General features: G+C 33.2%; 3 protein-coding genes, 1 long non-coding RNA gene and 1 pseudogene across 4 annotated transcripts; 3 read left to right on the plus strand and 2 right to left on the minus strand.

The window, feature by feature from the left end:
* The first annotated feature begins 19,722 nt into the window (after window positions 1-19,722).
* On the plus strand, window positions 19,723-23,024 carry LOC110730897 (probable glucuronoxylan glucuronosyltransferase F8H). Its single transcript, XM_021910725.1, has 3 exons — window positions 19,723-20,862; window positions 21,023-21,273; window positions 22,089-23,024. The coding sequence occupies exons 1-3, from the start codon at window positions 20,170-20,172 to the stop codon at window positions 22,546-22,548; spliced, it is 1,404 nt and encodes a 467-aa protein (XP_021766417.1). The 5' UTR covers window positions 19,723-20,169; the 3' UTR covers window positions 22,549-23,024.
* A 4,524-nt stretch (window positions 23,025-27,548) lies between these two features.
* On the minus strand, window positions 27,549-36,685 carry LOC110730898 (annotated as a pseudogene).
* Window positions 36,686-38,554: 1,869 nt separating this feature from the next.
* Window positions 38,555-42,534, plus strand: LOC110730746 (UDP-galactose/UDP-glucose transporter 5B-like). The gene is made up of 11 exons (XM_021910574.1): window positions 38,555-38,659; window positions 39,157-39,270; window positions 39,446-39,538; window positions 39,649-39,714; window positions 39,853-39,951; window positions 40,628-40,707; window positions 41,362-41,474; window positions 41,763-41,851; window positions 41,997-42,083; window positions 42,176-42,244; window positions 42,325-42,534. The coding sequence occupies exons 1-11, from the start codon at window positions 38,558-38,560 to the stop codon at window positions 42,394-42,396; spliced, it is 984 nt and encodes a 327-aa protein (XP_021766266.1). The 5' UTR covers window positions 38,555-38,557; the 3' UTR covers window positions 42,397-42,534.
* Window positions 42,535-45,325: 2,791 nt separating this feature from the next.
* LOC110730899 lies at window positions 45,326-46,714 on the plus strand. The gene is made up of 2 exons (XR_002513172.1): window positions 45,326-46,088; window positions 46,183-46,714. It is a non-coding gene; the product is annotated as an uncharacterized LOC110730899 (long non-coding RNA).
* Window positions 46,715-48,867: 2,153 nt separating this feature from the next.
* LOC110730901 (xyloglucan endotransglucosylase/hydrolase protein 31-like) lies at window positions 48,868-54,507 on the minus strand. Its single transcript, XM_021910726.1, has 4 exons — window positions 54,079-54,507; window positions 53,272-53,372; window positions 52,768-52,985; window positions 48,868-49,507 (listed from the first exon to the last, which is right to left on the minus strand). The coding sequence occupies exons 1-4, from the start codon at window positions 54,269-54,271 to the stop codon at window positions 49,144-49,146; spliced, it is 876 nt and encodes a 291-aa protein (XP_021766418.1). The 5' UTR covers window positions 54,272-54,507; the 3' UTR covers window positions 48,868-49,143.
* Between the last annotated feature and the right edge of the window lie 11,475 nt (window positions 54,508-65,982).

The raw sequence follows: 65,982 nt of genomic DNA on the forward strand, positions 1-65,982 counted from the left end.
ATGAATAAACTGCTAGTAACTTCAATAAAAATATAAAGTAAATGGAAATTAAATTAAATTAAAAGTAGAGTTGATTTGGTCCAAACCCTCAGTTATTTGTACCTTTCACGCATTGGTTTAAGGACGGAACCTTGGGTTAAGTATAGACTCCTTGGAGTGCTTAGGGGAATTGTTATGGAAGAATAAGGAGGCTAGAAATTAGATTAAAGAGGGAGAAAAGAATGATTTTTGGTGTAAGGTGAGAGAGAATGATTATTGGTGCCCCGAACTGCAGAAAGGGGGGTCCTATTTATAGGGAAAATGAGCAGAGGGAACACGCGGAACCCTAAAAAGATAAAAACCCTAAAAAATAATACTGTGTCACGGCAAAGAGCACTATGACACGGTGACAGGAACCGTCAGACGGGGGAAAATCCCCTGACACGGGGAAAAACTGAGTGACGCGGGAAATAATTAGGTTACGAGAAGTGAAAACGCGTTTAGGGATTACGCGGAGAAAACACGGAGCAATCCCGTGGCACGGGATGTGCACCGTTACACGGGAACAAATGCCGTGACACGAAATTGTCCACCGTGGCACAGTGCAGTATACCGTGTCACGGTGTAAAAAGTACGCGGAAATTACACAGAATATCCCCGTGTCACGGAATGGGCACCGTGACACGGGAAATTGCACCATGACACGGTGCAAAATCCCGTGACACGGGAGAAAATTGTGCAGAATTACAAAAATGGGCACCGTGTCACGGGAATAAGCCCCGTAACACGTCAGCTTTTGCCGCGTCGCGGCATTTTTGCTGTTGCGCGGTAATTTCAGTTTTTACCCGTTTTTAAAAAAAATCATAACTTTTGATCCATAACTCGGTATAAAGTATATAATATATCATTGGAAAGGTTATCAAGTCTACTTTCTAACCCAATTGGAATCAAGTCAAAATAATATGTAGATTTTAAGATATGGCCGTTTTAGTGAAAGGGTGTCGGTTTTAGGCCGAGTTTAGTATTTTGCTCATATCTTTTTCGTTATAGCTCAGAATTGGGCTTATGATATATGGTTGGAAATATTATTTAAATTCTATCCAACAAAATAATAATTGCATCAAAATTTTATATTCATAAAATCAGTTTCTCTCAGTTTTGCGATGTGGACACGAAAAGTGAAAAATAGGTTATGGTTTAGGAAAATGAGCTAGAAATTGGATTGGTTCATGAAATATATAGGATAGAACATGGATTTAAGCACTCCAAAGATTAAGTACTCAACTCGACCAAAAATGACGGTGAAAGGTGTTTATCAACGGGTTTGGTTTTGGGGAGACATTTTTAAGTGTCTACAGAAGTATGTTTTCGTGCTCTACAACCTAGAGACAAAAAAATACATTGTGATTTGTGGGGTCCATATCAACATGTTTCATCGTGTGGTTCTCGTTATTTTTTTACTATCGTTGATGATTATTCCCGGGCTGTTTGGATTTATTTGATGCTTGATAAGACAGAAGTTTTTTAGATTTTTATGGCATTTGTTGCTATGGTCGATAGACAATTTAATCAAACAATTAAAATTGTGCAAAGTGATAATGGAACAGAATTTAATTGTTTGAAGGATTATTTTGTTGCAACTGGTATTTTGTTTCAAACCTCGTGTGTAGGGACTCCTCAACAAAACGGGAGAGTAGAGAGAAAACACAAACACATTATAAATGTTGGTAGAGCCTTGAGATTCCAAGCCAAACTACCTATTTATTTTTGGGGTGAGTGCGTTTTAGCCGCAGCTCACTTGATTAATCGAACTCCTACTCCTCTTCTTCAAAATAAAACTCCTTTCGAAATACTCTTTAATAATCCCCCATCTTTTGGTGTTATTCGTACTTTTGGTTGTCTGTGTTTTGCACACAATCAAAATACGAGGGGGAATAAGTTTGCCAGTAGAAGTTGTAAATGTGTTTTTATGGGGTATCCCTTTAGTAAAAAGGGGTGGTAGCTTTATGATCTTGAAACAAAGGAATTTTTTGTGCCTCGTGATGTGAAATTTGTAGAAGAGATGTTCCCTTTTGATAGCCCGGATGAAGTTAATATTGAGGCAAATTTTGGTGATACGGGGGACAATATACATGTTGATTTTGCTGATTTTGACTTGAAATATATTGCTACTGACACTCTTGAAAATGAGGCCACGCATAACACACCACAAAGAGGAGAACCAGTCCACTCCGCAGCCACCTTGCGGCATAATGTTGCTGACCGCAGGGAGGTTGCAGAGCCCCCTGTTTCAGCCCCTGCCACGCAGCAGCAAGGAGGGGAACCAGTCCACTCGGAGCCCCCTATTTCAGCCCCTGCCACGGCTCAGCAGCAGCTAGGGGACGCTGCCACTATACGCCTAATGCAGTCCGCGCAGCAACTCGGTGGTACTGCCATGGAAGAGCACCAGCAGGCCACCTCCCATCAGCATATAGACCCTACGGTACAACAGAGACAACAGGTAGACCGTGAGTTGGGTCGAGGTTTTCGGGAAAAATATCCTTCGGTTTTGCTCCGTGATTTTATTACACACACGGTTGTTGCTAAAAGTCCGTCTCCGCCATCCAATCAGTGTTCAGGTACTCTGTATCCCTTAGCTCATTATATACATTGTGATAAATTTTCTGTGAATTATCGGAAGTTTATTTCAGCTGTTGTTCAAAGTAAAGATCCGACAAGTTTTAAAGAAGCTATGCAATCTGAAGGATGGTGTAAGTCAACGAATGAAGAAATTCGGGCCTTAGAGAACAATGGTACATGGACTTTGGAGCCTCTTCCCCCGGGTAAAAAGGCTCTAGGAAGTCAATGGGTCTATAAGACCAAGTTTCTTTCTAATGGAGAGGTTAAGCGCCTCAATTCTCATTTGGTGGTATTTGGGAATCATTAGAAAGCAGGGGTAGATTATGATGAGACATTTGCTCCGGTTGCTAAGATGACAACGGTTCGCACTGTTCTTGCTATTGCGGCAGCCAAAAATTGGGAAATCCACCAAGTGGATGTGCACAATGCATTCCTTCACGGTGACTTAGAAGAAGAAGTCTACATGAAATTACCTCCTGGTTTTCAGAGTTTGAATCCTTCATTGGTTTGCAGATTGAGAAAGTCACTCTATGGTTTGAAGCAAGCACCTAGATGTTGGTTTGCTAAACTTACCACAGCATTAAAACAGTATGGTTTCAAACAATCTTACTCTGATTATTCCTTATTCACTCATACTACTCGTGATACTCATATTACAATTTTAGTGTATGTTGATGATTTGATTAAATCTGGAAACGATTTTGCTGCATTGAATGTTTTTAAGGCCTATTTGTGTGACTGTTTTAAGATCAAGGGTCTATGTCCTTTGAAATATTTTTTTGGGATTGAAGTGGCTCGTAGTTCTGCAGGTTTATTCTTATGTCAACGCAAATATACTCTAGATATTATTTTTGAGACAGGTTTATTAGGCACGAAGCCTAGTGGTTTTCCCATGGAGCAAAACCACAAATTGGGTTTAGCCACAGGCGCATTGCTCACTGATCCGGAGTCTTATAGACGACTTGTAGGTCGTCTGATTTATCTTACTGTCACGCGCCCTAATTTGGCATATTCAGTTCATATTCTGTCTCAGTTTATACAGCAACCACGGTGTGAAGACTGTGAACACTGGGATGCCGCATTAAGGGTGGTTTGATACTTGAAAGGGACTCCTAGACAAGGTATTTTATTGAGCTCTGATTGTGACTTAAATTTGCAGGGTTGGTGTGATTCAGATTGGGATGCTTGTCCTCTGACTCGACGTTCTTTATCTGGTTGGCTAGTTTTCCTTGGAAAATCTCCTATTTCATGGAAAACTATTAAGCAACCAACTGTTTCTTTCTCTTCTTCGGAGGCCGAGTATAGGTCTATGTCTTCGTGTTCTAAAGAGCTAAAATGGGTGAAGGGTTGTTGTTAAGTCATGGAGTACAACATCCAAAGGCAATTAAGTTGTTTTGTGATAATGAAGCGGCTTTGCACATCGCAAAGAATCCAGTTTTTCATGAACGGACAAAGCACATTGAGATCGATTGTCACTTTGTTCTTGATGCTATTACTAAGGGATAGTTATCTACATCTCATGTTTCGACATCTTCACAGCTTGCTGATATTTTTACAAAGGCTCTTGGGAAAGCACAATTTGATTATCTTCTTTCCAATTTGGGCATTTTTTATCCCCATGCTCCAACTTGAGGGAGGGGGGGAGGGTATTGAGATTATTAAGATATTATCGTATATTAGGAAGATTTGATAGAATATTTCCATATATTTATCTCCTATATTTTAGTTAATTTCCTAAGATTCTACGATATCTTTTGATACGAAGACTAGGACTTTATAACTCTATATATTCCCAATTATAATCAATGAGAAGGCAAGCAATTCTATTCCAATTAATTTCTAATTCTCTCTAATTTATCAATATTTTTATTTATATTTATCCTTTTTTTTAAAAAAAAAATGTACAAATTATAAAAATAAATTTTATATAAACCGTGCAATCCACGGGTTCTAACCTAGTTTATTAATATATTGTTGGGCGTGGTCCAAATTTTATAAGCTCATTATTTTGGTAGAGTATTTATGCATATGTTAGATGTTTTCGAAAAAATCAAGTAAGGTAGGTAGTCCTTAGGGCCTGTTCTGATTGACTAAATTGAGCTAAACTGAACTGAACTAAACTTATTGGAGCTGAACTGAACTGAATATTTTATGAGAGAAGAAAATTAAGAACTAAAATGAACAGAAATTATTGGAAATGAACTGAACTGAAAATAATCTGAAGAGAACAGGTCCTAAGTCTCCTTACCCATATTTTCTCTAGAATTGTCAAGTAACTTTATCATTTTTGAGAATTCTTGACATTGAAATCAACTAGAATACATGGTTCGTGAACGTTTTGGAATATTATGGATACAAGAGTAATGAAGGAGGTTCTGGAATTTTCTGGGCATTTCTTCCAAGCTCCATCTACAACTATAAATATAGAACATGGATATTCAATCTACATACACATATAAGCCTTTTACCTCTTTATAATTCTCTACCAATTTACGAATCCACTATTCTTATTTTTTTACTACTGCTTTGTGAGTTCCTCTTAAGGCCGAGCAAAACTACCCAAAAAACCGATCCGTAACCGTTCTGAAAATTAGGGTACCCGATCCGATAACCATAACGGTTCGGGTGCTCGTTCCGATAATTTGTTATCGGGTATGGTTATTGAGTATCATTTTAAAATTAACGGTTACCCGATCCATCATGAATTTTTGGTAAAAGGTGCACTTTGTGTCGATTATTGACACATAGTAATAACTATCAATGCTTTAGGAATATGTTAATCAATATATTTATCCGTGTGATGTCAAGCATGTTGATGGTTCTGATAAATTTAATTAATCTTGTTTACTTGAAAAAATAAGCTAATTAGAGTTTCTCAGCAAGGCAAAAGTAATCATGCATGACGCATGGTCTTTGAAAGCATCAGGGTTCTTCAACTTGTGATGTTGATCTTAGTGTTGCTAATTGTCTTAATTTTTTTTTTTTTTTTTTTTTTTTTTTTGTAGAATTGAATTTAAAGGTCATAGACCACTTGTTCCCCCTGTATTTTGGTGCCTATTTTAAGAATCCCAATACTAGTGTCGAAGTTAGGTATAAGTCATGGGAATCTGGCTAGTACTATTCATTTTACTCTACGAGTGAAAATGTGATGTGTTAGATCATTTGGGTTGAAATCTATACTAATATATTAAAAGACGTTTATAAAAGCGTTTATGTGCCACGTTAATCCTTTTATAATATGTCATGTTACTTCACAAATATTTCATGATGCCACATCATCTACCCAACATCTCGCCATATCATCACTCATGTTCCCCCTGTATTTTGGTGCCTATTTTAAGAATCCCACTACTAGTGTCGAAGTTAGGTATAAGTCATGGGAATCTGGCTAATACTATCCTTTTATAATATGCCACGTCACTTCACAAATACTTCATGATGCCACATCACCTACCCAAAAAAATATGATGTTAAGGGGATTTGAACCCCCAACCACTTATATAATCAAAGGTGGCTTATTAACCATCATAGCTCATTATCAAGAGTGTTATAAATATTATAAACAATTGTACATGATTATAAATCACATGATTTAATTATTAAAAAAAAACATTCAATAATATCGATTTCATATTTCAAAATCCTTACAAAAAATGCCCCAATTTCACGAATATAAAAGTAGCAACCCGGGACAATGCCGGGGCTACTCACTAGTTTAATATTGAAATATTGTAGCTTTACTTGCAAAACTAATGGGTATATTCGTGTGGATTGTTATGGAAGCCTCAATTAAATGAGAAGTGATTTGAGTATTTCTTTTTTTTTTTTTTTTTTTTTTTTTTTTGTTGAATATATAACTCCACATTGGTTTTTAATTTTTACTCCTTAGTAATCAGAAAGAGAATCATATGTAATTGGTTGAAATTATCCTCTCAAATGCATAGTTGTTACAGTTATGAGATCGTGAGATGGTGTTGGCATTACAAGTTAGTTGAATACGCTCCTCGTTTTGCCGCGCAACCTAAATATGTGGTTATATAATTTTATCTCTGTCTGTTGTGGCTAAAATGGTTTTGTATGGGTCTTTAACTGTTGTAATCCATCCCCTTTTTGTGGTGCTAGGACTTAGGAGGGAAGGAAGAAATTTGCAAGCGAGCCTAATTCTTATAGATGCTGGTACTACTGCTTATGCCACTTGTACCTGTTTGTGCCACCACTACTTGCTGTCTGCTGGACGCCACTGCTGTTGCTGCTACTTGACACCACTATAGTTGCTGCCTTCTATTATTTCCTCTTTGGTCTCTAGATTTGGAGCTTGTAATTTTGTAATTCTCACCTTATTGTGTAGGGTTGTACAGAGTGCGGTTTAGACCGCACCAAACTGCACCTCGAACTCTCCTACTACTGTGGATGTGCTCCCGTTGTATAATGGGTTAAGCTACCAAACTAGCTAACACTCTCATATTGTATTTTTTGTGAAAGTGTAATTTTACAGGATTTATTAATGGAAATATCAGATTTATTTATATAAATATAAGTGTATGTGTGTACCAATTTAAGGTGCAATTTTGGTACTTTTAATAGTGTTAATATAAATATTGGTTAATTTTTGGTTCTATAAATACAGATGCAACAATTACATTTTTAATTAATTGTAAAGTGTATTAATTAGCAAGGGTTAAAGGTATAACCGCAACAAACCAATCAGATGCAACAATTACATTTTTAATTAATTGTAAAGTGTATTAATTAGCAGGGGTTAAAGGTATAACCGCAGCAAATCAATGATTGATTTGCTGCAGTTGTTTAAATGCAGCAAATCAATGCATTCGCTGCCACCCCAAAAACGCAGCAAATTAGTCATTTTTAACCACCGCAAATAAATGTTTTTTTACTAGTGTTAGGTACCCGGTAACCGATCCGAAAATTCGTGTACTCGAAGTCCAGGTACCCGAACTTATCGGTTCGGGTTATGGATATCACTTTTAGGGATTTTGGTTATCGGGTACCCGAACCGTTAGTACTAACGGTACGGGTACCCGTCTCACAGCTCATCCTTAGTTCCTAAAGTGAGACTCACTGAGAGTTCTCTTGTACTCATTATCAAGGGTAAATATTATGGGTCCATTTCTTTACTATCATCATGCCTATTTTTTCCTAATTATTTTATCTATGTCTACCTCTATATGTACTGTACTACTAAATTGATACTGGTATACGTACAATAAGATAATCAACATAATTTGAGACATAACTTTGTCAACACACTAGTTTGTTACTAAGGCTATAAAATGGTCAAATTTACATGTCTTACCCATTCGTCACCTATACATTATTCTATCGTCCTACAATAACCTGAACAATTATAGAAGCCACCTTACCATAAATGATGTACGTGTGTGGAGAAATATAGATGTAAATTTAAATTTGTAAACAATTAGTAGATTCAAATTATTGATCGAAATAAAATGTCAAATTTTGGGTATGATGTCTAATATGATCTTTCGATTTGATCTCCATATTAAATTTGACTTGGCTTATGTGCATCTTTGATTCTTAATTGAAGGTCTTTTAATTTTAATCAAATATCATTGTTGTGCCAAAACTGGGGTTTTCGAAAGGTTTAAGTTTTGTCGAGTCTTCTCTTCATTCTTTTGACCGTTACTTGTCAAAATAATGTTTGTTATTATTCTTTAAGGGAGATACTTTTTTTTAACTTGATTGGCTGGTTATTAAAGAAAAAACTTGAGTCATTTAGGTTTTTATAATTTAATTCTCCTTTTAAATGAGCGCAATAGATAAAGATTTAATACTTCATAATTGAATGAGGGGTTTTATAACTTTAGTATACATTGGGCCTATCACTACACAAAAAGAAAAAAGAAAAAAAAAAAAAAAACGCCTTTTCTGTGACCGAATTTATCGAATGGCACCAAATCAGTCGTCGCTAAATTAATAAATTAGCGACTAATTAAAAAACAGTCGGCAATTAGCGACTGACTTGTTAATACGGTCGCTAATTAGCGACTGATTTTTAAAACAGTCACAATGTCATTGAATTTATATACAATCAAAGTCAAAATCAAAGTTAAAACTTGGATCTGGGTTTTTTTTTTTTTTTGTTCTATCAGAGAATTTAGTGACTGCATATCCGTCGCTAATTACCGACATAAATAACTTCAATCGGTAATTAGCGACTGAATGTTACTTCTGTCGGTAATTAGCAACCGAATGTTACTTCTGTCGGTAATTAGCCACTGATTTAAAATCAGTCTGTAAAGTGGAGAAATCAGTCGGTAAATCCTGAATTACCGACCAAAGGTTACTGGCCGCTCTTTACCGACTGAATTCGGTCAGTAAAGCATTAGTATTAGTTTGATTATCTCGGTAATTAGCCTTTTTTTTGTAGTGTATTATTCTCGAACTTGGTAATAATGATCCATTAGTATTAGTTTGATTATCTCGTTTTGTTGGGTTTTAACGAACTCATTAAATTAAGCTTAATGCAATTCACCCAAATTAAATAAATTTATTTATATTATCAAGTCGCCGAGTTTGATGACGAACTACAATATGATATTTGAACAACTTTTAGGATCTTTTTATCAAAATTGCTAATTTTACAAAAGTATTTATCAAAACGGCTAATTATAAAATTTAATTCCCAAACTAGCTAATTTATTAATTTGGAAGGAATTTATCTATTTCTTATATTCCTTTGAACGGGTTTGCTTCACTTTATGGTTTTTTTTTAATATAAATTTTGGTTTTTTGTTTTTCTTTGGGAAATTCTAACGCCATAGTTAAAATATCCCATTAATTTGAACCGTAACATTCAACATAATATATTTGCAACAATTCTCAATTTTTTTTAAAAAAAGTTACACAAAATAAACAATCACTCAAAAAATAATTGATCCAAACTTCCAATCACAAAAAAAAATAAATAAAAAAAAAAATAAAAAAAAACCATTTTTTAACATATAATGATAGAAATATATTAAAGTCTAAAGGCCCAAAGTTTCTAATGCACTTACAGGGAGAAAAAGGTGCATTAGAATAAGATAAAAGCCTAAAATTTAAAAAGCAAGTAGGAACAATCAAGTCTTGATTTTGATTTTTTTTTTTTTTTTTTTTTTTTTTTTTTTTTTTTGAGGCAAATCAAGTCTTGAATATAAATAACTATAGTTATACAATTATTAAACATAGAATCATTTTATTTGCTCCGAAAACAATGAATATCAAAGCTTCTTCTAAAAGATTGAAGATAAGGCACCCAATTCGATCAAGCTGCAATCTGCACATACAAGCTAATAATGTATTTATAATTATGCATATACCTCTAAAATAAGTAGTAATAAGCTAAATATATAGCTTATATATATATATATATATATATATATATATATATATATATAGGTTTTATTTATAAAAAATCATCTTTAAGAAAATAAAAAAAAAAACAAAAAAAAAATTAATAAAGTGAACCAAATCCGTCGGTTCAAAGAAAAATAATAAATAGATAATTAATTCCTTCAAAATTAATAAATAAGCTAGTTTGGGAATTAAATTTTATAATTAGCCATTTTGGTAAACACAAAGTCTTATATGTGGCTGGCCACACCGTGTGGCCAGCCACTGTAGGGGTTACTTTGCTAGTGTAATGGGGGTTACTTGGTCAGTATTAAAGGGGTTACTTCGTCCTTGTTATAGAGTTACTCAGTTAGTATTATAGGGGTTACTTTGCTAGTGTAACGGGGGTTACTTGGTCAGTATTAAAGGGGTTACTTCGTCCTTGTTATAGAGTTACTCAGTCAGTGTTATATGGGTTACTTGGTTAGTATTAAAGGGGTTAATTCGTCATTGTTATAGAGTTACTTAGTCAGTGTTATAGGGGTTACTCGATTGGTATTAAATTATAGGGGTTACTTAATCAATGTTATAGGGATACTTTAAGTGGCTACACGGTGTAGCCGGCCGCACACAAGACGGGTTGTTTGGTAAATACTTTTGTCAAAATAGCCATTTTGATAAACGATCCCAAATTTTATGTGCCTACAACAAGGTGAAGATGGAACATATCTACATGCATTATTGTCTATATAGAATGACAACTTTTCTATGCTCTAGTTTTTGGCATTAACTTTGAGTCTTGCATTTTGTTGAATCAATCAATTTTGACATAGATTAGATGTTTATTGGCATGTTATTTTAAAAAAAAAATTGTACAATTTATTGTCACTCTTTTATACAGATAGTGACCATTCACCAGAATTTGGATCATACATACTACACAGTATCTTATTCACTTATACTAAATATATTTGGCCATAATCCACAAACTTAAAATTGGGACAAAAATAATACGACTTATAATTATTACTTGGTATTAATAATAGATATTTGTCAACTCTGATTTGTCGCAAATACAATAATGTATCACATGCATCCTGTCTATAGCATGTGCGAGAACAACTCAGTTTCTTGTGTTAACCCATGATTTGTAGTGAAAGGTACTTGGACATTTTTCTTTGGGGTGGATGCTATGGAACTAATTCGAGTAATGGGACCTTTTAAGTGTTGTATCTCGTGAATGCTTTGACCGTTTGTTTTCGGACTTGTTATCTTTACTGAAATATGGTGTTCTAATGATTGAAATATTGAATCATATGTTTTGGTTTAGAATTTTTTTTTTTTACTAGTGCAGCAAACGCGCGCGATGCGCGCGTCATAGCTAGTCATATCTAGAAGATGTTTTTTGGTTTGGCTTTTAAATCACAAATTTAGTTAAATTAACTATAAGAGAAAATATATAAACAACTATGTGGGTAGTATAAATGTTCAAGATAATTAACATTAATGAAAGCATAAAAGTAAATAAATATTTTATAGGGTACAGTTGTCTAAACACTAATCATTAAAAGTAGCTTGTACATATTAATGAGGGTATGTATGTAAATAAATACACATTTTGAAGGGTATAATTGGCATTACACTATTCATAAGAGTAGTTTTCTACTTTTTATAAGGTAGGGATATTAATGAGGGTTTGTATGTAAATACACATTTTGAAGGGTATAATTGGCATTACACTATTCATAAGAGTAGTTTTCTACTTTTTATAAGGTAGGGAAATCTAATTTGACTGAATTTTGACTTTATTTGTAATAGACAGAGATGACAATATTAAATGGATATCCGCTAATCCGCTTTACCTACTTTAAATAAATGGATGAAAACTCGAAATAAATGGTAAAATGGATGAGAAACGGGTGACGGATGAAGCGGATGATGAATTGGATCAGATGTGGATGATACTATTCAAACAATATGTTGTTATTGTTTCCTTTTTTATTAATAAAATAAAAAAATTGTATAAATAACCGAATATTAGAGTTTATGTGGATATTTTTTTTCACTTTAAGGCGGCACTTGGATTGGGAGTATTAAATTGAGGGATTATAAAAGTCAAATCAAGCAAAATTAATGTAAACGTAGGAGAGGGGGAGCTAGTGATGATGTGATTGTAAGAAGATTTATATAGTGATGGTGTGGTGATAGGTGAGGAAAAAAAATTTATATACTATGTAGTAATAGTGTGGTGATAGATGAAGAAAGGGAACTATTATTCTTGTTTTGGGGGTAATAGATTACAGTGTTACACTAGGGGTGGGGGGTCGTTAGCCTATTACCCTCATTTTGAAGATAATGATTCCTCCACCCCTCTCTTTTCCTTTTGTCACTACAACCTTAATTGTTTCATAAACACCTTTGTCTCTCTACAATAATACCTCTAATTAATTATAATTTACCTAGTTTGACTTTTATTAACCCCTTTATTTCCCCCATTCTAAGCACCCCCTAAATGTTCATCCAGTAATCATCCGCTCCACCCGTTTCATTCGTAAATGATGGATGGATGGATGGATATAGATGATGGTTGAAGCGGATGACGGATGGAGTTGGATGGAGCAATTGGAATAAGAGATGAATGCGGGTGAAGCTCCACCCAATTCAGATTCATAGCCATCCCTACGTAGTAGGTGACAATATATAGACCCATCTCATTTCGTACCAATTTTTATTCATGCGAAAATAAAGGGATGCCAATAGTGTTGTCTCATGAATGCTTCAGCATCAGTTCATCACATGTATAATGTATTCGACTCTAAATGACAGTCATGTTTCACATTTATCACAAGATATAATCTAGCATTTGAGCATAAGAGTATATAAATAATTTTATAACGGTTTAACAGCAAATTGAAATAAATTAAAGAGATCCTACATATTTTTTTGGAATGAAATAGGGACTACTGATTTTATTGAATAAAAGTTATTTAAAATAAACAAGTTACAAACTTACAATCATCTTATAATCATCGATCCGATCTAGTAAATTCTCAATTCACGTACATCATATTAAACGCCCCTAACTTAATGGTTGAAAGATCTTTCAAATATGCAACCATGTGATATATGACTGATACAGTGTTAAACATGTTCTTAGATTTCAATCATCAGTTTAAATTTTTGATTAAAATGATCCTCTAACATAGTATTAAAGCTAACGTGACACAGAGATCATGGATTCGAATCTCATCCACATCTTCTTTCAAATTGGAATATTAAACGCTGGGTATGAAGAGGTCTATATCCACACTTCAAGCCTAAAGGGCCTTTGTATGAGTGGGCGTGATAGAGTATAAAACATATTCGTGGGTTTCAACCATTAGCTTAAACTTTTTGTTGAGTTGGTCCTTTAATAATTACATATAGACACTCGGTTTCACAAATCTGCCAGACAAATCTTTAATCTGTATATTCTTGCAAATTGATTTATGAAACTATAAATTCCACCATAACTAGCTCGAGGAAACCGACTAAATCATACATGTAGGGACTGACTATAATATTCCTACATTAATACTTGTATATATTCTCTTTTAAATCTATCAAGAGTATGTGCGTAGTACATGATGAGATTCCATATACTACATGTCCTATTTAATCACAATCTATGCTCTTTTACGAAGAAAAATGTTATATGTGTGTTCTTTTACTTTCAACAGTTGAACTACAAGTAAACCAAAATAAAAAAATAAAAAAAAAAAAAAATAAAAAAAAAAAAATGATTTGTGTTAAATTAACATGCAGGCATAATGGAACATGATGTTGTGATAAAATTAACATGTATGGAACATGGAAATTAAATAGAGGTGTTCTCATTTATTTTTGAGCAACAACCGTGTTTATTTATTTATTTATTTTTCTAGATACGATCTTACAAAGTTTTAGTTTTTTTTTTTTTGACAAGATGATCTTACAAAGTTGATTTGATCATAGTATAAATTTTTTTTACGCGTACATTAAAGGAATATGAAAGCATATTAAAAAAAAGGCATTTAAAAAAAACTTGTACATCAAAAACACGATGAAAGCAAATTATAAAACTACTTTAGCCATCTACACCTTTTGCAATCTAATATATATATAAAGGAGAGTTTTTCCCCGAGTTTTTAGAGAGCCACGTAGGAGTTAATTTTCTTATCGCGCCATGTAAGATTATAAATTTAAGTTGTAGCCAATGAAATAAGAGATTATTAATTTCTTTTACAATTAAATAATTCAAATGTCATGTAAGCAAAATTGACGAATAAGATACTAAAGTTTAAATTAATTAAATACAAAATATTATCTTTCGAGATTAAGAATTTTATCTAATATTTTAAAGCTAATATAATAACAAAAATCACATAATATGAAAAATATTTTTTTAAAAAAAATACTAATAAACCATGCATCGCACGGGCTTCATCTAATTGTTATATATTTCCAAACTTTTAAGTCTCATTGTGAACATTTCATTTTCATAGGAGTTGGTAAGGCCATACTTAAGACTTAATATATCTACTCTTTTTCCTTTTTCTGATAATCAAGACTTAATATATCTACTAAGTATATATAAGTATATATTTTTTGACAAATATATTAGTATATTTATGTTTTCATATAACTTTTTTAGAGGTACATCAAACATTTATTTTTATTACGTTGGAAAAATTATACTCCTAAAACAATATCCGAGTCTTCGTAATTAACTTTTTGTTTTTTTTTTTTATTTTGAATGGTCTTAGATAATTCTTCGAGGAATTGGTAAAATAATAAAGAAATATCTTTAATTATGACTTGTTTATATTTGTATGTCATAAAAATCGACAATTAAATTTTGGACATTTTGTGAGAAACTACCTAATAAAGCCTAAATTTTGTGAGAAACTACCTAATAAAAAAAATGTTGTAATAAACTACCTAATAAAAGATAAAATGTTGTAATATACTACCTTTGACCAAAATTCCACCGTTAACTTAATTTTAGGATGTTGATCCACCTTAGAACACCCCAAAACCACCGTTAGGGTTGGTTTGCAAGGTGGTAATGTTATTTTCGGGGTGGTTGGAGGATATTTTGAGTTGGTGAGGGTAGATTAGTGCTTCGGGATGGTGGTTTTTAGGGTTAGAGGTGGTGGTTTTGGGGTTGGAAGGTGCTTTAGATGTGGTGGAGACGATTTCAAGCAAGTTGTGTTAGTTTTGGGAATGAAAACGGTGGTTTAAGAGTGTTTTGAGGTCGATCAACGGTGAAAATTCGGTATAGACAGTATTTTACAACATTTTACCTTTTCTTAGGTAGTTTTTTACATCATTTTACCTTTATTAGGTAGTTTATTACAACATTTTTTTTAATAAATAGTTTCTCGCAAAATATTGGTTTTATTAGGTAGTTTTTGACAAAAAGCCCTTAAATTTTTGAAATTTTTTTGTTCTACATACTACATTAATCAAGGCTTATCACTTTATTTGTCTAATCAAAATGATTATGATAACCCAATTCAATATATATATGATGGAAATATATATATATATATATATATATATATATATATATATATATATATATATATATATATATATATATATATAAATTTCACACGTGTGGCACTCTAAATTTGAAAGAATTTAGAAAATTAAAATAACAAGACGTACAAGTAACGCAGCCATGCAAAAGATAATGGAGCTTTTATCTTTTATAATAGTTGATGATTTTGATACTTTTGCCACCTAATGTAATTAATTAATAAGGAAAACAAAGCATGATATATGTTGCTAATGCAAACAAGCAAAAGGTTAGTGATGTAAAAGTGAAATGACATTTTTGATTAATTAGTTCGATTTATATTAGCCACTAATTAAACCAAGTCATTTGCCGACCAAGCACTGTGTGGTGATAATATAATATCATCAAACTTCACTAATTTGTTTACAAATAATATATTTGATCAATTTGACTTTATTTATAAAATATTATTATCGAATAATATAATCTCTTTATTTGTGTAGATTTTACAAAGTACTTTCGAAAGATACTTCGAGTAATATTACATAGTGTAAGTGCAAGTCGTGGTCATACTTAGGCTGAGATGGTGTCTTGGTTTACGGCTTGGAGGCTAGGTTACGAGTTTTAATTTACATATGTGTGAAAATAACTCATCACTTATCGCATAATTAGTAGGAAGCTAATGTGACTTGTGAGCTAAGGTTACTTTCTTAATTAATTTTATGATAGACTCTTACTTGACTTGTGTGTTAATCATATACATTCTCGGTGGTCATCTTGTCGTAGTTTGTTACATAAGCCCAATCAACGATTAAGTTGTGTTCTATTTTGATTTTCACTAATTTAAATTTGTCTGAATTTATTTGAAACTAGCTAACTGATATACACTTACGAATTATAATTAAAAATTGTTTTAATTGTAATTTGAATTTATGTAACACTTATCAAAGAGTTTCTCCTAATTTTCAGTGAGAGGTTAAGATATCATGTGTGTCCACAATTAGTGTGATTCACTTGGCTGAAAAACTTCATTCTTATGTATTGTCAGTTTGACACTTATTACAACATTGCCAATATGGTGATTAATGAAGTTGAGTTGTATACATGCATGCAACAAACTTACAAAGTGATCGGATTATTTTCTAACGAAGTGAACAACTATGTGATATGATGAGCAATCAAATATTCAAATTTGTCTCTAATAATGTTAAGTAGTGCACTGCTAATAATATGCATGGAAGGATTGTACGTGGCATGGTTGCATGGAAGGTAAATTTTCAACTACGCTAAGTAGAATTTAAATTATCAATCTCATAACTTATTGTGAGGTGCAGTCTCGTCTCCATCACTGCCCTCCCACGCCCCTTTCTACTAAAATCTTGTAACTTAAATGTCGTTTTTTAACGTTATTATTATCAGTGAAAGAATTAAGGGTCAGTCAGTCTAATTTCAGTTCGCTTCAATTCAGTTCAGTTCAGTTTAGCTCCAATAATCAATTCAGCTAATAATTTTCTTCTCTTATAAAATATTTAATTCAGCTCAGTTCAGTTCAGCTCCAATCAGTTCAGTTCAGTTTAATAAATATAGACAGACCCTAAATTAGCTAGATAGGAAGAAAGATTTTATGTATTAGTGGTATCTAAATAATGCTATATCATATGATCATTTGTAATCTTTGTAGGATCCTTACTTATCAACCTTCCTAAAGGTAGGGGATTTTTTAATTTTTCTAATGATTCTATCAATGGATGAGGATAATGGATTGCTTGAAATTGATTTGCTTGAAAAATAGTGTTATTATCACGTCTCTTTGTATCAAGAATCTTAGAGTTGATTAAGCCTTAAATTTCTGATTACTAAATTTTAGCTCATGTGATGTCAATTTTTTTTGTGTATATGTTTATAAGTACAAAATTTGAACCACATATATTCTTCATGTGTCATAATTCCACATGAAAAATTGTCGCTAAATAACAAATAAATTTAACAGACATTGCCGGGTATAGAAACAAGAGGAACTTAGGGAATAGGAGTAGAGAAATAAGAAGGAAAAAAATAGCAGGGAATTGGATGGGAATGAGAAGATCTAGGATTACTATTAAATCTTTTTAATGCAACCAAATTAATTGGTGTTTAGGGCTGTAAGATCTAAATAGAATGCTTCTTCTTTTGGGCAATCATGTATTCACATATCATCATTCTCACAATCTCACTTATCAAACGCTACCACGATAATATAATACAGAGTACTACTTTAATCGTCGTAAAAAAAGTTTGATTGTTCCTTCCTTTCATAAGTAATTACGTTACTTATTATCTATACATTATGGGTAAAGTTATAATTTCTCCAAATTTGTAATTCGAAAATTTCGAACTTTATGTGAGCAATAAGCGGAGGAAGCTCCAGTTAATTAATTTGATAAACAAAATTTGTTTATCAAATGGAAAAATGGTAAATAAAACAACATAAATGCCCAGTCATCATGGCATTTTCGTAAATATATCAACAATATTGGGACCCAAATTTACTAAAAAGTTGTTAATTTATTTACAATTTTGCCATTTGATAAACAAATTTTGTTTATCATATTGATAAACTTGGGTTTTCTCCAATAAGCGAGCAAGGTAGACAGAGAGAAGGATAGTTAATGAGTAGACCTCTGTGAATCATATGAGAAGATGTAAAAGTTAGTTGATGAGGACCGCCTTATGTGAATACAACTTAAAATGGAGTAATTAGTACCATTACAATGACCAACAACATTGCTTTTAACTTGTGAAATGTATCAAAAAAAATTCTACTCGTATATCTTACATTTATGAAAGTCGTCTCATTGGCTATTGCATATTGTGTAAAACATTATAACACTTTATCATTTTTTTTTAATTGTAATAAAGAGTTATTAAGTAACGTGCATAAGTTTTGTTGAATTCATTTCACTATAACTAGAAATATTGGTGGCTTAAGATCGACAAGTCTAGAAAAGAATTGTAAAAAAGTCAATAGAACAATTCTGAAAGATAATAGCATCAAATGTATGACACGAGTAGTATTTATTGACCTTTAGCTTTAATCCCCTAATGTATTTGCATTTAGAGCACCTCTTCTTTTATAATCCTCACATTCACATGACCAGCAAAAGAGGCAACAAAGGCCCCATTGTACTTGCATTATATTAGCTGTTTTGGTTATGATTTCTGACAATGTAAACTTATCATCTAATTATATAAACTTAACCATAATTACAAGTTACAGCCAAATTTATTCTTATATACTTTTAATTAATGGCCGACTTGCCCACAGACAAAGCCGCCAAAGAAGGTCCAGTACATGACCAAATCACGGACAAATTCAAAACTTGCTAAAGGTCATTTTAGTCAATTTAACTACAACATTATGTCATTATTAAAAACACTAATATGCTTTGCACAATTTCCAAGAACCACTTCTGAAGCTCTCTACTAAACTAACCAACTTCTTCCACACCCTTTTCTTCCAAAGTCCAATTTTTTTCTACTCAACAAAAGATCTCCACTTAATTAAATAAACCAATCAAAATTATGTCACCTTTTAATACTCCATATACTTTAATCTAATCTCATCAACATCACTATTATTTATCCTTACATTACATCAGAGGGGAGAAAAATTAATCATAGTTACTATATGAGATGATACCGACACCGATATGATATAAAGAGCAATGAATCGGAACTTTTTTCTTAGGTCTTGTTCCATATCGGTACGAAAACTATATCGACATATTCTCGTCAGCCACGTGGAGAGTTGCTTCTGACCACGTGGATATTCACCGTCCACTTATCATGTAAGCTATGTGGATCAACACTTGACACCAGTTTGGTTATCTTTTTATAAATACCCAAGCTAAGTATAATTCACTTATAAGGTACGGAGTACGATTTTATCTCTCTAAACTTCTCTCTACAAATTATCTCTCACCTCCTTTTTTTTACTCATCTTATTGACTTTATTATCGAAGCAATTATCCTCGGATTAACCCCCAGACTAGCTAAACCTTTACCGACCCCTGATGACAGTTATCAGAGCTCACTTAGAGCAATTACTCCCTTTGTCCCTGTACAATTTTTATCTTTAGGTTATCCTTAAAAGATTGTCTAATAATATAAAGGTTTATAAGAGACTATTATTATTATTTTTTTTAAAGATTGTCTCATAACATAAATGTCCATAAGAGACTTGCAAATATTAGTCTCATAAATACTCTATTACTTTATGTCCTACTTATTTCTCTACTCCATATTATTAATTTCTTGCAATCAAAAGTTGATCTAGTTTAAAGTAAAATATAGCTATGAGACAAATAATCAGGGGTAGAGGGAGTATTAATAACCTATCAACCCAATTCAATAATAAAATGTTCACCAATAATACCATCACCATTAATTGAAAGCATAACAGAAAATCAACCAAATCCAATACAATAGTAGTAAGCATCTCTCCCAACTACACTTGCAAAAAAATTTCATCATCTTTAAGCAAAAACGAACCCCCAACAAACTTTCTTTCTTTCGTTCTTTCTCTCTCTAAACTAAGCTAGTCTTTGTTCCTTCTTCTCTACTTGATCCCCAACACCAAACCAAGAAAATCCCATTTCACCCAACTCCTAAATAATCGCTTCCTAATTTAAAAAAAAATGGTGGATTTTAACATACCCATCAAAGGAAGAAAAGGTTTCTATGTTAGGATGAAATTTTCACACTCAAATCACAAACATGGTAGAAACAAAGAAATCATCAATAATCATAATTTCAAAAGAAACTCTATAATCTTTTACAGAGCAATTAAATGGTTTGTTTGGTTGTTTATTTCATTCTATTTGTTCATCTCTTTCCCTCCTTTACGAAACCATTATTCACCTTCTCCCTCGCTTTCGTCGTCATCACCATTGTCGTCCTCCTCCTCCTCCTCGCTTGCTAAGCCTCGCGCTCTCGCCGAGACACAGGACACGGGTTCTTCCTTTGCGGATGCTGATGATGTCAAGATTTATGTTTACGAATTGCCAGCTAAATACAACCAATATTGGGTTCAAAACAACGAACGATGCACCAAACATTTGTTCGCATCTGAAGTTGCTATTCATAGAGCTTTATTAGAAAGTAATGTTCGAACATTTGACCCAAATCAAGCGGATTTCTTCTTTGTTCCTGTCTATGTTTCTTGTAATTTCAGCACAATTAATGGCTTCCCTGCTATTGGACACGCTCGCTCCCTCATTTCCTCTGCCGTTACTCACGTCTCCTCCGCCTTCCCCTTCTGGAACCGAAGCCGTGGAGCCGACCATATCTTCGTCGCTTCCCACGACTTCGGCGCCTGTTTTCATACCATGGTAAGCCCAAGATTGGTTTATATACTCGTATCGTCTCATTCCGGCTCATGCAAGATGCAGCCGACCTCGGTCTCATTTTTTTTTTTTAAGTGGGTTCAAATTAATAAAAATAATAAATAAATAATCATCGTCTTATTTATTCGGTTTATTGTTGTTACAGGAAAATGTGGCAATTGAAGATGGTATAATGAAAGAATTAAGAGGTTCGATAATTTTACAAACTTTCGGGGTGAAATACAAACACCCGTGTCAAGCGGCGGAGAGTGTGGTGGTGCCGCCGTACATACCGCCGGGAAGTGTACGTGCGACGGCCGAAAGGTGGCCGTTGGATGGTCGTCGTGATATTTTTGCATTTTTCAGGGGTAAAATGGAGGTCAATCCTAAGAATGTCAGCGGCCGCTTTTACAGCAAGTACATACTTTTTCTCTCTCTCTTTTAAATTTTTTTCGTCTTGAAATTCCAATTCTATCCTTGTGACTCTTTTATATGCTTGCCATTCAAGTGTTCGAACGAGAAGTTACTCCATTAAATTTAGTGGTTGATGTGTTATTAATTTTCACAACTAATTCTCATGACCTTGGTAATATTTGCCCTTTTGACAAGCTAAAAGTATGAAGACTACTAAATATATCCAATTTATTGACATTTAATTTCTTTCCTTTTCTTTGTTTTTCTTAAATTTGGAATTTTGATTAGATTCTTGTCATATACTTGTATTTGCATGTCACAAAACATTTATGAACTTTGCTAAGCGTTATTATAATTTGAACTTAGAACAAAATTACGCGGTAGATTTTACTTATGACTACTTAGACTATACTTTATCGTTGTATCGATAATAATGTTCTATTCTTGTTTTTTCGTCTAGACGTATATTTTATATATGAATTTGAATTGGTCAAAAATTTAATGTAATGGATTATTAACTTATAATAGTAGTCCATGTTGTAGCTTTTAAGATACGATATATCTAAATCGATTTGCATTATGTAACAGTCTTTATCACATCGATAGAAGATTATGATTAATTTACACATTACCTTCTTTATTAAGGAATCTTGTTGTAAAATTACTTTAGGAAATAGGAATAATAATAATGGTATTATTATTGGAACAAGTGCTTTAAATCCTAACACCATGTTATTAGTGGCATAGTGACCCAAAAAAGTTCTTTACAACAATGACTCCACTTTAATATTGATGTTGTTTGTGTTATTCTTTTGTAGGGCTGTAAGGACCCACATTTGGCGGAATTTCAACAATAACCGGAGGTTTTACCTAAAGAGACATAGGTACGCCGGTTACCAGTCAGAAATCGCCCGGTCCGTGTTTTGTTTATGTCCCCTAGGGTGGGCTCCGTGGAGTCCACGCCTGGTCGAATCGGTTGCACTTGGGTGCGTACCCGTGATCATAGCGGATGGCATTAAGTTGCCATTCGAAGACGTCGTGCCTTGGGCCAACATATCCTTGACCGTGGCGGAGCGCGACGTCGCAAAGCTAGGTTCAATCCTCGATCACGTGTCCCGGACCAACCTCACGGCCATCCAAAGAAACCTGTGGGACCCAAATGTGAGTAGGGCCCTCCTTTTCAACGATCGGATCGAAAAAGGGGATGCCACGTGGCAGGTTCTTCGCACTCTTAGTACAAAGATGGCCCACCATAGGACGAGGGTTTCTGACCAATAAGGACAGGACACGTGGGAGAAAGTCATTGGTGGGGTCAGGTTTGCCAGCTTGGAATTTCGAGATTTAATTTGGGTATTTGCATGAGAAATTTGATAATGGAAGCCAGTTGGAGTGTTTTTCTAGGGAGTTGTGACAAGCTGTGAACACTGTTTTTTACTACACCCCATTATTTTTTCTGACACAAGAAAGATAAGATTGGGTGACACAATATTATTTTGGTGACGTGGCGGATTCTGGTTGGATGTGGAAGACGGTTCATGTGATGAAAGAGAAAAAAATTCAATTTTTAAATTTTTTAGATTTTTTTGAAAAAATACAATTTTTTTTAATTTTTGGAGTTTATACTTTTTATACAGAGGAATTATTATTGTATAGATGTAATGTCAGAAACGAGCCTGTAAAAATTAGGGAATATACAATGTACAGTTGAATACTTGAATATTGATAAATTTTGAGAAGAGAGTGACATAATTAAAGATCTTTTTTTGTCACATGACAAATTTGCCGTGTGATATGTGCCATCTTTGATGTTTTAGAAATTGAATTAATTTTGGATAGGTAGAAGGTCGTTTTGGTTAATGGTGTGTTGAATCATTTGTTTGAATGTTTCTACGAGTATAATTAAACTAATAAAAGTAAGAAGGCAACCTTCTTTGAATGATGTCAAAGTCTAACTAAAATATTTGCATATTTGATTTGTATTATGCCGTGTGGTTTAAGAAAACGAGTTCATAACCTATCATTTTTTTTACATGTTTGTTTTTTGTTATAACAAATGTTGTAGCATAAGTGTATGATTGGGTTTTTAAAATTAATTTTTGTTTATACTATAAGACTAGTATTTGGTGCAATTGGAGTGGTTGTTAAAAGGAACTACTAGCAATACCTAAATGGATAATTCAAAACATGATCAGAATATATACAAAGTATGATAGTCACTTAACTTGGATAAAATTCTAAGGGTATTCAAATACTACTTTTAATATTCAAAACTTGAGATCAAATTCTTTACATCATTGTTTCTTAGGACTTCCTCTACATTATACATAAGTTATTAAACTTGCAAGAAGTAAGAAATAACTCGGGTTATTACATGTTTGAATCAATTTCCTCAATGTTGTGAGATCTTGTATGACTCCATGTTTGGTGCCGGTGAGCGGATCAAGTTTGCAAATATGAAATGTGTAGATGGAGGCAATCCGGTACTCGCTTCCGATCAAACTTTAAGTGGAGTTGGGGCAGGTTTGGTTAGTGATCTGATCTTAAGAGGCCAAAGAGATGGAACATCCAGAAGGTGAGGGATTATTTTGAATGAGATAATGCAAAAGATATCTTGAACTTTGGAATGGTAAAAAATGCAGGAGGAAGACATCCTATATTGGCATAATCATAAAACAGGAAAATATAAAACTAAGACAGGGTATGCCTTTCTTCAGGGGGTAAAGGCCACATCAGTGGCGGACCTAGGATTTTTGAGGTGGTGAGTCACCATCAATTATTGATCATTTGTAAAAGTACATTTTAATTTTTCCAAATCTTATTTATAATTAATTTCAATTCTAAAATTATATATATATATATATATATATATATTTCACCAAATTGATTTCAATACAAAAATAGGACACAAAAATCCATATTACAACAAAATAGTACTTAAAAATTCAATCTTACAAATCAAAAGTATTACAAATAACATGTTACAAACAAATTATACTATAAAATTATTACATTAACTTTATGTTTTTTTACTTAATTGATAAGCTTTGGGGGATATAAATAGAAGCAAAAATTATTAAAACTAATAATAACGATAATAATAATAATAATAATAATAATAATAATAATAATAATAATAATAATAATAATAATAATAATAATAATAATAATAATAAGTGAGATAACTTAAGAGACCGGTTATTAAATATAACAGATCTCTTTAATTATTAAAGAAAGCAGCACAATACGCAGCAACACCAAAGAGACCCGTTATCTTAATAACTGGTCTCTTTGATATTTAACAAAAAAAACACGTTGAGAGAGTGATAGGTGACAGAGTCAAAGTTCTTTTGATATTTTTACATCAAAGAGACCTGTTATTTATACTAACGGGTCTCTTTGATTCAACATTATTTTTAAATTAACTGGTGAGTCACGTGCACCACCAGACACATGAATAGGTCCGCCCCTGGCCACATGTCTCGATAGTGGGTTGACACCGGAATTTTGCAAGGTTTTATGGCGCCTCATTATCCCTCCAAAGTGGAGTCTCTTCCTTTGGAAATTAGTTATGAACGGAATAGCAGTAAAATCAAATTTGCACCATAGGGGTATACCTGTACAAATGGCATGTGATATTTGTGGAGGGGAATGAAGAAGAAGAAGATATTGAGCACCTATTTAGAGATTGTGCTCTAGCTCAGTGTCCGTGGGAAGATTGCTCGTTGGGTCCCAATTTGGAATTGGCTGAATCTATTCCAATTCGACAATGAATTCAGAGATATATCCTACTGTTTTATAGCGAGGATGGTATTCATAGCGACAGAATCACTACCTTTATAGTGATTTAGTGGTGTTTATGGGTTAACATAAATGGAAAGGTTTTTAAAGGAGACGAGGGTAATTCGGTTGCGCTCTTGCGTCATATGGAGAAGGCAAGGGACGATCCTGAGGCCTTCAGGATAAGCCGGTCTCCTCTATAGGGAATGATATAGGTGCTAGACCCCCAAGTTTCCACTATGCATTGTTAGGAAGGGAGGACTTCCATCCCCAAGCCAATGGGTAAGCTCTCAAGGGGTTACAATCTTTATTGACAGATCCTAGCAAAAACATACAGGAAATGCAGGGTTAGGATGGGCACAACCTAATGATAATAATGAGTTTCAGGAAGGGTAGTCTCGGCCATTCATGCAGAAGCCCTAGCTTGCCTAATGGGCAGCTATTAGATGGGCTTCCTCCAAGCAAAGGATTTTCTTGTTCTCAGGATTCTGCTATTTTAGTCAACATACTGGGTAATAATCAAGAATCGGACATTACATCTTGTGGACGATACATGATATACAGAGGGCGGTTAGTAGGTTTCAAAGTTGCGTAGTTTGGAAGGTGAGCATAGACCAAGTTCACAAAGCACACTTAGTTGCTAACGGCTGCACGACTACTCTTTCTAGCTTTGTTACTTAGTTCTTTCTTTCTCTTTTGCTGTTGTAAAAAAAATCTTACATATTTGAGGGTAGATATGCTTGAGAGCTGCAATGCAAACTACTACCTTCATTTTTTTTGGTTGACACCTTCCTTTTATCACGTTTACCAATGCAATATTTTAAAGATTTGTAAGATTGTAAAAAGTAGACATTAATAAAATATCATTGAGACAATTCAAATAAGATATCTCTTAATTATGTTTTATCGTATCTATAAATCACAAAAGTTAAATGAATGGTGTGAAAATAAAAAAACGGAGGAAATGTGTGTTCCATATTTTAAGACAAAGGAACTTTGAGATTTTTTGAGTTGAAATTGGCCTATATTCAAATTGACATAATTTTGACTTTGGCTATTTCTTCATTGAATCATAATTTTTGACCTAGACCAAACCAACATGTTAACGATCTGACAATTGAGAAGAGAGCAAATGCTTAAACATTCTTTTTATTTGACAGGCCCAATGGACCAAATCTAGTAATTGATGTAAATCAAGAAGTTCGAGTTTATAAAGGAATTCAGAAGGCTTGTGCTACTTGTGATTTTAGATTCTTTATTAAGTTAGGAGATTTAAATCCATTCAGTATTGTTTTAGAATGGGCTAATGCAGTGATACAAAATAATAAAACAACAAAGCCAAATATTTTAGATGATTAAAATAACATTTGACTTAGACCAATTGCAACTACTATCTAGTTGGTGGGCGTTACATAAAGCCATGTTATTCTTGCCTTAATTGAAAATAATATATACGATACATGTATGATACGAGTATAGGATGAGATAACATAGAAGTTGATAAGTTCAAATAAAATAAGATAAGAGCTAATTAGGTTTAGATATGGTAAGATAATATAAGTTTTTAATTAATATGATTAGAATTAGTGAAATGCAAGTGAAGAGAAAACTACTTACCTTAAAATCTTGTCTATATCATCACCTTTTGTGTAACCTATAAACGCTTTTTCTTGATCCACGTGTCCAAATTAAACCTAACGAGTATTTTGAAAAAACATAATATGTACGTTTAAGATTAATTAACACAATTTGATCTTTTACAATATTCTTCTGTTATTTTTTATATTATATTAATATATTTTTTTCTTCAGCTTCTTATAATTTTTATTAGCTTATATTTTCATATATTATTAGTAACATGAGTCAATTATTTGAAATGTAGAAAATATGAAATATTTAGGCACTATTAGTTTTATTTTATCTTGGATGATATAATTTTTTTTTGAAAGATTGGATGATATAATTTAATTGAGATAAATATTAATAATCACTTTTCAAGATTAACAACAACTAAATTTAGATTAGTTCAAATAAATAGAAACCAAGTGAATAAATAACACCCTTAATTTCAAACAACCAATGCTAAAGATAATTTGTGGTCGGACATTGACAATTCCACAAGCGGGCCTCTAATTGACTCTGCTGTAAGTGTAAGCTTGAATGATGAATATTTCAGCTGGATCCAAACAATCATGTCCATTGTCCAAATCCAAACAAATTATACTTTTTATGACCAAAATTCTTTGAAGTCTAATACTACCTCCGGTTCTTATTACTCGCAATAAAGGAATATTTTATGTCTCACAAATATTACCCCTTTGTTGCAAGCAATAAGAACCAGAGGTAGTAAAAGAAGACCAAAACATACAGTACTAGTCCATCAACTACAACAATTAAGGCCTCCACAAAAGCAAATGACGAAACCCAGTCCTTGACTGCAAATACAAATACTTTGAAGCCTGATTCTACTATAACATGACATTGCTTCATTCATCAGGATATCTTGTTTTTCAAAATTAAAATTTATTTAAATGTTTACTACAGTAAGAGTTAAAAAGACATTAAAGCTTAGACATCATCTTATACATAATCTTACTCTTAATGATGTTTGCTGATTACATTTAGAAATTCTAAAACTTAGTCTTTTTAATATAGTTATTAGGCTTATGATGTCATTAAAAAAAAGCTTGTAATATCACTATTTCATCCAAAAAAACAAAAAACTAATTGTTCTAAGGCTTGCAATACTACAGCAGCAACATCAAGTATAGCTGCAGCAGTAATGCAGTATCACAGCAGCAACAACTTTTGCTTATTAGCAGCGAGGAATTCAGCACCAGTAGCGTTGAGTAATACAGCACTGGCATCAGCGTACAGCACATTATTACAGCACCAGCAGTCCAGCAGCAATGTTGAGCATAGTAGCAGTAGCAGCAGCAGCATCGAGCACCAGCAGTTGCAACTTGCAAGAAAGCAGAAGAATACAACACAAAAAATTGATCTAATTTCGAACAAAACATGTGAATTAGGAACAAAAAAAACACAAAACCTTTTATTTCACATTTTATCAAGCACTTAGCACGCATATCTAAAGGTGGTTTGAACTTGGTAATGGATGAAAAACAGCTAGAACTACATACCTACTTAACAAACTGTAAGTAATTTGTACTTTTTTTTCTTATTTTTTTGAGACAAAGGTAATTTGTATTCGTATAAAAACAAATTGTCGCACAACAAGATGTTGTAATTGTCCAGCAAGCTGATTGGAAACGGATAAGATACAGCTTAAGACACTATAATCCAAATTTAGAAAGTATATAGTAGTAATAATAATGACTAGAAAAGCAGATGAATACAAGTATATTTTATCAACTTATCTAAGTCATTTTCTAAAGACCTCATATTAGTTTAAACTTTAAACACGTCTAACTCATTAAATATTCACTAAATTTAGAGAGAAATTGTAGGGATGGAATTACCTGTTTCTTTCCACGGAATCAGCACACCTGTCTGAAAATTCCAATTCCCTTCTGCTTACAGAGGCACCTGTGGCATAGCGTGGAAGATCACAGTCAATTCTTTTCCTATGCTATCAGCTTCTATACTTGATCTGGTCATCCATCTCCACCTTTTCAGATTTATTTGCTGCGAAACATACCTTCAGGGCTGAGTTTCTCTATGTACAAATCACTTTCATAGCGTCCACAGTGGACAAGTAACCCTGAAACCGTAGAGAGCAATGTTGTTCAACGCTATTCACATGATCTAACTGTTCATCAGCTGAGCTAAAACTACCAGATCAATAACTCTGCTTCTCAGACCCAACCAGAATTTCTCCTGACAATTGGACAAAATCACTAGAAGCTTTATAAAACAAAATCATTCCTATCATCAGAATCATAATACACATGTTCACTTTCACCTTCATTATCCTTCCAATCCCCTAACAGTCCTAGAATTTTCAGTCACAAGGCATGACCATCATCCAAAGACGACTTGTTAACAACATGGCCACTGGTAGATTTGCTGTATGGATCAACAGAAACACAAGGATCTAACATTATAGGCACAAGAGCTTCATATCCATGATTATTCAGGATGTAAGTTACACAGGCCATCAGTGACAATAGGGTTTTCTTCAATTTTTTTCGCAGACACTGCATATATGGCTTGGTCATCACCCATAGACATTGAGGTTGCAAACCTATATACGACTTTGCTTGAGCAATGAAAAACACTAGGATCTTTCGAGTTAACCATTAGATTTTTAGAGCTGGAAGGCTGAGAATCTACTGGTTATCCAATGATTCACTAGGATCTTTCGACTACACTGTTAGATCCACTTAGATGAAACCAGATGACATGTCTGAATTAAGTTCCATCCTGCTGCTTGTGGTACTAACACTAGTAGAGCCTGCATTGTCAAGCAACACCCTACTACTCCACACAGACTTCAGCTTGAAAGGTTTCTCTATCACCACCAACAGTAGTTTCCAATTTCTTTGCCTCCAAACCTCTACATATTAGCATATATGTTCTTGATCACAGATCTATCTGCCTCAGAACCTTCCATATTCTTCAAATTTTGGGAATCCATAGTATTCATCAGAGTAACTTCCACTAGATTGAGCAATAGTATCATCAAATGGATTACTCCACTCAACCATCACAGTACTAAAATCCCAATGGAATCGAAATCTCAGGTTGCACCAGAACTTTCTGATGTTCTATCAGAAACTTCAATTGGAGAGTCAGCAAATGCGTTACTTTCAGCGTCACTTCTGAATTCTGATCCACACAGTTAATCCAAGACATTCAACTCTTTCTTTCTTAAGGGATGTAGACACAATTGACTCATTTTGCTCCACTTTCTGAAACTCCTTTATTGGACTCATGCCAACATCAGCATCATTGCTCACGCTAGCAACTTGAAAACTATCAATAGGCAAAGCAACCATGCAAACTCCTCCTACATGTTTAATGTCCGATCCAAGCAAGTCGGGTGATTGAATGCTTGTAATGCTTTCTTTCAAGTCGGATGCAGAAAAAAATGATTCATTATGCTCCTTATTTGAGGGACCACCCATCTGACAGACGCTTCCCAGCATCATTGGTGGAATAATCTAATCGATCACTCTAAGCTGCAGCAGCAAGTATGGAAATACCTGAGAAATTCTGCCCCAAACCAATTGAGTCATCACTTAATGATTTCACACCTTTCTCGTCAATGTTACCATCACAATCAAATTTTTTGGATTTTGATCCTTCAGAAATAATAACTTCCATAACTGGACTCTGATAACATCTGAGCAGCTTAGCTGATCTGCAGTGCTATGGTCATCAACAAGGTCCTGAGACTATTCCAAGTCAAACTGGGATCAATAAAACTTGCAAATTCTGGGCCAACTGCGGTCATGCTTTCACGACAGAAATATATCCCATCAACAAACGATCTATAGACAGAGCGCTTTCCAAACACCATGCCTAAATGTTTTAACTATGCACAGGGAAGAATGCGAACCTAATCTGCCGGGAAAGGGAAGAGACAACTTGTTAAAGAAAAAACCTTCACAAGCCAATGATCAAAGTCGCAAAACAGTCACACTCCCCCTTCCCACCTCAACTAACGTCCCAATCCAGCAATCCCAAGTGCATAGAAGTTAGTCGTCTACTACAGTAAGGTGTCTACCTTGGGCATCCAGGCAGTCATCGCCTCAAATAATCATATATAGGCAAAAGAAGTAAATAGACTTTAATTTGGACATTCCAGAATAGCAAATTAGTGTGAAAGTGATCATTAACCACAGAACTGCCAATGCAAATTAATCCATGCATCAACAGTCAAGATGGACAATCACACAATGAACCTAATAAAAGGCAGAAATTATAGGAACAAAAACTCACAATGAACAGGATGAAGTAAGAGAACATTGACATTATCTATTTTGTTGAAGGACCACTCAAACGTGCACCCACATCCTTGGAAGGATATTGGATGTCACAAAACAATAATAACATCCTGGAAAAGTTCTACTCACTTTCAGAAAAGAAAAATAAAGCATTTCAGACAAATGTTTACCAGGAAAATTTCATCAAACATCTGGCGTTTATATCATCAACCAAGTATGATCCCTAGCAATAACTAAGCATTTCGTACATTCATTCCAAGCTGAGCAATGATAACAACGAAACCAACAGAAAGAACTTAAATTGTAGCAAACTACAACTCTATTTTTTTTTTCTTTTTTTTTTTTTTTATCATCTATTTATAAGCAAAATTAAAGGTCAAGTACTCAAGTCAATATCAAACAAGAATGCAAGCATACATGTTTTGAGCTAGATAGTGCAATCAATAATATACCAAACCCAACTCTTCAATTTAATCTAAGATTAAGCTTTAAAAGAACTTACAATTTCAGAATAAAGGTAAAAAATTATGCACTAAAAACATCTCATAAGGTAAAATTATCCAACCCAAAATCTGAAAAACCAACATAACAATAACAATAGAGATGCAGAGATTTCTATACAGAATAACTAGAGCAGGATCAGCATCATCAAACCTACTTCCCAGCAAAGTATAGCAGCTACAACTGCACAAGTCACATCTTTTTCTCTAGTCACCACCACTCCACCAGCATAAGTTATTAAATAATAAAGGACTTAAGGAGATCTTTTAAGCAAGTTTTATGAGAGAAAATTGAAAAAGCTCATACCCAAATAAGCAGAAATCAAAACCGTACAAATGAAAGGGCTACAAGCACAACTGCACAAGCACTGAAATAAATAAAGACATCATATAAACAGACTATACTGCCTTGGGAACCTGAGTTTTTCTAGAAACTCAGAATGAGTTTATTGCTAAGTAATAACAATGTCTCTAGACCCAATTTGAGATATCACCCAACATGACTAGTGTTCCATCAATTAAAGTTAATATTCACTTCAAAGTACTAACAAAAACAAGAGGGCAGAAGTATAGAATTCATAAGCTCTAGAATTTAAAGACAGGTACTGGCACAAGCTAATTTCGGTTTTACGAAAAATGGTGAAAGATAGTATGTTTTCTAAGACAGAATAAGATTCCATGTTTGTTACATCAGTATGATATTTAGCAGCCATAGTGGGATCATTGATAGTTTGAAGTTTTTGTACGCTTGCTATTGTTTCACTTGCATAGATATTTAGCTCCCATTATTTTGTAACGTCAACCTGTTATTACAATTTATTTAAAAAAAAAAACACATTAATAACCAGCAGTATAATAATCATCTTAAAAATTGATACAATAGAGGCAAAATTACACCCATTGACGTGAATTATAGTTTAACTATAACCAGTGACATAACTTGTCATTAGAAACATTTAATGCACAAATAGCTAAATAAATAATTCCCAACAGACATAATTAGATACCCAAAATTCCATAAATAATTAAAAATAACACAAGGAACCTATCTCAACCCCAGCAGTTTTCTTCCTAGAGCTTGAGTGATTAATTCCACATAGTTGTAACACCATTAGGCAAAAATAGATGATTTGAAAGATAAATTACCTCGCTTTTGTTGAGTAAAACCACATTCTCATGGCGTTCTGTCTGGCTTCCACAAAATTCTTTCTCCAGTTCATTTATATCATCATCGCTCTGAAGAATAAAAAATAAATGAAGTGAGAAAGTCTAATGGAAGTTCAGATTGTCTAAATAGAGAAGGAGCTAGCAAGGGTAATCGCATCATACCAATTTCCTGAATAAAGGACATGGCTTCCCTATTCTATGGCCAGCAGGAACAATTTCCCAAGGCTTTTGAGCCCTTTCTATATCTTCATCATGAAGGGTAAACACACTAGCTTCCAGCTTAAGCTGCTTCAATACCTAAATTGCCAAGCACAAGTTCAAATTACAGCAGAAAATCAATCAGTGGAAAAGGAAAGACAAAAAAAAATTCAAGAGCCAAAGCCACAACAAACACATACCTTTGTGGTGAATGATGGCATATATGGCTGAAGCAGGCATGCAAGAATGGAAACAACTCCAACTAAAGTCTTGACAACAACAGAACACCTTGATCTGTCATCAATGTAAAGTTTCCAAACTTCTGTACTCTGTAACGAAATTATGAAAGCAAAATGTCAGTGGCATACATAAACAGAAAGGGAAATGATTAATGAAAATGCATGGGTGATCATGCCAAAAATCATCATTACCTGGAAGTATCAATTTCCCTCGTTAGCAATAGCCATTGCAGCCCTTAGACCATCTTTCAACTTACCCTGCAATTAAGACACAAAATATTGAAAAGAGTATATTAGGTGACAAGCTAGATGCACTCATGCAGTGACAGCAACTTCAGGATATGGGAGGACAAAGTTTACCTTCTCTAAACACTTGACATATTCTTGCACATAACCTTTAAGGGAATCACCAAACTTGTTGTCTATCTCATTGAGCACAGCATCAGGTACATCAGGGACAATAGAGTTATATCCTTTGCCTGTGGAGAAATTTAACAATAAGAAATAAAACGAAGTGGAAAGTCACTTTTATTACAAGAGAACATCACAATTTTTATATTACAAGGGAACATTGCAACCTATGCTCCTTTTTCATCATCTTTACTTGAATGGTGCTAGATTGAGAAGCCACCTATATATATATATATATATATATATATATATATATATAGACTATGGGAACCAACAATTTATATAGTTTAAATGAGACAATAGTCACATTCATAGTTATTTTCATCCCCCTAAATAAACATAAAATCCCGTCATTTACATAACAAGGTGAGATGCATATGATGTGTACAAAATAAGTAGAAAGTAACATCATGATTTCTCAATGGACATTTTAGTCAGTGCACTAGCATGTTCATGTTTAGGGAGAGAAAAACTAAAGATATCATCATTGGTTAGTGAAACACAGGCATAAACTAAAGATATCAATACCGAGGGGCTTAGCGACAAAGGTGAGCACACGATTCATGAAATTGCCCAAATTATCAGTAAGCTCGCTATTGAGTTTTGCTTGCAAGTCCTCCCAAGAGAATCTTGAGTCTGATGTCTACAAAATGTAAACACATAGTCTCAGAAGAGGGGGAATAAATAAGGTTAAAAAAAAGAGATAGTGACTTCAACTGCTTACCTCTGGCCTAACACTAACTAGGTAATATCTCCATACTTCTACAGGTATATTTGTGTCTTTCACTTCATCACCAAAAATTCCTATACCCCTGCTCTTTGAAAATTTCCCTAAAAAGGCATAAAAACTGATAATTAGTTTGAAATCATCTTAAGATATAGAAAGCAAACGATGCAAGAAAAAATGCAAGAGCTGGGAAGGACCTGCTCCAAATAGAAGAAAGTGTGTAGCATGTATCGAATGAGGCAGGGTCCAGTTTTCCCCAGTGCCTATCAGATAAGAAGGGAAATGAGCCTGAAGCAAGGGTGACACTCAGGCAATTAGCTCTAATAAATAAAAGGGGAAGCATGAAAATAAAAGTAAAAAAGGTTTCAAAATAAAAAAGTTTACCGAATGAAATGAAACATTGTCTTTTCCCATGAATTGGTGTAGCTCGACATTCTGTGGATTTTTCCACCACAGCTCCCACTCGGATGTGTGACACTTTGTGATAGATATATAACCAAGGGGAGCATCAAACCAAACATACATCACCTGGTACCAAGAAACAAGGAACAATTAGAAACCATGCCTAGTATATTCAACACAAAAGGAATTGAAGCCAAACAAATTTGAAGATTTGAATTTCCTATATTTTACCTTGTCTTTGAATTTTTCAACAGGAACAGGAACCCCCCATTTAAGATCACGAGTTATGCACTTTGGCGGGAGTTTATTATCCAAACAAACAAGATTCTGAGTATCAGTCAATGCTTGATCATTCGAAAAATAAATTCTTTCAGAGAGGGCATGCACATCCTGCTGCACAGTTGCTAGTTGTAGAAATAGATGTTCTGTGGAGCGGAGTGTTGGGGTTGAACTCTGACAAATCTTGCAGATAGGGTCTAATAAATCTCGAGCATTTAAATGTGCACTGCAATCCTCACATTGATCGCCTTTACAAGATCCACGGCAGTGAGGGCAGTGACCTTCAACAAAACTGTCCGCCAAAAACTTCAAACAATTTTGACAATACAACTGGAAAAGAAAAGAAATCACAAAACTAATGAGTCATCTAGGCTGTAAAACATGATGCATAAAACTAACAACAAGCTATATGACCAACATTTTGTTTTCTTGGGTAGAATAAGTGATCTACATTACTCGGAATACTCGATCAATATACTATATCGGAATACTCGATCAATATACTATATCAAGCAGGTGCACTCTAAGCTTATTGAATTAGCAATTAAAAGAAACACTACTTGCTTCCTCCAAATTCATAACACCGCATGATGAACAAGGAAAATACAAAAATGCACAACTTATTATAATGTCTTAAAATCTAATTAAACCTCTGAATAGATTCCTATGACAATCATGAATTAACTAAATCGACAAACTCAAAAACAAGCAAAACACACCAAAATTACATAAAACCCTAAGTACTTAATTAATTAAATTAGCTTAATTATAATATAATCAATTATAAAAAAAACACATGAAACCCTAGAAGCTACTACTCCGTACATATAGACATATAGTTAAATCGATAAACGCATAGAAATTAAGCCAAATTATGATTTCCTCACCAAAAAAAAAATATATATTGATTAAAGTATCTACCAATTATAATTTACGAAAAATAACTCAAAAATGAAGCAAATTACTAACAGAAAAAAAAAAAAAAAAAGTTATCGATTAAAGTAACTATAAATTACGAAGCACAACACAATTATTACTCACTCACAAAAAAATACGAAGTAATCATAGACTAAACGAAGTAATCATAGACTAAAGCAACTATCAATTACAAACAACAACACAAAAATTAAGCAAAATTCAACACAACTAAACCCTAAATAAAAATAATTTAGTAAGAAGAAATAATTAAACCTGTTCAATTGTATCTTCCGCCAAAAGATTATTCTGAAACAGTGAATTGAACACTTGATGACAAACAACAGTGTGTTGATCAGTAGAAGTACGACCAAATTGATCAAAACTTATATCAAACCATTGATAAACCTCCTTATGCAAAGGATGGTACTTATCGCAAATCTCTCGAGGCAAAACATTCTCCTTAGCAGCCCTAACCTCGGTACTGGTACCGTATTCATCGGTACCGCAAACGAACAATACATTATACCCCCTTAACCGGCAGAACCTAGCGAACACATCGGCGCTTAGCACTGATCCGATTATGTTTCCTAGATGAGGCAGGTTGTTGACATATGGAAGCGCGCTCGTCACGAGTATGTTTCGCTCCCCGGCTTTCGGGAGCTTAACTGATGATCCCTCCATAACAAAATTGCAGAGGAATTTATTTTTTTGAGGGAACTTGCTTTTATAACGGCTGAAAAAAAAAAGGTCACTAATTTTTTGTTTTAATATATTATTTTTTATTTCTTCGATATTGCTAATGCTAAGAGGCGCCAGCAATAACAATAGTAGAATTTAGGGCTTGTTTGACATCATTTTTTGTTTTGAGTTTTCTAATTTTTTTTAAGAAAACTAAGAACCAAAAACAAAAAACAAGAAACAATTAAAAAGGTGTTTTCCACTTTTTTTTTTTTTTTTTTTTTTTTTTTTGTTAGTTTTCAAATTCATTATGATTTTTATAGGTTTAAATAATTTTTTATTCATTATGTGACATATATCATATACTTTTATACAACAAAAAATCAAAAAACAGAAAGCCACAGTAATGTCAAACGAATCCTTAGTAATTTATCTTTTATTTTTATTTAATTTTTGACAGGAATTAATTTTGGTTATATTTAGATTTGTTTTTAATTAACAAATTTAAACCCAAATCTATACATTTACTCTTATTAGGCGCCAATAATTATAACCTAAAGAAAAGAGAAGAAGAGTTAACCTCGTCGGGAAAGCGATGTTGTTGACACTAATAACTAGCAATGGCTCGTTAAGGTGTTGATGTATGATTTATGAAGAAGCAGAACTGTGATGTAAGAATTAACATTGGAGACGATTAATAGAGTTATTATCATTGGTTAGAAATGGACTTCTTTTTTTCGTTGATCAAACAATACAGAGATGAGAATTTTTTTATTTTTTTTTAATAAACTCTAGAAAACAGAAACTGATGTATGATAGGAAGTTTTTTTTATAAGCCCATACATCAACCTAATTTCAAATTCATTTAGGATACAAAACACAATATACATGATGAATATTAAAATCATTAATGGGATAATTAGGGCTTACCTCACAATTGAAGGTAGGAAAAAACGATGGGGAAGAATTTCAGGTCGTCGTGAAAACTTGTGAAATGGTGGTTGTCGTTTTTTTTAAGGAAAAAATGGTGGTTGTCGTTGGTGGATTGCTATGATCAATTGATCACTCTTTTTTTTGTTTTTTTTTTTTTTTTTTTTTTGTTTTTTTTTTTTTTGTTTTTTTTTTTCCAACTTTTGTTGACAGAAAGAACGAAGTGGAAAAAGAAGAGTAGCTTAAAACGCAAACTAGTTAATGACTTTTAACAGATTGAGGGATAACCCCGGTGAATAGGTTAAATTAGTATCCTATCTTACTTAGATAATATTTTCAGAATTATTTTAGGTGCCTTTATTGCCAAGGCAAAATAGGTAAAGAGTGATTTACTCAAAAAAAAAAAAAAAAAAAAAAAAAAAAAAAAAAAGTAAGAGTGGCTTCCAAGGCAAATTATACTCCATAATCTTTGAAAATTTAAATACATCAAACTCATTTTTTTTTTTTGGCAAAACACGTCAAAACTCATTAATTCGATCAATAAAATTTGGCAAAATTTAATGAGTGCCTTGAAGATAATTAAATAATAAGAGAAATAAAAGTAAAAATATTAATTATTAATATTACGAGTAATATTTTAGGAATTTACATACAAAGTATTAATTATACTCCGTACCATTTTCCTGTTTGGCACAAAATGATTTTATTTTTATATCCATCTCCACCTTGTTCACGTGTTAACCGGTTTAAAATTTAGGGCCTAAAAAACAAGGTCACTAAAATTAGACCACCACGGACCACAGTGCATGCGATGAGATGTGACTAATTTGACCCTTGATTAAAAGTGGACCCAACCAAATTGTACCAACTAAATAAAATGATCTGGGGTCCACGTTTGTCAATTGAAATCCTACGTGGCAAACAAACAGACATTTTTCTTTTCTCTCTTAGCTGGGTTTCTTCTTCGAAAAGGGTGAACTGTTTGTTACTCCGTACAATTTTTCTAATTAGGGATTTAGGGTTTAAATTTGGGGCAAAAATCGAAGTTTTTCAATTTCTTGGATCTAAATCGAGTTAAATTTTCTTCGTTTTCGAAATTTCTGGAGATTGTTTTGAAGATGAATTGATTAATTTTCCAGAAAAATCTTAACAATGGATTCTCCGGTGGTAGCTGTGAAAGATAACAAGCTATTAAAGGGAGCTTTTGCTGTCGGCGGAATCATGGTTACTCTCGTAATCTATGGTGTTTTGCAGGTAATTTAAACCCTAATTATGCCCGATTAATTTGTAAAACAATCAAACTTGATGATTTTCGTCTTTATTGTTATTTATTTTTGTCTGTAATGACTTTGTTGTTATCTGTGTTGATTTTTTCAACAGTTTTTAATGTTATTTTTGGATAATGTTGATTAACTGAAGTATATGAAAATAAGTTGCGAGCTCAGTAATTATAGTGGAACATTTTAAAAAGAGTTTTGTTGTTGATTTATATCTAATTTGCAATTAATATTTAGTGAAATTTAAGTTGTAATGAAATGTGGAAATACGATTAATTTTTGCAGAAATTAGTTGTTTTTGATTTGAAATCATCAAAAATCACGGCGATATGATTAAGATTGAACATTTGAAGGCAGCATTTGGTGTGATGAATGTTGAATTTTTTGCTTATTGTATTTAATAATTCAGTTGAAGAATGTTATGTTTTGCTTATTTTTGTGGTGTACTGAGCTGAAGATTTTGTGATCTTGCAGGAAAAGCTCATGAGAATTCCGTATGGGCAAAACAAAGAATTTTTCACATTCTCACTATTTCAAGTCTTCTGCAATCGTCTTACGACCTCAGCTGTATCTGCTGCTTCTTTAGTGGTAAAATTGTTATTGAATTGGTCTAGATATGTTGTGAACTGATTTGGCTGTAATGTACTCGACATTGCATATCTGCTGTTTTGTTGTGATGCTGATATGTCTATGTTGTGTATGAAATTATTCGTTAATTGTGTCGTGGTTTTGACGCTTGCCATTCATTGATTTGTTTCTTTAGGCGAGTAAGAAAGCTTTGGATCCTGTTGCCCCTGTTTATAAGTACTGCTTGGTGTCTGTAACAAATATTCTAACCACAACATGCCAGTATGAAGTGAGTAAATGCTCCTGAGATGGAAGTGAATTTGATGAAAATCATGATCAATTTGTTAATGCTGGAAGTTTGGGATCAGATTTTAAACCAACCTTCTTGCTTTCTTTCAGGCGCTTAAATATGTCAGTTTTCCTGTCCAGACTCTCGCAAAATGTGCCAAAATGATACCAGTCATGGTAAGTGGAAAATGACTAGTGCTAATAGCTTGTTTCAAAAATATCCAAAGGGCCAAGGCTAGCGATATTTCTGCATATCTTATTTATTAGCTTTCTTTGCTAGATGTTTGATCCACTCTTTTTTCCTTGCATTTGCAGATTTGGGGTTCTATAATCATGCAGAAAAGATACAAGGGGCTAGATTATTTGTGGGCTGTCCTTGTAACCGTTGGATGTTCTGTGTTTATTCTGTATCCGGTTAGTATTATGGTTTTGTTTAAATATTTGTGCAGCTTGAGATTGTGATTGTTAGTGCTGTTGTAATCATCTTCATGCATTTGAATTGGTGTTTTGTTGTTCATTATAGCTAGAGTATTCTTTATAGAAAATTTCCCTATCATTTCTCTTGGATTTTTAGGCGTCAGCATCTAATCATGTAGTGGTAGCGTGCTAATGCTCATATTCAATGTAAATATGTCTTGTAGAAGGAAATGCTTGCTTTATACTTCCTCCATTCTTTTTTATTGCACCATTTGGTATGGCACAAAATGTAATAAATAGTGTAAAAGATGGAGTATGTCAAAAGTGCTTATGTGACAAAAACAAATGATAGAGAGAGAAAAGGTGGGGTAATAATGGTGGTTATGACATGTGAACAAGGCTAAGTTGGGTATTTTGTGTGTGAACAATTGAACATGACCAAAAGGTAAAAAAACATACCAAATAAGGAAATGGTGCAATTAATATGCAACTTCCCAAAAAGGATAATGGTGCAATTAAAAAAAAAAAAAGTATTAATCTTGAACTGTATTAGTTGAAAGTTGTCTAATTATTGGCCATCACAATTGGGTAGTAACCCCCCCCCCCCCCCCTCTTTTTTTTTTCTCTTTTTGGGAGTCATGACCCTTTTGTTGTTGTTGCCTCCTCAATACAGGCAGGAGATGATATCAGCCCCTACAAGAAAGGGAGAGAGAGCACGGTTTGGGGTATGTCCCTCATGGCCGGCTATCTTGGGTATTAGTCTTGCACTTTAACTCACTATTTTATTCCGTGTTGTGCTGCTTTGAGTTTCACATACTGGTTGACTTGATGCACATCTTCCTTTCCTATGAGTTTAACAGTGTGTGAGGAAGGTCTATAGTACCCTAACTTACTACCTGATATTTTTCTGCAAAAATGTTCCCTTATTCCTCTCGTAAGCAGTAACATCCTAACCATCCCCTCTACTCCACTCTTTAGTTAAGGAGGAGGTCAATATGTTTACACTTGAAGCAGAGATATTCTCTATAGGTCTTGCTTAGACTAGAATACGATAAAGTGAGGGAGATACAATATTGCTGAATTTATAGATGATATCATTTGCATCCTATATTTGAAGAAGGATAGGGTGTCGGAGTACTCTTTTTCTTTGCACGTGATCTGGGAATGAGAAACTATACAAAGCACTCTATTTCACCCTATGTTTCTGTGGACTTGTTTCGATTTTTGACAATTTGAGACATCTTGGGATTGTCAGAACATTTTGTTTATGTACTTATTTCCCTGTCTTGTTATAAAGTCTTACTTGTATTTATATGGTGAAATAGTATACTTTGCAGTCTTCTTTCCTGACTTCAATGTCTCAAATAGCTTAAACATCATAAGTGTCATTGTTTCCTTGTGGTGCAGATTTGATGGCTTTACAAGCACATTCCAAGACAAATTATTCAAAGGTTACAATATGGAAATACACAACCAAATATTTTATACAACATTGTGCTCCTGTGTGCTAAGTTTGACTGGTAGGTATACAATGTTAATTCTATTGCTTCATGCATTCCCTGTTGGTCAATTTGTTTTATTCTGATGTGTGAGGATGGATATTAACATATTGAATTTACATAAGATGCATGCCATGTTACTGTTACTTTGAACTCTAAGTCACATGACATGTGTTAAAATTACTGAAACCAAAATCTTTAATACCTTTGATGTGTTTGCTTTGGATCGGATTGATTTCATAAACACAATTACCCGTGGAATGTGGACTTTTGCGCATATTTTGATGAATTCGTTCTTTTGCTTTGCAGGACTTGTATTGCAAGGGCAACTTCTAGCAGCTATAGATTTTATTCATAGACACAATGATTGTTTATACGATATTGTATTGCTCTCTATTGTAAGATTCATATCTTTTCTCTTAATCTATTATTCTAACAGTTCATATGCCAATCTTGGGAAACTCAATTGCAACATGTCTTAATCTTCTATTTTTCATGTAAGTTGGTGGTGCATCATAGTAGCTAATATTGGAGCTTGTACAGGTAGCTACTGCTAGTCAGTTCTTCATTTCTTATACAATTCGGACCTTTGGTGCTCTCACTTTTGCGACCATAATGACTACAAGACAGGTGAGTTTTGCTTTACATGTTTCGTTTTTGTTTCTTTGTTATTGCTGCTACAATGAGTAACTTGCTGAAACAAATGTCCTCTATAAATGCAGCTTATCAGCATCCTACTCTCATGCCTGTGGTTTGCTCATCCTTTAAGCCCATTACAATGGCTTGGAGCAGTAAGACCTTTGACCTTTTGGTATTTTTGTCCAAAATTGCAGTAATATTTGTTTAATAATAATGCATTATCCTCCACCAGGTTATTGTCTTCGGGTCACTATATGCGAAAAGCTTCGGGTTGATAATTTGGCTTCTCTCCTATATTTTCTAAACGGGAAGATGAATAGGTTACGTTATTGTTAAGCAAGTCAGCAGTTCAGCATGTATTAGTGTATTACATTGTAAAACATTATTTGAAAAAAAAAATAATGGCAATTCAGCTAATTTATGTGAAATATTCCCCCCCACCCCCGCCCAAAAAAAAAAAAAAAAGAAATATATATATATATATATATATATATACACACTTAAGTGTATTATGTTAAGCTTGATCTAACCATGAGTTATAGCACTGTCAAAACGGTTTGACAGTTCGGTTTCAGTTCGGTTTGAAATCGGTTCGGTTTGAAATCGGGTCGGTTTGAAATCGGTTCAAATGTCTTACGGGTCGGTTTCGGTTCGGTTTAAATAATTATCGGTTCGGTTCGGTTTCGGTTTATTCTTGAACGGTTTAAATTCGGTTCGGGTTATAAACGGTTCGGTTAGTAAACGATTCGGTGCAAACGGGTTGCGGTTTGTTAACGGTTCGGTGTAAACGGTTTTTAACCCGGTTTAAATTCGGTTCGGGTTGTAAACGGTCCGGGTTGTAAACGGTCCGGGTAGTAAACGGTTCGGTGCAAACGGGTTGCGGTTTGTTAACGGTTCGGTGTAAACGGTTTTTAACCCGGTTTAAATTTGGTTCGGGTTGTAAACGGTTCGGTGCAGACGGGTTGCGGTTTGTTAACGGTTCGGTGTAAATGGTTTTTAACCCGGTTTAAATTCGGTTCGGTTTGTAAACGGTGCGGGTTGTAAAAATTCCAGGTAGTAAACGGTTCGGTGCAGACGGGTTGCGGTTTGTTAACGGTTCGGTGTAAATGGTTATTATCCCGGTTCAAACAGTTTCAGGTTGGAAACGGTTCGGTTGTTTTTTGGTTTAGTTTTATTTTAGTTCGGTTATAACTGGTTCGGTTCGTTCACGGGTTTGGTTCTTCTACGATTTAACATTATTTAGATCGGTTTTATTTCAGATTTACTAAATTACGGTTCGAGTCTGTTTTTGATTTCAAAAAATTTTGTACTACTTTCTAACTTTTTGCTAGTTAACAAGTTTTATATCAAGCCGAGACTTCATCACTTCATATTGAGGCATCATATTATATGCAAATTCTCATTAATTTTATAAATACATATCATGTTATGATTTAAGTTTAGCTATACTGATCTTACTAGTTTATTATGAAGTAGATTATAAAAGTTTAGTGCATTAATGTATTATTGTTTTACTATCAGATTATTATCTGCTTCTGATTTGATCATTTAGTTAATAGTGTCATAATCATGATTTGATGAGTTGTTGTGACATCGAAATTTGCAATTTGGTATTCGATACTTAATTAGTCAACAAGACTGATAATTAAGACTCGTTTATCATTATATATTTGCATAAAGTTATACATGAAGATATTACAGAGTAGTTTGATTTGTACAATGAAAGAAAACATTAATGAAGAAGAAGGTAATGTTGATTCCTTCAATCGATTATACAGATACATAACATATAACCATCTCATATTCTCATAGTTAGATATTATTAGTATAAAGGGATGAGAAACATAAGATTATTATATTTTTGTATATCCTTTACTGGTTTACCCTTAAGGCTTAAGTCACTAATTAGTAATTAGTAATTACTTAATTAGACTAACAAGTTAATCAGAAAGAGTAACTTTTAACTTGAGTCTAGTAGATCAAATACTGAAATGGTATTAGTATATTACCGAGTATGATAGTCTAGTACGCTGCTAATCTGTTATGCAGCTATGCTAAATTGACAATTGCTCATATAGTCATATTAGTCAATCACTCATGTAGACATAACTCATATCTAATTAAGTAATTTGTATTTATGTACTAATCTACTAGTCAACTATATCATTTATAAGTTTACACGATTACAAGTGTATTGCTTATAGGTACAGCTAAACTGATATAAATATAACCATATAACAAATCCGTAGTACTTCTAACTCTCTAAGATATGACATCATTATTTATTGAACAATTTTCGATTTTTTATTAATCGCAACGCCTAGAAATTACACGCTAACCGATTCACATTTTATAATTTAAAGAACTTAATATTTTAATGTGTGTGTTAAAAAAAATTATAAAAGCTAATATTATGAAGGTGAATATCGTTTTATCGGGATCCGAGAAATGTAATTAGTTTTTTTTTTTAGTCATGTAATTAATTAATTGTATAAAAGTTTGTTTAATGTTATTAAAATAAAATTAAAAATTTTGATTTTTACAAAGTGGAAAATTAATTTCATTTTTTTGGTTGACAATTTCAACAAAATATGGTGGGAAATTTCCCTCCAAAAACCAAAAGGAAAAACACATTTTAGATTTAGAATTTAGATATTTTGATTCTTTAATAATTAAATAAACATGTGGTTCATATATTATGCAAAAGAGAAAAAAAAAAAAAAAAAAGTGAAACGTGAAACTGTGAAAGACTGAAAGGCAATTAGGTTCTTCATTCGTCCTCTTCATTCATCCTCTTCATTCCACAGCATTCACCGTTCTTCTTCTTCATCCTCAAATCGAAGCGTTGAATCCTCACTCACTCTCAAGTTATCAACTCTCAAGCTCTGAACTCTTAGCCTTCAATAGCTCAAAGGTAAATTTTAGTTAATTGTTTTTGTTTTCGTTTCGTTTTTTTCGATTTTTTTTCGATCTCTCCATTCTCGTTTTTTTTTTCATTCTCCAGTTCTCCATCTTCAAATCTTCCTCTCCTTCAAGCCGTCACTGCTCAAAGGTAATTTTATGTTAATTTTTTTGTTTTCATTTCAGTTTTATGTTGCTGATTCGTTGTTTGCAGGATTTGCATGTCTTTATTTTTTGATTTTTACTTCTGATTTGTTCATATAATTTCATATAATTTCTGATTTGTTTATATAATTTCTGATTTTTTGATGTTGTTCATGTAATTTTTAATTTTATTGTTCTTGTTGTTCATTTAATTTCTGATTTTTTAATTTTATTGTTCTTGTTGTTCATTTTTTGTTATATCTATTAGTGAGGTGTTCTGGCCTTACCAGCTTTGGCTATGCTCAGTTCTGATCAGGGTTGTGGTTGTAGTACCATGAGCAACAATTGAGTTGATTTGGTTACCTTATTCATGCTCGTGGTTTCTTTTCGTGTTATTAATTGTGCTTGGTTTTTTTCAGGCTGCTGTGTTGTTGCTGGTCTGCCTTTGTGACTGTTTGTTGTTTGTTGAGCATTTAAAATGTATGGCTTTGTCTATAATGCTCTATTAGTCTTCAAATATACAGAATGCTATCCTTTGTTCTATCAGCTGCATTGTTCTCTCATTAGTGTTTCTGTTTATGTGGGTTAATGCTGAATGCTAGCAGGGTTTTTTTATTTAAGTTTGGGTTTTGTTTTGTTGCAAAAGTGCAAGTGCATTCAGATAGGAGTTGTCTAATAGTGTTTAGTATATTTTAGGACTGAATTGTAGATGGACTACCTCAGCTTAGAGCATGTAGTACTAGCTAGGGTCTGTCCTGTGCTGCTGCTGTTCTAATGTCTGGCCAGATCTGCTAGATGTTTTGTTGCAAAAGTGCAAGTGCATTCAGATAGGAGTTGTATAACTTTTATTCTTCTTTGTCTTCCGGTTTTACATCAAGTACAAATGCTCCACCCTCCATCCCAGCTGTTATCGAAAATTCAAATAGTCACTTGGATGATGATATATTCAAGGTAATCAATTTCTGATTATTGTGGTTTACAAAATTAATAATTTTATGTTTTAATTTTATTATTTAATAAAAGCATTTTGTTTGAACTTTTCTAGTATGTTGATAATGATGATGATGAGGAGGATGACACATCAAATCGGCCATCGATGGAGATTGATTCTTATTTGTGTACTCCTCGACAACCAATTTATGAAGGGCAGAAGTACGATGTTCTTAAGTATTGGGAATCTCAAAGTAGTGTGTACCCCATATTAGCTGTTATGGCTAGGGATGTTTTGGCCATTCCTATTACATCGGTAGCCTCAGAGTCTTCTTTTAGCATGGGTGGTCGTATTTTAAACAAGTATAGGAGTGCGCTTTTGCCTAAGAATGTTGAGGCGTTGGTGACCACACAAAATTGGTTACGTGGTTATGATTGTGATATTGAAGAAGACGTCCTTGAAATTGGTAAAGAAGTGATAGATGAAAGTTTTGCATCTAATTAAGAAGACATGGATGTTGTATTGTAGTGAACTAGTGATGCTTAATATATATTGTGTTGCTTCATTGCTAAAATGTTTTAATCTCATAGAACAAGTATTAATAGTTTTAGTCACATTACATATTGATATGTTGTTCCTTTTTTTATCTCGAGTTATTGGTTATTATTTATGTCCCGCTAAATATTCATCTTGACCTGCAACCGACTCACTTCGTAAATGATCTGCATCGACCCACACTGACCCACCCAATAACCACTCCTAGTAGTAAGTAGTTTGTAAACGGTTCGATTTATAAGGATTCGGTTCATAAACAGTTCGGTTTATAAATGGTTCGGTTTATAAACGGTCCGGTTTATAAACGGTTCGGTTTGTAAACGGTTCGGTTTGTAAACGGTTCGGTTTATAACGGTTTTTATGCCAGTTTAAACGGTTTCGGGTTAGAAACGGTTCGGTTTATTTTCGGTTCGGTTTCCTTTCCAGTTCGGTTTAGATTTGGTTCGGTTCTAAAACGGTTTAACATTACTCGGATCGGTTCGGTTTCGGGTTTACTAAAATGCGGTTCGGGTCGGTTTTCGGTTTCAAAAAATCGGTTTTTAATCGGATCGGTTTGAATCGGTTCGGTTTCACCGGTTCGGTTCGGTTTTTGACAGTGCTAATGAGTTAGCATACTATCACGTGTTCACTATGCCCTAGACTAGTCATGCATTGTGCATCACTCGATAAGTGCCCTCGAGTCAGGCGTTTCCACAGTAGCAACACCGCACCACACAGCCACTCTTGTGCCTTCAAAATGCACTTCCTAGCAACACCTCCAAACGTCAAGCAATGCCCCTTGAATGAACTAAGCTAGCCTCAGTGTCTGTGGTATGTCCGATCACTCACGCTATAATGTACAAATGAAGGTTGAGTGTGAAGAGTACACAGGGGAATGCTTACTTGTGTTGAACTCTTAATTTAAATGTTCAAATGATACTTGACAAGTGTTTTAGTCTTGAGTATGTCTTCTATGGTAATTTTATTTTTATTTTAATTATTTTTTTGACAAAAGTAGACTAGTAATCTTTAATTTCCTAAGTACATATACTACCTCCGGTCTAAATTACTCGCAACTTTGGAATATTTTATATCTCACAAATAATATCCCAAAGTTGCGAGTAATTTGGACCGGAAGTAGTAATAAAAAAGATATTTTAAATTAATCTTGGGGTTCTTCGCATTCCATTCACCTGAGAGTATGTAATCCTTATTATCCGTTCTCTCTTAGAAAATCATGTTATGATATTTACATTGTTACATATTTTCATGAACATTCAAAACAGAATCCATAATTAAATAGAATCGCATCCTATAAGCGAAAATTGCTTATTCAAATAGTCCAACCATAGCACCAATTTCTGGTAAGTACTCAGCATTCATTTTCTTAATTTGGAGGGAAGAAAATCTCATCAGAAGTCCTTGTTGAGTGGAATTGCTGCTTGATCTCAGCAGGCACCTTGACACGGCTTCCAGCACTTGTGGTGATAACGCCTTCCAGACTGAAGTCTTCCCTGCTAAGTGTGTATAAACAGGACTGCAAACACCGCGGAAAAGCTATTAGAAATCAATCTTTAGTCTAAATAACAAAAACTAAATATACCAATACAAAACAGAGGACTGAAGGAGTCTGTTTTTTATTTCGGAGTAGAGATGATAGAAAACCACTCCAATCCATCATCATCCGCGCAATCTTTAAAACAACAAAAAACCGGGGCACAATGACTAGATGTCTAGATTGCCTGCTGTGATCGTGGTCACCAATCTCCAACACCCTCTTACCATCAACCCCGACTACTTGAACTTGACCACTACATCTGACGATGAAAGTCACCTGGTAGGCAGAGTCACAAGAGAACCCTGTAGAGCACATAGCTTTTCCATTGAGCCTAATAAGGTCAGCCCCGAGGCCTACCTCACCCACCAAGGGCAAGTTCTTGGTGTTTAAGACGACCACCTTTCCACCACCCTTGATGTCAATATCCAGTGGAGCTTCGTCACAATTCAATGCCATTCCATCACAGTGTTCCTTCTCGGGTTTAGGCATTTTGTGTTCCAAAAGTTTTGGTGCATATCCTCTTACACTTTATGTGATTAACATTTTAAACATGTGATGACTCCACATAACAAATAAAGGACTACTACCTTTAAATACTTCATGTGGTGTCACTATGAAATAACTTTGTGCCAAAAGAAGTATGATGCTAAAAAAAAGTCACCTTGAATCTATTGAACAGTTAGTTGAATGATTATAAAAGCAGAATGTATCCAGAAAGTAAACTTGTATATATAACGTATAATGCCTTTATTTCAATCCTTTAATGGAAGACCATTCGCCTTCTCAAAATTTACCTCTTAGACACCACACTCGTAAACCTTTACAGGTAAAATAAAAGTAAAACATCAACAATATCTCAATCATAACATTTTCCCTTTTTTTTTTTTTTTTTTTTTTTTTTTGTAAATATGGAAAATAAATCAAAACGACACACTGCAAACCAACAACAACATAAAACGAAGTACAGAAGTATAACCCAATTATCAACACTCAGGTGTAAGGGTATGATCTCTCTTAGAATCCTTGCAATAATCATAAACCAAGTAGTTTCTTTGGGCCCACGTCATCGCCGCGACTTGTTGTGGGCTGAGGTTATTGGGCCCAGAAGGTGACATTTTTGGAAGATGACATGATCCTTTAGGCCCACCAAATTCACAGCCCGCAATCTTGAAATTACGATATTGCCCCACAAAAGGTTGATAATTGTAATTGGCTTTGATTTTACCATCTTCAGTGGCCCAAGATGAAGCATCCCAAATTGATCCATACATGTACATGGGCCTTTGTGGAAACGTGGCATCACTTTTTCTAGGGTACCTTCTTATAGGCACATCATCCACTAAGAATCTGCAACGTGGCACATTAAATTTCATTAATTTCAACATTATTGTATAAATAATATATAAGGAAGATGCTACAAATAGTCCTTAGGGCTACATATTAAGTACTAAATACACACTAGAAAATCTTAGGAAATCATAAAAATATAAACACTAATAACACTGATTTACGCGTGTTTTTGTCATAATCTTATAATTTTATTCAATTTTCAAGAGTGTATTTAATACTTACATATAGCAATTAGAGCTACATCTAGCATCACCCATAATACTCCGTACATTATAGTGATAATAATAATAGTTATATTGATTTTTGAGGAAATAGGACAAATGTGTTTATGCCATTTGTCTTAGAAATCAAAACTTTGATTTGTGACATCCTTATAATTATGGCCCGTTTAAAATTTGGCTTATTTGGTCACTTTACAACATTCCTTTTCATGTTTAGATGGGCTATTATCATCCCTACATTTTACATCAAAGGGACCATTTAAGATACTTAGGTTTCTATTTTTAATGTGTTTTTTTTGTAAATTTTCATGATGTTACATCATTTTCATTTGGAGGAGGTGGTGGAGGTGGATACCCTGATTAGGACGATGTAGTCGACGGGTTGAGTTTTCATATTAGTATAGAGGTAAGGGGAGATATGCACGAGTTTGAGGCGATGAATTATATATACTAGTATGTTTATATATTTCTCGCAATAAAAGAAATCATAAATCCTAATAGTAATTAGGTAAAGTTAAAATTCTGCTATAGCTTATTTTAAAAAGGGAATTTCGATTGTAATCATATGTTAGAAGCTTTTCTCTTACATGATGGATGTTAATAAAAGAAAACTACTATGAATGTTATCAACTTGTTTTTATTGGTTAGCTTAATTGTGATTGTATTTAAAATCTTAATTGGTTGTCAAACTCATATGTGATATTGTACCATAATTTTCCATTGGAAGAGTGTTGGATTATATAAATCTAGTCTACTAATTATTCATTCATTTCTCTGATAAAGCAAAGATCTTAAAAATTAACGAATCATTCAATTAAATTATGAGAGTACTTTATATTTCTTCACCAATAATAATAAGCCAAGCACTAGCTTAGCCATCTATGATCAATAATCATTATTAACGTCATTATCTTAATTATAAATTATTATTGATTGATTGTGATCTTTCCCATAATAGTATCCACAATTATTGTTCATGACTTGTCACACAAGTATTGGTAGTTAATAATTACTCTTTCTTCCAAAATCCTAAAGCAATAAACTAAATTTCATTCTATGACTTAAATATTTTTATTTTAATATTAACCATCAATTCTAACATCTTATGTTCTAGAGTGATGCTACACATACAATGGTTGTATGTGGGCTACCACATACAATACCATTGTAGGTATGCCACATCAAAAGGAAGGAAAAAAATAAGAGGGAAAAAAGGTGGGCTTCAAAATGCAAACCAATTAGAGGTTGCCAACAATGGTTGTATATGGGTGGCCCTAGTTTATAGTTTAAGTCATTAGGATTTTAAAATTATATTCTATCAAATTCAGTTCATCCCAAAAATCATTGGTCACATATGATCTAAATCATTTCTAAGGAATTCAACCAAAATATCGAAACCATCCTTTACTCTTTTAAATGACAAACCTCCAATTCTTCACCGTATATACCATTTAAATAAATTTTTATTGAATTTTTTTTTTCCTCGCTACGATATTGTTGTTTGTTATACGAAAATTTTAAAATTATATAGTTATTGAAATTTTGAATGGACATACTAGAATTGTAATGTATTATCTACGAGTAGATTATATTTTATTTAACTTATTTTGACTTATTTCAAATAAAATATTATACTCGTAATTAATTCTCACAAGTTTAATTTACAATTACTACACCCTTTAATATTTTTAAGTTGAACTAAGTTCTACATAAAACTAACTTGTTAAGATTTGACAAAATACAGTAATTAAACTCATTCAAAGAAATCAAATTAGTCATATAAAATAGTCAAAAGAAATTTAATGTTGAACATTAAATTAATCAACTGCCCTAATGCAATACGGATTTGGTCACTTTTTAGTAAAGGTACCAATAATTGAACCTAAAATAGTACGGCCAAATATTTATATAATTGATTGTCAACCTCCATTATTAATTCCGACAAAGGTGATCTAGATTAAGTTATGGCGTACTACTCTTCCTTAAGTTTGTGCATGTTAATGTCAATGTTTTGGTGAGGTGTCGGTTCATCTTTTTTTCAAGGGTATACTTCTTGTCCCCCTCTTTTTTACAATATTGTACGTCCAATGGTCCATTTTCTTATTATGGGATCTTAATTAACCTTTATGATTTATGGTTGTGACCATTGAGGGGAACTAGGGCCGGGGGTCGTTTTTGGGGTTGGTTGCCTATGGAACCATTGCGTTATAAATGTACTACTCTCTTCGTCCCTAAATTACATTCCTAAAAACTATAAACGAGGACCGACTCTCAGATTGAAAAGATGAGTCATTTTCCGGATTTCCTCTTAGCATCGTTCTTCACCTCTATATTAATCCTTGATAAAAACCATATAATTTTTATCGGCTTGTGTATGACAAAGTAGCGACGTGTATCTCTTAAAGCCCAAGAGTTCACTCTTATTCATTAATTTTAGGTTAAGTACAACGTTGATACGCTTCCTCTAATTTTTCTAGCATGACAATACTATATGTTATATTATTATGGACTCACACTCTAGTTAGGATATCCCATCAATCTCTATAAATCTTTTCTATCAATAATTAATTATGCCATGAATAAATCTAAAAAAGATACGCCTTGCTGTTAGCTTATGAAATAGACGTCATGTTAACAAAAGGAAAATACCATTTTTTCACGTCCATTGTTCATATTGCAATCATACAAACTAACATACAAAAACTATGAAATAAAAACAAATTAAATTAGTTTTAATTTATAGAATAGGGCAATACTGATTTTACAGGACGAAACATCCTTGTTATTGTTAAAGATCGATCATAGGACAAATTTTGCACCTTTTGCTCTCGAGTAAGCAATACTCTTTTAAGGTTATGTACAATTTATTGAGAAGGTAAGAAATTTACCACTTATAAAATTGTATTAACCGACAAATTGCCATAAGCCATATATATATAATGTGTACGTGATTTAAATTTAGTGGTTAAATATTACTGTATCATTATATATATAAATCGAATAACTAAAAGGAAGAATAGGGAAAACGATACGTACATTATGTCATTTTGTGACCAAAATATGGCATAGTTGTGAAAATCTTTGGTAGGATCAAACCATAAATGAAACTTCATTTCTCTTCCAATAAGCCTTCCATCTCCACTTCCTTCTACATAAACATTTGTTTGTAATACATATGGTTTTCCAGGGGTTGTTCCAAGAAATTCAATATCAACTTCATCATGGTGACCAGGAAAATCTTCTTGATTTGAAAGCTGCCAAAAATTAATTACAATTTTATATAAATAATTATTTAATTATAGGTAATCACCACCTAAAAGTTTCTTTAATTAAAGTATTTTCTTTCTTAAATTAAATTCTTTTTTGAAAGTTAAATGGATGGAGTGCATGACTATATATAGTCTCTTTATACTCACTCTGTCACATACTCACATTACTACAGTCTTAATTATACTCGCTCTGTTACGTGTCTGTATAATTTTTTGTACAGAAGTGACTAATTATATGAAGTCGGATTTGTAGAATTTTAAATTTTCTTACGTAGAAGGATGTGATCACTCCGGCAGTGTAGCCGGGTTGGAGCTTCATTGCGGCACTGAAGTAACCCGATTGATACCGTTTCAAGGACTTGAATCCACTACCTATTATCAACAAAAAATATTAGTACACCATTTAATTCAAAAAATAATACAAACTTTATAAAACTAAAATATTTAACAAAATTCTTAAATGTAACCATAAATATAAGTGGTTATAGAGAAAATGTTAGATTTATTGGCAATTTAATTTAATTAATGTTAGATGGATTTCAATTTTATCATTTGGCTTGAATTAAAGTTGTTTTAATTGAGTTTTGACATAAAAAAGATTGATAATAAGTAGGTTCATAGTTCATATGAATAGTTATATGTCTCAGTCAAGCCATTGATATGAGGTTTCATTTGGTGGTTTTGATTATAAATTTAACCATTTGAAATAGCACCTAAAATATTAGAAATTCTTTATATACTGTAAATAGTAAGTCCAAAATTATGGTGCACTACTATTTATGATATGACAAATAAAAAAAGAACACCACGACTATACTATTACTTAAATAAAAGTTATGTATATTAAACTATTGTTTAGTAGGCTTAATAAAAAAAATTAAGTTTATCTCCTCGATATATTGGTTATTAGGTTATCACCCATGCTAACTTTTACTAAAAAAGTCACTATAACAGTGTTAATGAGGATTGAAAACCGTAATTCGGAAGTTTATGAGAGTGATATGCATATTAACAAAACAAATTAGAGAGCTCTTAGCCAAAACAAAAAGGAAAAAAATAATAATAATTGATTGATTACCAGTACTACGGTCGAGCCAGACCGTGACAGTGCCTTGTTGGAACGTCTGATGTTGAGGACCCCATAGAGTTCTATACCCTTGATTGAAACTCAAAGGAGCAACTTGGGAACTAGGGTAGTAGCCAGGGGAAGGTTGTGCATTGCATAAATGAGACACAAGAAGAAGAGTAATGAGACACACAAAAGGGGCCATTATTTTTTTTCCTATATTTTGTGGGGAAAAGGAAATAGTAATATTTAAAAGAAGTTGTACTAATGCTTTGTGTTTAGGGATCAAGAGAAATGAGTATATATTGAAGAGTGTGCTAATTGAAGTGGGTATAAATAGGAGGTATTAAATGACCCTATGAAAAGAAGTTGATTTGGAAGTTACAAATAAAGACAAAAATAGCAACATCTTGTGAATAAATAATGCACAAATTTTCTTTCTCTTACACTCTACATAATTGGCACTTTTATTTTTTGCCCTTCTTGACGATTATTTATAGAAAATATTATAGTTGGACTAAGACACTTGGACACTTGGTTATTGGAGTTAGTTATATGGCATTATCTTAGGGTCATGTGAATCCAAAAGGTGTGGGTATGTAGTTTCACTGATTTTGCGCTCAAATTGGCTACTATTTTCACTACATTGTGATGAATTTAGGTGATTTGGTAGGTAATCGGTTTCTACATGTACGCAACATTATTGTATTAAACTATAAGTTACACACTTATAAGTCATGTGGCTAAATATCAATTATAGGTTCCAAGTCTTCCAATGTCCATACTCTTTCCGTCCAAATCAAATTCTTACTGGTAGTTGTTTTTGATTGCACATAAAACAATAAAATTATAGTTAGATGTACAAACGTTATATGATTTATAATCTAAAGTAGCTTTAAATGTGAATTATTCTACATACATTTATTAACTAGGTATACTAAGCTAGGTTTGTTGCGTGTATCTATCAGTATCTTATGCCTTTGAGATTATGAATTCGTGTTTTTCTAATTACATGTGTGCTTAGCTTAGAGAGATGATCCCTTACCCTTTCATTTATTTCTAAGCATTTGCCCCCCAAAAAATTGGACTAAAAATGTGGGTGGATGGAATGTTTCTTTTTATATTGTTTATGTAGAAAAGTACGCAACAAGTAAAGTGATCCACAGAGAGCCTTGGCGATATATATAGACAAACACATAGATCTAGTACAATAAAAATATCGTTTTCCCTTTACATGTATAAATAAATAGGCTAGCAAGAAATATAATAAAGACATTTAGGGTTCATGCCTCTTATAGATTTGTTGCAATTAATTTGGGACAACTTTACAAAAAAAGTGATGCAAACGAGTGTTCTCTCCTTTTTCCTGGAAAGGTAGCTTTTCGGCGTACTTATTGCATCTGGCACTAAGAACTCAAGTTCTTAGAGCGTACCTGCCTCCATGATGTGAGTAATTCCGGATGAATGGAGTTATATTGATTTCTTAAAATTAAATTGCGTACATTAATTTTAAAAGACTCGTCAAGTATGTTTTACTTATAGTAAAAGTTTTTTTTTTTTCCTTCTTATGCTACCATTTTATTTTAATTTGAGTGGTGCATATCATGTTTGTACTTAGGAAATCAATTTGCATGTATTTCTTTCAAAAAAAAAAAAAATTTGCATGTATGTATTAAGCTTTTCTAATTGTTTTTCTGGCCATGACAATTTTCTTAATGATGGTTGTATGTATCAAGGGTATAGAACTCTATGACAATCCACCTTTGCTTTTTTCATTGATGGTACTTGTAAAGGAATTTGAAGGAGAGTACCACGGTCCACGGAGTTGTACAATTCAAAAGTTGAATTAAGTTATTTGCACCTTTTTTTATTTGGGTCTTTCCCCTTTCCCCTTCTCTCTCTCTTTTTATTTTTATTTATTTATTTTTTTGAATCGCCCTTTTCTCTTTTCTATTTGTTGTACTAACTTTTACAAAAAATTTAATTGAATTGAAGTTGCAAATTATTTAAAGCCTAGTATATCTTTGCATGCATGCCTCATCATATCATATAACAAATATATAAAGCTAAAATTTTAGCCAGGTCACGAGACAGCGACACTTGGCATTCCAACTTTTCGTCAAGTATCGCGCCACGTTGGATGTCTTTAGATAGACTTCATAATATAAATTAATTAGTTTCAATCAAATTTGGATAGAATTTTAGAATAAATTGTTAGCTGAGAGTTTTATTTTCGATAAACTAATATATAAAGCAAAACTTTTAGCTAGGTCACGAGACAGTGACACTTGACATTCCAACTTTTCGCCAAGTGTCGCGCCACGTTGGATGTACTTAGATAGACTTCATAAGATAAATTAATTAGTTTCAATCAAATTTGGATAGAATTTTAGAATAAAATTATTTGTTGAGAGTTTTATTTTCGATAAAATACCAATATTTCATAAGTATAAATTGAATTATAATTTTATAACTCTAAAATATTTCATAATCAATTCCTAACTAACTGCGTATTAAACATATATTTTGAAATTTGACATTTTGATTAAAAATTTATTTCAAAATTTAAAAACAACCCAGGCATCGCACGGGGCACAAAACTAGTACTCCCTCCGTCACAAAAAGAATGACCCATTTGGGTTGATTACGCGGGTATTAAGGAAGTTAAGTAAAAAGAAGTAAAGTATATTGGAAAGATAAATTTACATGGGGTTTGTAAAAAAATAGAGAGAGAAAGTAATAAAATAACATGGAAAATCAAATTTTCATATGGGGAAGCTAATTTTGCACAAATATTGTTGCAAATTGGTAGTGTTTTAATGCAAATGGGTCATTCTTTTTGGGACAAAGTTTTGGCCAAATGGGTCGTTCTTTTTGGGACGGAGGGAGTACATTTATATTACCTTTCCTAATCCCAAGCAAGTTTTTTTTTTTTTTTTTTTTTTTTTTTTTTTTTTTTTTGGTGAATAAATTAATTAAATCAAGTTTTAAGAAAAAATTGACAATATAGTTTGTTTATATATTAATATATTTGAATATGGAGAGCAATAAACCATTATTAACATACTCCCCCTGTTTCTTATTTCTTGCAACAAATGGGGGGTGCACAGTTCCCAAGTCAAAAGTGTTTAAGCATGATTATTAAAAAGTAAGGGCATGTAAATAATGTAATTAAGGGGAGAGGGTGAATAATTAATTAAACAACTAAAACTCCAGCACCACCACCAATGAACGTGCAAGCCACCCAGAACCACTAGCAACGAAATGCTACCATCTGGTACCACCAACGAAACCACCCAGAACCACTCGAAACCACCTAGAACCACCCGAAAACACCCAATGAAACCACTTCTACCAAAACCACCCAGATCTAGAACCCACACCACCCACAACCGCCACCAAGACCCACCACACCAAACCCACGAAACCACCAAAACCCCTCCTCCACCCCTACAAAACCACCGACACCACCGAACCTAGTTCTGATCCACGAACCACCAAACCACCAAAACCACCGACTCACCAAACCACCCACAAACCAAACCACCTAAACCACCGACAACCCAGCAACCTAAACCGCCGACAAACCCCTGTGAAACCCCATCGACAACACCACACCTCCCCGATCTAGGTTGATGAACCGCCAAAACCACCCACGATACCACCAAAACCAATGAAAGCACCAATAAGCCAAATTTGATTATGAGAGATGAAGAAGATGAAATAAGAGATACGAAGGAGAGAGAAAGATGATGGGGAGATGATTTAATTTGGGTGGGAAGGGTTAGAGATAATTAAATCGGATTAGGCCTGATTAGGGTTATAATGGGTAGTAATTATGTGTAGTGTTATGTGTTAAATTTTTTAAAATAAGGGTATAGTATATTGGTCTTTTTGGCAGAAAAAAGTTTCCAAATAAGGAAAAAAAGAAGTTTGTTGCAAAAAATGTGAACCATCCAAAAATGGTAAATGTTGCAAGAAATAAGAAACGGAGGGAGTATTTCACTTTGGAGAGCAATAAACCATTATGGATAAAGTTTAGGGTTCAAATAACAACTCAATACTATTGATGAATATAAAACAATTACAGAATGTATTATGTGAAATTGGACTCAGAGTAAGTCCTATGATCCTATCATATCACTAATGGCAGCATTTTAATAACTTAATTTTACAAATTAATGACTTACATAATCAAATTTATAGCTTATATTGATAATATAATAACATATATTATTTACCATTTAATAAATTAACAATTTAGTAACTTATATTGACAATTTAATGGCTAATAGCCTAATATCAATAATTTTTAGCTTTTTTCAGCAATTTAGTGACATCTACAACTAATACTAAAGTAGCAATCGTTTACATTATCCTTTCCTAAAACTAGACACATGTCAGGTTGTCATTTAAAATTTTCCCTTCAAAACTATAAATGATGTCATCATGATATTTTATTTGATTTAATTAAAATTATGATCAGCTATTTTATTATGGATCTCGCTAACGAACGCCCTCGGGGCGTTGGATAAGCATTTAAAATCTTACCTAAAGTGGTATTAATTTGGGAAAGCAAGACAAATTCTTGCGTCGATCGGTGTAATTAATGTTAATTTTAATTTAATCCTTCTACTTTTAACTAGCTTATCCAATGTCCCTAGGGCGTTTGTTAGCATTTGTCTTTTATTATTAGTGTCAAATTTCGAAAATTGTTTATCCATCTAATAATAATAATTTAATTTTTCTTCCTCACATAGCCCTTTTATTATTCACTTTTTATATGAATTCTAAATTTTATTTTTAATATTTGATGCATTATTTATTTTATATTTGTCTGTGATTTAATTATTTATGTCAACCATTTAATATTTCCTCCGTTATTTTTTAAGTTGGCACGCTTTGAATGGACTTTTGCACTATTTACAATATATATTTGACTATCTATAGTATTTATTATTACAGAGCTTACGATAAAATATAGTCATGTGAGATTTTATATTGACAATTTAATACTACATCCATTCCAAATTATATTACTGTTTGACTTTGCAGTTTGTACGGTCTTCATCAAGACAGACATTTGATTATCAATATATTTGAATATTACCAAGTATTGGGTGCCTCATCACCTAACCATTGGTGAGACATTTCTCATCACCAACAACCTTCCTTCGCTGCTCCCATTCCATACCTCAAGCCACGATAATGGGAAGTACTAAGCTAGTAGCCTTGAGTTGATAATATCATGTATTTTTTATGATAATTCATTGTTTGAATGATATTAATCATGTTAAATAAAAGACCGTCTTGATTGGATGATATCTGTCAGATAATGTAAAACTCCTTGATTAGAGTGATTTTCATTGATCAATATTTATAGGGTTACAATGAGAAACCTAATCATATTATGTAACTATAAGATATGTACAGATATCAAAGATAATCTTATACAAAATATATCCTAAACTTATGATGAGAATATTGTATGGATATTCTCTATCACACCCCCGCAGTCAGAGCGGGAGAAAATCGGATGCTCAGACTGGATCTGAATCACGTATCGAACGGTAAGGATAGTATAGTAACCCATGATCAAAAGAGAAGTAGTAGACGTGTGCTGGTGATGACGATGAGAAGCAACAACCACGACCTACGTATAGTAGAGATATGTGCTTTTAGGCCGAAGGAGAAGAGTCATGCATATACTTGGGCCAAGTTGCAGATCCAGAGAATAAGTTAAGGGATCAAACCATCATCGGGGAGAAGACACTACACTACTACGTGAAATCACAGTTGAAGAAAAACAAATAAAATTGCGCAAGAAAAGATTAAATCCCATTGCTTGAAATTAATCAATTCTCAAAAGAGAAACCAAATAGCAAGAAGTAATACTCCACAAAGATTCCAAGTGCTGCAACAATAAAAGGAGCTAACTTGATAGCAAAAGAGATGTGCAAAAGTTGACCTTATTGTGATATACCACCACCAAAACAAAATCTATGTGATTATGTGTTAAAAAAACCAACGAGGCAATGTAAGAATCATTGTTGGTCATGGGGAGGTGGAAATAGAGTGCGGCACATGGAGTAGGTTGGCAGATGTGGTTACTGCCAGTAGTGGAAGGCGGTAGTGTATGCGATTGCCAACAATGATGGAGGAGGCTTTCGCGATTGCTACTGTTGGTGGGAGGCGCAAGGTTATATAAAGATTCTAAAAAAAACTTTGAGAAAAGAAAAAAAAATCTATATGTGTGTTTGCGTAAGCATAAAAAACTTTGTATATCCCGCCGGTGGATTTAATTTTCTAACCCACTGGCAGGGTGAGAATTTTTGTATATAATCCCAAGATCTAACCTAAGCTGTGATACCATGTCAGAGGACCAACTCAACCAAAAGCTTAAGTTGATGGTTGAGGCCCAGGAATATGTTTTATACTATATCACTCCCCCTCACATGAAAGGCCCTTTGGGCTTGAAATGTGGATGCAACACAGGCCCACCCATACCTGGTGCGAATCAATTCCACTTTGAAGGAGGGGCGGATGAGATTCAAACCCGTGACCTTTGTGTCACGCTGGCTCCGATACCATGTTAATGGACCATCTCAACCAAAAGTTTAAATTAATGGTTGAGGCCCAAGAATATGTTTTATAATCTATCACGCCCCCTCACACGAGAGCCCGTTTGGGCTAGAAGTGTGGATGCAGCATGGGCCCTCCTCATACCTAGCGCTTAATATTCCACCTGAAAGTGGGGGGTGGATGAGATTCGAACCCGTGACCTTTATGTCACGCTGGCTCCGATACCATGTTGAAGGACCAACTCAACCAAAAGGTTAAGCTGATGGTTGAGGCCCAGGAATATGTTTTATACTATATCACGAGCTTAAGCACGATTTAACCAATGTGGGACACTTACATGTGGTGACACTTGAGAGATTTATTCTTCAACACTCCCCCTCACATGTAAGGTCCCTTTTAACTTTGTCTCATGTGATCTTTCGGGCTAGAGTGCTTCTTCACTCCCCCTCACACGGACCTACTCTTGGCCCAGTGAACTTTAGCCATTTAAGGTCCCATATCGTGGGCCTGGCTCTGATACCATGTTAAATTAGGGAGAAGAGAGAATGAATAGCTTTTGTATTGCTTGATCATTATTCATCAATAGGTTGAGTATTTATACAAAACCTATGCTCATAAGATAGAAAACAATCTTCCCAAAAGATATACCATATATCCTAATGATATATTCACTAAATCATATCTTAACATAAAATAAACCTAAATATATTATTCCATTAATGATATCTACGGAAAATATATCATACATATATTTTCCGATATCTCATATCTCTAACACCCTCCCGCAATCGTAACGGCAGTAACACGAACATTGCGATTGGAAATTCTTCAATTTGTTGAAATCGAGATGCACACTCTTGTGATGTCGCCTTCAATTTTTTGTTTCTTCTTTTTCAACGATGAAAACGTTCAACTTTTCGAACTCATCAGTCATCAATCAAACAGGAACGTTATTTTTTTCGAACCTACAAATAACAATTTTTGGTTTAAGCAGAGCAAAACCGAGCTCCAATCAAATATTGGTTTTTCAAGAGTAAACCACACTCAAATCTTTTATTGGTCTTTCAGAGTAAACCACACTCTCATATCCAACTGAGCAAAATCATGCTCGAATCAACTCACAAACCTTGTCTCACGGCACAAGGAGAACCAAATATATCTTGTCTCATGACACAAGAGAGCCGATTTTTTTTTTTTTTTTTTTTTTTTTTTAATATTGCGTCAAGCATAACGCTATTTAATGTCTTCATCTCCAAAGATGTGTTATAGTGGAGGAAGTCCACTCACATACCCCCACAAAAAAAAAAAAAAATCACATACACATATGATTAACGTGTACCAACCCAAAAAAATAAAAATTTAAAGAGTATTAATATTGCATAACGGAAGCAAAATTTTGAATCACACTGGTGGGTTTAACTTTCTAACCCACCGGCAGGGGGGAAAATTTTTGTGAGCGGACCCAAGATTTAACCTGCTCTTGATAAACCTAATCATATTAGGTAACTATAAGATATGTACAGATATCAAAGATAATCTTATACAAAATATATCCTAAACCTAGGATGAGAATATTCTATGGATATTCTCTATCAATATCAGTTAATTATTTGGATGATATTGGGTGGATAATAATAATATTGGGTGGATAATATGATTAATTGAGTAGATGATACATTCATTGTTTGAATGATGTGATTAATTATTTGGACGACATCTTTAATTTTTAAGTTGGATAATATTATTCATTGTTTGGATGATACCTTTAATTTTTAGGTTGGATGGTATCATAATTCATTTTTTGGATGATATGATTAATTGTTGCGATGATATCTTTAATTTCTAGATTAAATGTAATCATTCAGATGATATGATTAATTGTTTGGATAATATCTTTAATTTTTAGGTTTAATGATAAATGATATGATTAATTGTTTGGATGATATATGTACTAGTTTTTATGTTGGATAGTATGATTAATTGTAATTTGGATGATATCTTTAATTTATGGGTTGGAATGTTTGGATGATATCTTTAATTTCTAGGTTGGATGATATAATTCATTATTTGGATGATATGATTAATTAGTTTGATGACATGATTAACTCTTTGGATGATATATAGTACTCCGTAACTATTTGGATGCTATCTTTAATTATGGTTAAATAATAAGATTAATTGGTTGGATGATATCAGTAAATATTTAGATGATGATATCATTATAATTGATTTAGCATTCATGAAAGTTGGACTTTCCTTATTTAATTTTGGGTTAGCTTCATGAAGCTTATGTTGGCGAGGCAAGCCTCACCTAATAGCTTCTTTATATTTGATTATGTATTATTAGCAAAGGCTATAAATCTACACATTGAGCCGAGTTTAATTTAACAATAACTCACATGACTTGAATTTTATAAAGTTTGATCATGAAAATTAAAACAAGAACAACATTTTGGAAAAGAAGGGGTAGCTTAATTATTACACCATTTTTATAACTTATATCGCCGATTCAATTGTTTATAATAAAAATTTAGTAGCTTATATCGACAATTTAGTAGCTTATATTTGACAAATTTGTAGTTAATTTGTGCCACACTGATTAGCTACTGGGCATGTTCATATTTACTGAACTGATTGGAGTTGAAGTGAACTGAACTGAAATGAAACGAATATTTTAGGAGAGAAGGAAATTAGGAACTGAACTGAACTGATTGGAGCTAAATTGAATAAAACTGAAATTATGTTGAAGTGAACATACCCTAAATTGCTATTTAAATGAACTTCACCTTCTCAATAAGCTTTTTAAGTTTCAATCTATTAATATCCCATATTTTTTTTGAATACTTTTTCTCAATCAAATTTTATTTATTTTTTAGCTTCAATGGTCAAGCTGGAGGGAGGAACTTTCGAAATTTGTCAGCATCTAGCAACAATTATCGAAGTTATTCTAGGGTAACAAAGCAAACGGCCAAACCGGTATGATAAATCTAGCAGAATAAAATTAAATTTATCAATAACGTTTAAGAGTCTGCTCTCATTGACTGAACTCAGCTGAACTGAACTGAAATGAATTGAACTGAGCTGAGCTGAGCTGAACTGAACTGAACTAAATATTTTATAAGAGAAGGAAATTAGGAGCTGAACTGAACTGAACTGAAGTGAAATTCAACGTAAGAGAACAGACCCTAAGGTTAGTATAGATATAAGTAATGATAGCACCTTATGTCAAAAATTAGTATACATATGCTATTAATATAAAGAATCAACATCACACCATACGAGTTTTAATCTTAGTAGATTTTATATTAAACTTAACAAGTGCCTATGAACACTCGTGAGAGAATCCGTTAATTGGTTATCAGTTGTTTGTTGTACAATTACTTTCAAACATCGTCATTGCATGTTGGCTCATTAGATTAAAATCTAAATGATTAGTCGCATTCAATTAAGGGGGCACCTTTAATCTTACCGACAATCCCCTAAACCAATGTATTAAAGGCCAATAATGAAACACAACATCCTCTTTTATTTTCTAGAATTTCATATTTGTTTAATTAAATCTTCATATAATTATGTTCTCTTGCTTTGGACAACAAATTAAAATACCTTACGTAGTCGATAAGCCGATAATTATGCAATTATGTCTCATTTGATTGTCTAATTATATACGAATTATATTACAAAATCTTTAAGACAGAGAGAAATCAACATGAAAATGACATTATATTTTTTCTAAATTCTTGCAAGCCCACTTTTTCAGCAATGAAAATTGGGCTTGCAGCCTCAGCCACAGTTGTTGACTCTATGTTGATAGATGATTGTTGTACTAACTATTCTTTTGACTTCTAGTAATACACTTGCGTTGTTTAATGTAGTAGGAATTAGGAAACAATATAAAATGTACAAGTAAAATTTTAAAAATTTAGAAAATATAATTATCGATAGAATAAAATAAAATACTAGTAACAATTACAATAAAATAATTTTGATTAAATAAAGTTTCATATATGTGACCTGACCATTTCACATATAAGTTATTAGTTGAGTAATAGGGGTTAGGGTTACAACAAAGATTAAATGGGGATAACTTTGACAAATGAATGTTTACCGCTATAGAAAATGGTTAAATGAGGTTACATTTATAAACAAGTTATATTATTTTTTAATAGTCAAAACAAAAGAGAGAGGTTGCTCGAATGAATAAATAGGGTTATTTTTATTTTTTACTTGATTGTACTCGTATAATAAGTTTTGGGGTTACTCCTTACTCTTATAAACAAAATAAGGGTATTGATATTGAAATAACAATTTTGCAATAATATCTTCAAATTTCTAATTCCAAGCTTGTTTGAATGTTCAACATTGTGACTTGAGGTTTGTTGGGTGTAGTTTGAGGAAAAAATCAATAAAGATAAATTCTTAACTACAACCATTAATTGTTAATTATGTGCAACTTTAAAGTATTATTTGTCAGATAAAATTCAATGGTGATAGTAACAATCACCAAGTTTAATATAACAAGAGTTATAATCTAGGCCGCTAAACACAAAGTAGACTAAAGATTAAGAGAGCAATCACAAAAAATTGTATAGTATAGAGGGAAAATTTCAAAAATTCTAAGCACTAATATACAGGTGCCTTGCAAAAACCCTACAGTAGCCCATAAAATACAGAAGAAGGGTCAAGTTAAAATACAAGAAACAAAGTAACATACAAAAAGAAGGGAAAAAAAGAGATAGAGAAAAGGAAAAAAAAAAAATTGTGTAGAACGGACTCACGGTGAGTTCGAAGTCACCGTGAGTCCAGACTTGAGAACCTAAATGCTCATCTAAGTGCTGCTGCTTCTTCATCCTTGACCTTTGGGTCGATTTGCAGTTTAAAAGCATCCTTTTTTATATATAACCCAGATTATCAATCTCATCTTCATCCGTCAACAAAACCTGCGTCGAAATCCCACACTCGGCGCCATCTCTACCGTAGTTGACGGAATCACAAGATTATTGATGACTTTAAGCATCAAAATCCTATCATGAAGACACTGATCGCAGTGGGAGAATCGATGATTGGAATTCTAGGGTTCTTGGAAGCGAAATCGAGTGACTGATGACTCCAATCGTCGTCGTAGATTTTGTGACGAAGAATGCAATCAAATGGACCTTGATGAATCAAAGGTTGATTGACATCAAATGGGTTGAAATCAACAGCATGGTTTTTGGCATAAGTAAGTAAAGATGGGTTCAAGATGCTATCAACTTTTTTGGGAGGTAAATGCATAAAAACGGAAAAAAAAATATCAATGTCAGATATTAGATTATCAAGGTCAAATATTAGATT

Source organism: Chenopodium quinoa, unplaced genomic scaffold (genome assembly GCF_001683475.1).
Source record: "Chenopodium quinoa cultivar QQ74 unplaced genomic scaffold, ASM168347v1, whole genome shotgun sequence".
Classification (NCBI taxonomy): Eukaryota; Viridiplantae; Streptophyta; class Magnoliopsida; order Caryophyllales; family Amaranthaceae; genus Chenopodium; species Chenopodium quinoa.

What these genes read in the sequence shown, in the direction of transcription:
- LOC110730746 (XM_021910574.1), top strand. Translation starts at nt 38,558, where the DNA reads ATGGATTCTCCGGTGGTAGCTGTGAAAGATAACAAGCTATTAAAGGGA. An exon ending in CTGTGTTTATTCTGTATCCG is followed by an intron (nt 39,952 to 40,627) that starts GTTAGTATTATG and finishes TCCTCAATACAG; the next exon opens with GCAGGAGATGATATCAGCCC. An exon ending in ATATTGTATTGCTCTCTATT is followed by an intron (nt 41,852 to 41,996) that starts GTAAGATTCATA and finishes GAGCTTGTACAG; the next exon opens with GTAGCTACTGCTAGTCAGTT.
- LOC110730897 (XM_021910725.1), top strand. Translation starts at nt 20,170, where the DNA reads ATGGTGGATTTTAACATACCCATCAAAGGAAGAAAAGGTTTCTATGTT. An exon ending in GCGCCTGTTTTCATACCATG is followed by an intron (nt 20,863 to 21,022) that starts GTAAGCCCAAGA and finishes TTGTTGTTACAG; the next exon opens with GAAAATGTGGCAATTGAAGA. An exon ending in AGCGGCCGCTTTTACAGCAA is followed by an intron (nt 21,274 to 22,088) that starts GTACATACTTTT and finishes ATTCTTTTGTAG; the next exon opens with GGCTGTAAGGACCCACATTT.
- LOC110730901 (XM_021910726.1), bottom strand. Translation starts at nt 54,271, where the DNA reads ATGGCCCCTTTTGTGTGTCTCATTACTCTTCTTCTTGTGTCTCATTTA. An exon ending in CTGGCTCGACCGTAGTACTG is followed by an intron (nt 53,373 to 54,078) that starts GTAATCAATCAA and finishes TGTTGATAATAG; the next exon opens with GTAGTGGATTCAAGTCCTTG. An exon ending in GAGTGATCACATCCTTCTAC is followed by an intron (nt 52,986 to 53,271) that starts GTAAGAAAATTT and finishes AATTTTTGGCAG; the next exon opens with CTTTCAAATCAAGAAGATTT.